The sequence below is a fragment of the Ixodes scapularis genome, unplaced genomic scaffold (assembly GCF_016920785.2).
Source record: "Ixodes scapularis isolate PalLabHiFi unplaced genomic scaffold, ASM1692078v2 PGA_scaffold6__148_contigs__length_123643588, whole genome shotgun sequence".
NCBI lineage: Eukaryota > Metazoa > Arthropoda > Arachnida > Ixodida > Ixodidae > Ixodes > Ixodes scapularis.
This window is the reverse complement of record NW_024609881.1, coordinates 116,436,793-116,508,881: the sequence shown is the minus strand read 5'-3', so window position 1 is coordinate 116,508,881 and position 72,089 is coordinate 116,436,793. Positions and strand designations below refer to the sequence as shown.

Sequence of the window (72,089 nt, the reverse complement as noted above, 5' to 3'; positions counted from 1 at the left end):
TAGTTATGTATTCATCGGAAGTCTGAGCCTGTAATAGTTCTCAAGAATCCTGGCAAGTGTCCTGGTATAACCAAGGTGCCCAGTCGTCGAATCGTCATGGTATCCTTAAAAGACCTCTTCGCGCTAGCAGCACCAACAACCATGCTGTTTTGCTGTCGCCGAAATTCTCTTTGAACAGCACACCTTGTCGAATGGTGAAGATTTGCAGGGCTCGTAAGATGACCCGGGGAACTGTAGTCCCTCGTCCCTCTAGATGCTCAATGAGTGCTCGCAGTTCGGGAGGACCTCGTTAAAGTGCTACCACGTCGCTGACATTCACTTTGTCGAGAAAACACTCGTCGTCATTGTCATCGGTGCAGGCGGGTTCGCTTCGGCGGGGGCCCTTGACAGAGAGTCGGCGTCACTGTGCTTCTGGCCGTACTTGTGCAGCACGGTCATGTCAAAGTCTTGCAGTCGTAAACTCCACCGATCAAGGTGTCCTGAGGGGTCCTTCAGATTCGCGAGCCAGCAGAGCGAGTGGTTATTCGTGTCCACTCGGAACGGACTTCCGTATAAATACGGGCGAAACTTCGTGATGGCCTAGACGACGGCGAGGAATTTTTTTACCGACATAGAGTAATTACCCTCCGCCTTGGACATTGTCCGGCTTGCATAGAGGATTACCCGCTTTGTTCCCTTCTGTATTTGGACCAGCACCGCGCCAAGCCCCGTATTATTTGCGTCCGTGTGCATTTCTGTTTGTGCTTGCTGGACGAAATGGCCAAGGACGAAGGTGTTTGAAGTATTCGTCTAAGCTCTTTGAACACCCGCTGGTGCTCCTCTGTCCACTGAAACTTTACGGTGTCTTTTGTAAGGTATGTCAGTGCCGCAAAAAACTTCGCAGATCTCGAACGAAGCGCCCGTAGTAGGCGCAGAGCCCTGGAAATCTCATTACGCCCTTTTTGTTCGACGGCGGGGAAGATGCGACCACGGCGCGCGTCTTCCCGGGGTCAAGGCAAACACCCTCGCTGCTCACGACGTGGCCTAGGGACTTGAGCTCACCATAAGCGAACCGAGATTTTGTTGGCTTGAGAGTTAGTCCAGCGGCCTTGATGGCTTGAAGTACGGCACGGAGTCGTCCTAAGTCCTCGTCGAAGTTGCTCGCGAACACCACAACGTCGTTGAGGTAGACGAGACAGCTCAGCCCTTTTAAGCCAGCGTGTCAATGACACACTGGAAAATCGCCGGCGCTGTACGTAGTCCCAAAGGGCATAATTTTAAATTCGTAAAGTGCGCCGGGCGTGACGAAGGCAATTTTCTCCCGGTCCCGTTTGTCAACCTTGATCTGCCAGCAACCATTCTTCAAGTCCATCGACGAAAAGTGTTTGGTGTGGCGCTGACGGTCTAGACAGTATCCTCTATGCGGGGGAGCGGATAGACGGCTTTCTTTGTCACAGCATTGAGTCGACGATAGTTCACACAAACTCTCAGAGTTCCGTCCTTCTTCTTTACGAGCACAACATGTGAAGCCCGTGGATTGCTTGATGACGGCTGGATCATATCATCGTCGAGCATTTCCTAAACCTGTTCTTGGATGACTTCCCTTTCTTTTAAAGAGACACGGTACGGTGACTGCTGGACTGGGTGCACGTCGTCGTCGGTAACAATTTGATGTTTCGCCACTGGTGTTTGGTGAACTTCCGACGACATGGCGAAACAGTCACTGTTTTCAGCGAGGAGATCAACCAGTTGCCGGCGCTTTGGAGCTGGGAGCACGCGCTTGAACCGCGTGGGCTTCTGGAACAATCGGCGTAGATGGTTGTTTGCGTAGAACATCTTACCAAGAATGAACAACAACGTTCTCGATTTCACCAGAACGCGACATTTACAGAAATAAAAAAAAAAAGAAGCGCCCGCTTTAGGCATTGAACCTCGAGCCCTTTTCGTAAAAGTCAAGGACGATAACTGTTCAGCCACGGGCGCGCTGCCTACTTGGGCAGCTGCGCGCGCGGCAATATGCTGTACCCACAAAGTGCTTACATTTTTTTTTTAGGAATATTTGTTTTATTTGCCCCAACATAAGTAACTTTCTAACTATTCGCTTTGAACATTTGTCCTGAATTGTGTTGCGAAAGGAATGTACGCATACATGGAGCCACTAAATGAGCTGCGCTTAGAGTATCGCCACACTGTTCACCGACATTGTTGTGGGTGCCGCCATTTTGGTGCTTGTGCAGAGCAGACGCAACTGCCGATCTTCATGAATAAAAGTGCGACTTCATCAGCATTAGATTCGGTGTTGGAAGCTCATGTAATATTGCTTTGCTCTGTCGCGAGCTGTTTAAACATTTGTGGAGGACGAAAAAAAGGTTCCTGCGATTTCAGATAAAGCTTCAAATAACTAGCAACTATGATTTTAAGTCACAATAATGACAAGTGTCGTTATTCTGAAGCGTAGCTTATTTAGCGGCACTAGGCATATAGTATCTAAACCAAAATGTGAACATCGCAACCAATCAATTGTTTAGGTTCTGGTCAATTGAGCAGCCGAAGTCTTTGTTATACCTCAGCCGCTCCAGAATGCTGAACCACCGAGAGATTTTCCCTAAAATTGAAAAATAGGCTGCATTAAAAATTCGGCCCACCTGAAAATTCTATCTGAACAGTAAATTAAGGTGAATTGGAACGTCCAACCGAAGTGTTAGTCACTTTTAGTGTTAGTCACTCTTGCGATTTTCGTTTGTAGCTACCCCAACTAACTATAATTTTCAAATCACCTGCTTTGACCCTTTCCGGTATGCTATTTAGTATCACGAAACTCAAAATAGTTATTGTGAAATCGGAAAGTTAAAAATGATGCCTAAACCAACATTTAAGTATTATCGCGCTTTTCAGTGCCGTGACGTCAGGGGCAGGCAGGCTTGCAGGTTGAGCGGGTGGTCTAGAAATCGACTATGCCGAGCATTTGCTTCGCGCTGCCGCGTGGGTGCTGGAGCAAGCTTCGAAAGCACTCATTTGACACCCTAAAACTGCTTGTAATCAGTTGAAAACAACGTCTACAGTCCAGAAAGAATCCCTGCCTCCCACGGAACAAGATTGTAAACTAACGTCGGCAAACAATTCATAGAAGCAATATTTGGGTCACTATTTCATCGATGTTTGTTAGTGGGTTCAACAAATTTTCAGGCAAATCGAGGACTATAAAGAAAACGCCGGCGGTTTCTTTTTTAGCTGCCCAAATTCTGTTTTAAAATATCAGCGCTTTACTCTTCCTGGCAGTCATGCTTATTATTATCTCTAAAATCAAAATAGCCATTGAGAAAAAGGCAGGTAAGGCGATGCCAAAACCAAGATTCAATATTTCTCGCCTTTTTCAGTTGGGTAACGTAACATGTAGTGAAACCTGCAGGCCAAGCAGGTATTCAAGCATAGCTTATCACGCATTTTTTAGTTCTGCTTGAGTGAGCTTCCCCAGCGTTTATTTCACGCAAGCTTCTAGTAACCCTTCAGAAACAATTCGTACAGCCCGAACCACAGCATTAGCTTGGATGGATTGGATCGGATTTTTTCGGCTTCCCCTTTGTAACGGGTAACCACAGGACTTAAATACTTTTCAGATCAAAACAAAACTGTGACGAATAAATAAAAAATCAATATCTGTGTAAAAAAGAAATATTTTGACCTGCAGCCATGTCTAGTGATGTGTTGGACCATGTTTGAGGCAAATTAGCGAACTTCACAATTTTGCTGGAGCACCCCTTTAAACACGTAGTATGTGAGCATTCCAATGATTATCCACCCGGAAAGGTAATCCCATATTATGGTTCATCAGGTGGCAGACTCAGAAGAAAAATATGAAACATTATTGAAGAAAACTCGTTTTGTTTTTCTCACGCAGCCCTGTCGTTCGAGAACAGATGTCCGAAGTGACCTTAGAAGAAGCACGGATAGTTTCGACGAAACCCTTGGTTGCCTACACCCAACTGTTCCACAACGGGCAGCCAGATCGCAACGAAACCGCGACCATTGACAAGCAAATCAAGCATCACAATACCTACACGTACACGGTGGATCGAGGAATAGACACTGGACTGACGGGAAGTTGGAGCGCCGGGATACAGGAAGTAATCGGGGCCCAAACCGAAGTCTCAGTTAAGTTCTCCACTTTATGGGGGACCACAGAAACTAAGACCACAGAAACTACGTACAGCATCAAACAGCAAGTCAACGTACCGGCGGAGTCGACTGTACTTGTTCAGATGATCATTACCGAAGAAGTGGTGGTGAGTGTCAGGAGCGCTTTTCTTCGGGAAAAAGCGGCATCATGCTTTGGGACCATATTGGTCATAAGGCGTTTACACCGGTTGATCGAACGCCATTTTATCGAAACATGTTTTATTGAAGCTATGTTTAGAGAAAGCGGAGGCTCAATTTAGGGAAATGGCGTTTATCAAAAAGGGGACGCTTCTTAAAAAAGGCTCCCCAACTTCTTTTTACGCATGTATCAACCGCGTGTTACCCCCCCCCCCCCCCCCCAACCCCCCCTCCCTCCGATCTCACCGCTTCGCGGTGACAATCTGGGGCTGCTGATTACAAAAATCTTAACCGCGGTCAATTCCGCTAACAGGAGGTTCATCGCCATTTTCTCTAAACTGAGGTTGTCTATGGTGCGATTCTATAAACTGGGGTCGCTGAAACGGCGTTCCTTAAAACGAGCTTCTTTAAACCGCATGCCTCATGTTCATAATTTGTTTGTCGAAAACGCAAGACAGTTAATTTTTTTTTAAATTTAATTTGTTGCACTCGGGGTTTAGCGCATTAAAACGGAAATAGGTTACATAAGTAAAACCTGAAAAAAGCAATACATTAAACATTAAAATAAATACAACTGTTATAACTCTTGACAAAAAAAAAAAAAAAAGAAGAGGCTAATAAGTTAGTTAGAAATGCTCGTTGTCGGGAATTTCGGCGATTTTTACTTATAAACATTACTTATGTCGTCATACCACCGTCATAAAATTGGTACTAGATGCAAACTTTATGACGGTGACCGATGTTGGCTAATACGTAAGACGGTGTTGTTAGTAGCCTTTCTTTAAGAATTCAATTGTTATGCTATATGTTCTGAAACAATCACAGACGGAATATTTTTTTTACGTGTTGATGAAAGGTTCAAAGTAAGGAACTAGATAGGCAGCCTTTGTACGGCTTCTAATCGTGAGATAAATTGTTCTTGTCCAGGATCCCAAACGAAAGCGTTATACTCTTAATCTAAAATTTAGTTATATGGTTCTAAAAGTAATAACTTTTAATGAGCATAGATCAAGATGAATATTTTTTAAACATAGTGAAACATGCGATTTGTTATTTACAATATAATCGACAAAAAGCTTCCAGAAAACGCGAGGGAATACACGTGCAGAGCGATACTTATATGGTGAAACAGCTCCCACGGGGATGTTGTTTAGTTCATAAAAAGGGCGTGTTATATTTTTTTTTAAAGCTTCACGTCATTTTGAATAATTTCCACAATTTGGCGAGGGGATGGATTATTACAAACAATGCGTAAAAGTAGCAGTAGGTAATAAATTTGCAAAAAATCATTATGCTGTATATTGTCAATGTAAAATAAATTAATCTAAATAAAAAAGTTGATCATTTTGGTGAACCCGGGGAGCGCCGAATTATTCGTGCGTACATTTTACGCCCTGAGTCATTCGTTATGCTTTGTTATGAGCAGCTCTGGGTGGTTTTGTATGCGGTGCGATTTGTACATCGTCACAATTTGACCGTTCGGCTACATTTGTTTCTGAACAAGACATTTCTCACACCAATTGCAGGACGTTCCGTGGCACGCCACGATGGAACTAAAGGGGTACTTCGCCGGATACTTCGAAAAAGGCAACCGAAAATACTGGAGCGACTTTCCTGTCGGAGTTCTACGACATCCCGACGTGCACAAGATAGCCCATGACAGAATTTTGTTGCGCGCTACGGGTACTTTCCACGGTATAAAAGCCAAAAGCAGCCATACGGTTACCCGAGAAAAACGGCATTTTAAATAAAGTGCGTAATTCCTTCATTCGAGTCTCAAGTTTATATAGTGTAGAGAGTGAGGGAGAGCAGGAGACAAGAGGGGCCGCCAGAACCACCGAGCTCTGGTTCGAATGATTAGTGGGTAGACCGAAAGCCATAGTCCGCCTTTGCCTCTCTACTTACCGCACGTGGTGATAAGCGATGGAAAGTTCTATAAGACCTTTCTATCGCTTATCGCCCGGGCGAAAAATGCTGAGTCACTGAGCTGTGAACGCTCAGTGATTCAGCATTCAGACGCATGCCCAGCGTCTGATATACCGCACAGCAGAGGAACAGCGCATGCTCAGAAGGCGTTTCACGGCCCAGAAGACAAAGATGGCGGCGCGCGGAAGGCGATTTTTGCGAAGGTCTATACACACGTAATATTCCGTCTACTGAACGCAGAACATTGGACACAACACCATGCAGACTTTAGGAGTTCCAAAAAATAAATGACTAAGAACAAATACAAAGTGGTTTAGTCGCTGATAACTTAAAATAACACAGGGCGTAGGGTGTCACGATCGCGCTCATTGACGTTCTTATCAGCAAATGCTGCAGTCTGATTGACCGAGGAGCGGTTTACCCCCTGCGTTTCTTAAAGGGACACTGACACACCCCAAATTTTTTTTTTTTTAATTTTTTGTTAGGTGATTTATCATAGTGTCGGAAGACTACCCAATTGATGTTTTGCTAAGAGTTAGGTATATATTTTTTAATAAAGTGGAGTGGACACGGCAACCACGCCGTGGCTATGCCTAACCTACTTCCTACAATCACGCAGGTACTCGGTTGCCTCTGCATCATATCGGACGTACGGACGACATCAGTGACCGGCCGATTATGGAAGATTGGCGATCACTCGCCGGTCGATCAAGGCGAGTCATCACAACCGCTACACGTGGACAAGATCTACTACGCATATGCTGGGAGCACGGTGACGTCACACAACCATCAAGATTCCAGCCAGCTGCTGCATATAAAAGCAACGCCCGTGCCTGCAGACTTCAGTGGACACGGCAACCACGCCGTGGCTATGCCTAACCTACTTCCTACAATCACGCAGGTACTCGGTTGCCTCTGCATCATATCGGACGTACGGACGACATCAGTGACCGGCCGATTATGGAAGATTGGCGATCACTCGCCGGTCGATCAAGGCGAGTCATCACAACCGCTACACGTGGACAAGACCTACTACGCATATGCTGGGAGCACGGTGACGTCACACAACCATCAAGATTCCAGCCAGCTGCTGCATATAAAAGCAACGCCCGTGCCTGCAGACTTCAGTGGACACGGCAACCACGCCGTGGCTATGCCTAACCTACTTCCTACAATCACGCAGGTTGGTGATCGTAAATATGGATTTCGTAGTGACCGTCTATGTATTTTAGTGTTGCCGTGTCCACAAATACTCCTGCAATGTGCAAGTGATTGTCTGTCAATGGCAAGTCTGTTGCTGAAGCTATCGGGAGATGTCGAGGAAAACCCCGGTCCAGTCACAGATGAGATACTGGCGCAAATACTTCAGACTCAAAATGACATCCTAAAAAGAATTACCGAAATCCAAGAAAAACAAAATTCCTCAGAAGCCAACTGCTTAATTGTGCAGAACAGGCTGTCGGAGATTGAGAAAAAACTGGAGTGCGTGGACGAAACCAGTAACAGACTTGCCAGGTTGGAAAGTGCTTTCACCGGTCGGGATGATGAAATGTATAATCTCTCTAGACAAGTCGACGACCTAGAAAATCGGGGGCGGAAAAATAACCTTATCATCAGAGGAATCCAGGAAGAACCACTGGAGAGCGAGGATACGCTGGCGAAAATTGTGGTTGATCATGTGTTCGGTGCCAAACTAAACGTAAAAATTGACTCCATTGAAAGAATACACAGAATAGGCAGAAAGTTTCCGCGCGGAAATCGACCGGTTATTGTTAAGCTTGCGGATTTTCGGGACAAAGTCACAATTCTGAAAAACTGTGTCAAACTAAAAGGTACCGCATACAGCATTAATGAAGATTTCTCCAAACGGATTAATGAAATTAGGAAAAATTTATGGAGTTCTCCTACCGAGGAAAAAAGACAAGGGTCGAAGGTAAAATTGATCTATGACAAATTAAAAATAAACGATACAATGTATGCGTGGGACGAAAATAGAAAGGCAAGGTACCCTGTGTCGCCGGGAGCATCCAGTCTCGGTGAGGCTAATAGTAACTGACTGAACCAGAGTGCACAAATGGACTTCAAGATAATAAACGTTAACGCTAGGAGTATTCTGAATAAAGCTACTATGGTTGAATGTGTTGTGCTAGAACACGAGCCTGACGTTGTCGTGATTACCGAGACATGGCTGCACAAAGATATTTTGGACTCTGAAGTTACGCCTCCAAATTACACTATAGTGCGAAAAGATAGAGCTGGGCGTGGAGGGGGAGTAGCACTTCTCATTAAAAATGATATAGTATTCACGGTACTAGAAGTTGTTGCTGAACTCGAAATGATATGGGTGAAGACTAAGCTGAATGGTCGTCCGGTCGTTATCGGAGCCTTTTACAGACCCCCTAATTCATCTATAGACACTATCTTGAAGTTGCGCAACTACGTGGACTTAAAACTGCATCGGGAAAAGAATGTCATATTCTTGGGAGACTTTAATTTACCCGGTATTGATTGGCAGGCACTTACTCCTGGACAGGTTGACGTTTCGATTTGTGACCAACTGCTGGAACTTGCATTTTGCTATGGTCTGACGCAGGTTGTAACGGACTATACAAGAGTAACCTTGACGACGTCGACGGTACTGGATCTAATCTTTATTTCTACCAACATGATTTCAAAAATGTCTAACTGTGAAACATTCGAAGGTTTATCTGACCACAGGATGGTAATGCTGACTTTGAACATGAGAGCCGACGTTCATGCTAATCAGTCGCGAAAAATGTTTCTCAATTTTGAAGCCGCGGATGACGTGAGCATTTTGGATTGTTTGGAAGGTTCGTTTGATGATTTTAAGATGCTTCATCGGTCACGTGCTGGCACTCAGGCGCTGTGGAATTACTTCTCGGATGTGACTGCACTTTGTATTCGGCAGTTTATTCCCAAGTATGCCAAAAATACTACAAAGAAAAACCCTTGGATTACAAGGGAGGTCGTGCATGCCAAGAGAAGACTAGGCCGTGCCAGAAAGGCATACTCGCGGAACGCGGATGCTAGTAAAAAGATAAATATCCAGAACATGAGCAGGAACTTAAAACAGCTTATAGGGTCTTTAAAGGCGAATTTTCATAACGTCACGTTAAAAACCTTCCTTAGGGAGGCACCGGGTAAATTCTGGCGCTATGTAAATCCTCTGGCAAACGCCAAAAAAGATTGCAGGTGTGAAAATGATCTCAGGCGAGCTGATGACTTCAACTCATTTTTTTCGTCGGTGTTCACTCTGGATAACGGAGTTGTGCCGAGGAATGATGACATAGCTAATTATCCCCCGATGAACAATATTGAAGTAAATGAACAAGGAGTCCTAAACCTACTACTTAATATAGACATAAAGAAGAGTCCCGGGCCTGACGGAATCCCCAATGCATTTTTAAGAAGGTACTGTGAATGGGTTGCCAAATATTTAACCATTATTTTTCAATCATCACTCTCGGAGGGTTCGTTACCAACTGCATGGAAATGTGCTAAAATCATTCCTATACACAAAAGTGGTACTACTTCTGATGTAAGAAATTATCGCCCCATATCTCTTACCAGCACATGCTCCAAACTGCTCGAACATATCGTATCAAAACATCTTCTCAGTTATCTAGATAGCAATGATTTCTTTTATCATTCGCAGCACGGGTTCAGAAAGGGCCTTTCTACTACAACCCAGCTGATCGAAACCGTTCACGAGCTAGCCCAAACAATTAATCATCGCGGTCAAACTGATATAGTATTCTTAGACTTCGCCAAGGCTTTTGATAAAGTGTCTCATCAGAAGTTATTACTAAAACTGAACAATTTGTTTAAAAACACAAGCATAACACAATGGTTTCATTCTTATCTATCTTCTCGAGTGCAGTTTGTTGAAACCGGTGGTCGTACATCAAGTTTTGCTCCAGTGCTTTCTGGGGTGCCTCAAGGAAGTGTTTTGGGTCCGCTGTTATTTCTAATCTTTATAAATGACCTCCACAATGTAATTAACGTGCCAATACGATTGTTCGCAGATGACTGCGTGATATATAATGAAATAAGAACACCCGATGATCAGGCCGAATTAAATAGAAATCTACAAAATATTAACAAATGGTGTCAAGATTGGCAAATGGTTTTAAATCCAGGAAAATCAGTCTTTATGACAGTTACGAGGAAAAAACAATTTCTGAGGTACGACTACTGTATCAACGAGCATGAACTCGCAAGGGTAACTGAGCACAAGTACTTAGGCTTAACATTCACTTCAGATTTACGTTGGAATGCTCATATAGACATAGTGTCTGCAAAAGCCAATAGATCGCTATGGTACCTAAGAAGAAACTTGTCGTATGCCTCACCGGAAGTAAAAAACCTCGCTTATAAGACCCTTGTCAGGCCAGTCATAGAGTACGCCAAAATAGCATGGGATCCACATACTGTCACTAACGCATTTAAATTAGAAAAAGTCCAGCGCTTAGCTGCTAGGTTCATTTATAACAAATACCGGCGCGATCATTCTCCTACTGAGCTCTGTCAAATGGCTAACCTTCCAACCCTCGAGTCTAGGACGCATTTTGAGAGATTAAAATTTATTTTCTTAATTATTAATGAATGTGTAAAGATAAACAAAGATAATTATTTCCAAGTTCTTCAAGACGAAAAATCAAGGCACCGGCATAGTCTGTACATAAGAGAATATTCTGTGAAAAACGATTGCTTTAAATTTAGTTTTTTCCCAAGAGCCGTCAGGGAATGGAATAAACTGTCGAATGAAACGGTGACATCATCATCCATTACGACCTTCCTTCACTGCATTGAAAACGTTTTGATATGTGCGAGTAACTGAATGAGTATCGTGTGTATCGTCTTGATTACGTGCCAGCACGGGAAGTTATCTATGAAGTGTCAGCATTTTTTATGAAACCAAGCGAAATGCGAGAACTGTGTGTATTTATATCTTGTACCTTTTTGTATTTTATCGTTTGTACCTTCCACTCCTGTAATGGCCCTGTGATAGGGCTAACAGTATCAATAAATAAATAATAATAATAATAAAGCCAAAAAGCGCAACTGCTTGAAACCGAAACCGAAACCTCCGCATGGAGACCGGAGAAATATAGAGGATGAGAAAGCCGGAAGCCACGTAACTACACCCAACCGTGCGCTTTTTTTTTTTTTCGTGCGCAGCATTTGAAATGCGTTGCGGGAACCGTTTGCCGTGCGATTCCTTTGCAGCTATATTTGTTCCACTCGCTGTTCTTTACTTAAAGATGAGTTCTTTTGCATATTTAAATGTTAGCAATTAGTAGTGAGTGCCCGTGAGGAATTTCCGTGATCTGCTCCGAAAAGAATACTCCCAAGATGTTGCTTAAAGAGCTGCCTCACATGTCCTGCATCTGAAAGCGGCATTGTGCGGCAGAGTCTGCACAAGTTTCCGAAAGATCAACGGGATCGGGACCAACGGCTGGCTGCAATTCCTGAAGAACAGCTACGGGTACCTCGGAAAGCGGACGCTACCCGATTCCTATGTTCCTTGCATTTTGTGGAAAGTGACTACATTGAGTTTCGCAGGTGTCAAAAAGGGAACACCATACCATTTAGTTCAGCGGCGTATCGTCTACAACCTTTGTTTTTTTGAGTGATAATTGTAAAAAAAAAAAAAAAGATATGTAAATATCCCAAAATGTTTGAAAAAAAAATAAGTACGCCCAAATTAGGGAGTGAACCTAGGCCCGCTGCGTGCGAAGCGGACATCTTTCCACTAAGCTACTGGGGGAACTCGTCGTGGTAATGCAGTCGGTCTACTGAAGATCGGAAAGTTTGCTGCAGATTTCCCTCCTACAGCAAAGGTACTCCTGCGGCGTCCTGCCTCAAAGTCAGGCAGTACCACCCATTGGCCACATTCGCACCTAGAAAAGAAATCGTACGCGCTTCGTGCTTGACGTTCTTCACGAGCGATGTCTTCAGCCACGAGAAGGGGCAACGGCCCGGCGAAGTCTTCGTGCAAATCGGCTTGGTGATCGGGCGTGTCGTACGGGATGAATACCAATTCTTTTGACCCGTCCAAAATTTCTCTTTCGAAGGAAGACAGATTTTAAGCGCAGGGGAGCACTCTAAAACAAAACAAAAAATGGGTGTAGCCATTACACCCCTTGTCACATATACGACACCCCAAACTTCAGTTGGACGTACAGCCCGCTGACGTCGAACTGACAGACATCGCCTGGTTTTCGTCAAAACGAGCACTTTCGTTTACGTCAAAGCCACACGCACAGCTGGCGCGGAGCAGGAAAGGAGGAGGCGCCGCGCAACACCTCCTAGATAGCAAGGATCTAGTGCTGAATGAGATTGCGTCACAAGAGAAGGCCAACGCTGGACACAGATTGGAAACGAGTGCAGCGTCAGCGCTCCGCTTCGAGTCAAGTTTGAGCCGAACATTGACAAAAACGTCGTGTCCAATCTTTGCCCAGCGTTGGCCTACTCTGATGACGTAATCTTATTCAGAACTACGGTTTTTTTTTTCTTGGTGTTGCGCCGCGTTGCGGTGGAATACGGGCGTGCTCAGTTGCCCCTCTGCCCGTCGCCGGTTGTTCTTCGCTCTGGGGTTTCGTAGTAGCGGTGCATGGGCAGTGATGTGTGTGCGCAGCTAAAACGATGGATGCGGTTCCCTCCACGAGTGAAATGGATCCGTTTCCTTCCTAGAGTAGTAGGGATGTGGTTTTTTTCCAGTTGTGATATGAATGGCCGTATCTAAAGGCTTCGACGTACGCTGGCAGGCAGAGTACCAAAAAGGGGTTAAAAAAGTCCTGGAAGACCTATTGCTCGATTCTTAGGAAATTCGTTAGCATGACCGTTGGGAAAAGCCATGCACGTCCCTTTTTGGGAAACGCTAACACTGACCCCGTAATGAGGCCAAAAGGAAGCCGCCAGAAATAGAGGAAGCAAAAGAGGAAGCCCCCCCAAAAAAAAACGAAAAAGTGAAGGGTTTAGTTCACGATAAGGAAAGAGGGACATTTAAGACAAACAGAGAAGACAGGCTTTCGCCTTAGCGTTTCCCAAAGGGGGACGTCTGTGGCGTTTGCGAGGGTCATGCTAACGCATTTTTTGGGAATGCACCAATTAATCTTCCTGTAATAGACCGATCTCACTAATGGCTCGACGCATGCGTGACACCGCCATAGCTTTAGTTGACGGGAGGCAAACGGCCGTACATGCGAGGGATCGTGCCGTCTCGTGCTCCACAAGCGCAGAGCTCCAGCAGGGTTACTGCTCGTTCAGAAAGACTAAAGTTCACTCGATGCATTGCGTGAGCAGTGGCGTACTCAAACTGGCTCGTGTGATCGGTCTATTCTTTTGTTGTGTTAACTATTTTCTTTTATATTCGTTCTGAGAGTGTTTTATTGTTCTTGGTTGCCTCAACACGAATGATGTTCGATTGTTCGCTCTTTGCAGCTGACCTTTCGAGAATATATTTAGCTTCTTCGTGACTCTTTTCTGTTCTCGCTAGAGGAGCATCAAGTTAATATTCGGGCCGTTCCGGGTATTTGTTCTTTCTTTTTGTGTTCAGTGTCATGGTTATGGAATAAAATCTTGTTTTGTTTGCAGCTTCGTGTCTGCGATCATCTCCCCTTGCTTCCGAACCAAGATTCCAATGATAAGCTTCGCCAGTGCATTGCGGGGCAGTAGGCAGGGCGGCATGAAAGAAGGAGAAGGAAGGCATTTTGTACGTTTTGTGGAATTGAAAGCGTGAGGCACATCAGAAGAGCCGCGGGTGCAGCTCCTATCAGAATCATTTCGCATAGGCAGCGGCCACTCTGCCATGCACATCCTGTGTAGCAGTCAGCCTTTGTAATCAATGTGAGCTTACCTGATCACACAAGTATACAAAACGTCCCGGAAAGCAGTCGGGGCTAAATATTTTCACACAGGGCCAGAGACCTCCATGTTTTGACAAAACGCGCCGCGATCATCTCAATTCCAGTATCTCTTCTTGATTCGCCAGTTAGCGACGAGCAGTCCGATAATAGGATGAACACCAAGTACTCCTCATGTAGGACTTACCAAATACTGGCAATGGCGAATGTCGTCCCGTAGTGATTTCCGGACCTGTCGAACACACGGACACTTCGTAGGGGCGTCTTCGAGCGCAGAAAAAGGACAAAATCATGGAGGCGTGTAGCCGTCTTTGCCGCTCACTACTGCATAATAGAGGATTGAGCCCGAGATCGGAGCAACTTCTTCGGGTCGAATAACGGCAAACAGATACAGACCAGTGCTGTACGTGGTTTTGACTGCCAAGGTGCCAAACCTTGACTCCGCGGAGCGAGATAGAGAAACATGGCGGCGAGAAGGCGCAGAGTCGGCCAAGATGCTGCGGATGCTATAGTGTACCTTCGAGCAGCAGCGTTTCACTATGCGACGTAACGTGGACGCTGTCACTCGTGGCGCCACCAACCAGCCGCCAGGCGGTGAGAAGCGTTTCCTTTAGGTGTCGCACGCGCCCGCAAGACAAAACAAAGAGTACACAAAATGTATCCTTAATATGTTTTCGAACAAAGCATCCATCGTTACTTACATCTTAATGACACACTCACGGGGTATTTATGCTTGGCGAGGTTTTTATTTGAACATGGCCAATAAGGGCCCGACTACCCAGAACACAATTGGCGGCTCGAAATTCGTTCTCTTTCCGCCCGAAAACAGCCGGTCGAGAATTCGCCGGTTTCAGCCGTGCTCACTCTCTTTCCTATAATCTCGTGGCGTTCAAACGATGTGTGCACCCGATACATTCAAAGTCGTGGGTCATCTAAGGCACACATTCAATATTGTCACGAATGACAATTGTCACGAATGACAATTCAGTACGAATCCCCATTTTTGTGACCACCAACCAACTGCAAAAACGTTGATAAAAAAAAAAAAAAACATTTTTTTTTCTCACAGTTTACAGGAAGCACATGTACACGTCGTTGTCAATTCGCCACTTTCAGGGATGGTGGTACTGCGGTATGAAGATCGCGCTCCCTAGCTCCTGGTCGATTGTCCTCATAACAAATGGAGTTGCCTAAAGCATTCTAACGTGAAAAAGTGAAGGCTCTAATATTGCTCGTATATAGCAAAATTATAATTGCTTACACGTCGCAGACCCAGCCTCGCACTGCTGTTGTATACGACGATCATCCAGATGACAGCCATTTTGATAGTCGCCAGTGCGCCCCCTATAAGTCGTGAAATTTGCGAATAACGCGACGTACTGCGGGTTGGACAACGCGATGGCGGCGCATGAGTTCTGACCGACGTGGTGCCGCTACTTCGGAACTTTCGTTCATGCACCGGACAATCGATCTTCGAATTCGGGACATCGTGCGGAAAGGATATACGTCCGAAACAATCGCACGACAAACGGTGTACGTAACTTTGTACGCCGTTTGTCCTCGGTTTCTGCAAAGAAGTGGTCGAAAGAAATCGCAGGCTTTTATTCTTGAGATTACACCGCTTCGAAGACGTTTCGTCAGTGGCGTTCTGTGCGAGTGTGCATTGGGTCCCACTCGTGCCGGTAAGCTGCTGTGAAGTGAGAAACATTTCAAGTTTATATCGTTGCATTACCCAATTAAGGACACGTTTATACGTTAAATGGCTGCGTCGTAAATTGTTCTACGTGCGTAGCCCTGTTTATGAAAATTAAATCGCGACATACATTCTGAAAAAATTGCCTTCATGTTTTTAAGACGGATTTGCTAAGCAACAGTATAACCCAAAAGCCCTTTATATTAAAACTCAGTGATTTTTGTGAAAGAGGAATCACTAATAAACGCGCATATTAACGTGCTTCTGAAGGTTATCTGACCATTTTTGGCGGCATATTACGCAGCGTAGAATTTATTTTCTCGCGAAATAACGGATCATAGTGTTTTGATTGCACAACACGCCGTCACTGATAACTCGCAAAATCGTATTAACCTAGACATTCAACTTTTAGAATTAGTGCAATGACACTTTAACCTGAAAAAAATGTCTTCATGCTGGTGTTGTAATTTGGTAGTTTAATAATACAGAATATTTCAGCATGACTAACAGAGAACCGATCAGAATGGTAAAAACCACAGTCACAGTTTTTCTAGGCAAAACCCCCGAGATGTCATCGCACATAATATCGAAACACGTCTAATTTTTTTGCCAATTAGCCTTTCTTTAGTAGTTCTGTGCTGCCGCGTACATCCTCTACCGTGAACTTGCTTGAGGCTGTCACTACTTTCGGAGGGCACGATCAACATTGCCAGTACCTATCATTTGCGTGTATTTCGTCATGTTTAGGATTCATTGTTGAGCATCGGTAGGATGAGGAATGGAAATAAATGAAAACCAACGGAACGGCACGACGCCAAGTTATGTCGAATAATCGAGGCATGTCAGGGTGCCCTTAATATGTAGTTCGTCGCTCGTTATAAAAAAAAAAAAAAAAGTTCAATTATAAGGTGGGTGCCAACAACTTGTCAAGCTGCATTCGGCAGCTTGTTTTTTTTTTTTTTTCTTGGTCTCGTTTTCTTCTGAATATAATTAAAAGTAAACAATATGATATTCTCACATATCTGAAAAAAAATGTATTGCAAAGTGCTATGCAATTCTGTTGCATACGTGATACCTTCTAGCATCACACACGTTTAGCGATACACCGAGTCTCATGTATGCAGGACTGATAGTCCTGGCGATCTTCCAGAGTTTTCCGTACCCTCGAGCTCCTCTTCTTCAGTGCTGACGGATGGCCGAGCTCCTCCTCGACTGCGATGGTCACGTGACCACCCCAGTTAAAGGGCAACTTCACTCAATTCCGAAAATTTGGAGATAATGAATGATTTCAATTAAAAAGCACTAATAAACACTACGACATTTGCTTCGCGAAAAAATGGTATATTTATTGGTAAATCTTACTTTAAACATGAGCAGAAATCGACACCAAAATTTTGGGTTCGTCTGGCAACAATGCCCTCGGGGCGCCAAAAACATGGCCATCACGTGGTACGAAATGTGACGTGATCCTTTACGCAACGACGTGCGGATTGGGGTGGGCGGCAGGCCACCGTTGGGGCGGGCGTGTGCCAGGCGCAAATGTCGTCTGCACCGCACTGTTCTCCATGTTTTGGTGTCTGCGACATTCGACGCCGTCTGCGCAACTGCGGCATCAGTCTGCGCACGTAATGTGAACGAAACTCCGAGAAAGAAGAATCCCAAACGGTGAGACCGGTGAGACGACGATGGCGGTTATGAAAGGCGTAGACGGTGGTAACGGCGAGACGGCCTGACAGGGAACACACTTTACACGCGCGTTACGCCAATCACTTGGACACCGCCGAGCGCCCAGAGGAAATGTTGCTGACGTCACCCGATACGCTTGTCCGGAGAAGTAAAAAAAAAAAAAAGGGGCAATGGTGATGACGTTTAGCTCAATGTGAGCTACGCCAACCCCGTAGCCTGGACTGCGCTCTTGGTTGAGCCTCAATTCGCCCGCTAAAATCAGCCGATTTCAGCAACTTGGCGCGTTGCAAAGTTTGCCAGACAGTTTAAGAAACACTTAGAAAGAACTAGGTCGTAATATTTGACGTGTGGTCTTCCGTGGTACTGAAAAGGATTACATATATATATATATATATATATATATATATATATATATATATATATATATATATATCTTTTTTTTTTTTTTTCAAAAACAAGAATAAAACGGAGTTGCCATTTAACCAATCAGCATCGAGCTTCGCGGCATGCTCATAAGGCTTCACTTACCACGCTTCACGAAATGCTGAGCACGTAGTCAAAAAACGTTTCACGGGCAAAACATCTGAATTACACACACACACAAACCATGGCCTCCGAGAAGCGTTCGCGCGCCTCGGGATCTCGGAGGCCATGCACAAACATAATGGGCGGTCCTCGACGGACTTTTAAAGCTTCCTCGCGGAAGGCCCTCCTCCTGGTAACCAATAATCATTCGCTGAAGAAGCACAGGGCAGTGCATCAAACATTCGTGAGAAACAATGTGGTACTCTCACTCAGTGCTTCAGTTCAAAGGGTGTTCAGCGTAGCAGTCGACATCTTGACGTAGAAATTGGCCAAGATGTCTGACGAGACATTCAAGAGCCAGCTGTTGCTCAAAATTTCCAAGGTCAATCATTGGGACTGGTGGCAACAAGAAACACTAGAATAACCCTTAGCCTTTTTTTTATTTCAAGAGAGTGATGTTGGAAGTAACGCCAGGAATATGACGAATTACTTTTTGGCGTAAGTCACTTACTTTTATAGAAGGGTAAATGTAATTGTCATTAATTACAATTTAGCCTTGAGTGATTGTCTATATAATTCCTTACATTTTAGTAACCTCTACAAGTCTGCCTGAGAGTAGACGTCTTCTTTGTGCAAAACGATTTTGCTGATCAAACTACAGAAGGTCACGAGTCCGTCAAAAAATAGCCTCTTGCGCACATCTCAATTTCAACAGTCGAGCTTTTTTTTTTTAGCTGGAATATCTAAAAGAGTTTTTAAGGTCTCTGACACGTCGTCCAGTTAATATTTCTGCCACAATGGGCTACCGACCTTACAGCGGCTTGTAACCTTTTCGAACCCACAAAGCATATGTTTCTCCGTACTGCCTTGTCTCTCTCCACGCCTGTGTTGTTTAGCGTTTACAATCCGTATGGGAGCGTTGGTAAAATGTCAGCACAACGGCTATGCTGTTTTTTGTGTGTTGGTAATACACCGAAGAACAAGCTGATTTCGTGTAACAAACATTTGTTACGCGATCAAAGTGTTATATAGACGCTTTCAGCGCGCGCCAGATTGAGCCGCCATAGCCGACCTTCTTTTGTCTTACCGAGATGCTGAGCCGCTGAAGCGGGCGTTGGCGAGCCTCCACAAAGGCCTTGGCTGGGGAGAAGGACACAGTAGCACATAAATTGGTAATAGCCTGTTCTCCTGTGGCAATGATGAAGTGAAGCGAACGGAATAAGAGGAAACAAAAACTGAAGGTCGGTTATGGCAGCGCCCATGCACAGCTGCCTCAAAGCGTTCATAGTAGAGTGTTGCGATTGACGCTGCACTTTCAAGACGCCCTCATGCCGATAAGGGGGGAAAACCAGATGTAGGATTTAGAAGAAAGAGGCAGTTTCGCGGACATTTTAGTGAAAGCCGTGTTAGGGGTCAACACGCATTAAAGACTTTGAATGAAGATTTTCTTCTTGTGAGGGTTGACTTTTTTTTTTAATCGGTAGCTCTCTAGGCCGAGCCATGAACAAGGTCGCGTAATCTAGGTCTCGAAAAAACGCTTCAGGCGAAAAACGCCTGAAGCGCCGGTGGCTGAAGCGCCGGTGGCTGAAGCGCCGGTGGCTGAAGCGCCGATGGCTGAAGCGCCGGTGGCTGAAGCGCCCTTGGCTGAAGCGCCGGTCACGTAAGCTGTTGAGCGTCGGTTGCGTAAGTTTCGATCACTCAAGCTCCGGCCCCGTAAACGCCGTTCGCATAAGCTCGTGAGCGCCGGACGCGTAAGCGGCGGTTGCGTAAGGTCCATTCACATAAGCACCGGTCGCGTAAACTAGAATCGCCGGTAGCTGAAGCTGACGTGACCTCCTGACGTCATCATCGACGTCGTCCTAGAGGTCACTTTAAAGATCGTCCAAGAGGTCGTACTTGAGGTCGTCGTAGAGGTCGTCCCAGACGTCCTCTCTGACGTCGTCTTAGACGTCGTCCTTAAGGTCGTTCTAGACGTCGTTCTTGACGTCATCTTGTAGGACGTCGTCCTCGACGTCAAGAAACAAAATTGAAATTATCTGTGTACGGCATACTACTACCATTTCATCATCCTTTCATAATTGTTTTCACTAACGATGTTCCTGCAAAGCGACCGTATGTCATCGCGTTGGGTCGAATGAACAATTTTAGGTGAAGGACCTCTCTAATAGACCGATCACACTACCCAAAAACTTGACCCCGCCACCACTGTCGAAACGCAGTGGGGAAACCTTGGTGTTCCTGCAGTTGCGAGAACCTCGTTGGCGCTAGCACGAGGCGGCACGAGCTGCCTCATGTGCTACTGCCGCCCAGCATTCGTATAACCGTCTTTCAGGCCCGCAGCCAGGAATTTTTTTTTCGGGAAAGGGTGGGGCGGTTCACTTTCTCGGGCCACGACTTCCAAGAACCGGAAGAAAGAGGGAGAGAGGGGGGTGATTTAGGGATAAAATGGCATCAGTCTAAGCAGCCGGTGGACCCGAGGTCCTTCTGAGCAAAAGAGATTATGAGCATATGATTTGACGTCTTGTCACCGTTTCAAAGCCTTCTTTAACCTACCTCCCGACCCTTTCACGAAGATTTCCCAGCATCTTCGTGAGTCGGGAACGCAGACGCGACATTCCCGTCTTTGCGTGTCTATCGTGCTGATTGTTGGGGCGGCGACCTCTCGTTCTTTGTGGTGCACCCGCGGAGCTGGTCGTTTACGCAGTGACCCCTTTGTCCAATGTATTCAACATCGCAGGACATGGGCCTGGAAAGTTCTGCTCAGTCTTGCACGTCTTGAGCCTGTTACCGTGTTTCTTGGTGCAGTGGGGTGCGGGATGAGTCCCTTTCTGTTTAGTGCCTTGCACGGGTCAAATCTGGAGGCTTTGGACTTAAACCGTTGGGCCATCATGTGCATGCAGATATCTTGATCCGACGTGTTTGTAAAAAAAAAGAAGAAAAGAAAGTCTTTCGCTTGGAATCCGCGAAGCCGTCCTAGAGCTCTCTCCCCCTCCCCCCCACCCGAAAAAAACAAAAAACAACAACAAAAAAAATAACATCTTTTTTTACAGCGGAGCTGTTAAGGGCTAGGTTCCCCAGGGTAGTGTCCACCAGCAAACAAATGATGACACCGAACTCTGGAGAGCTACCGCCATCTATGAGCGACGGCGGCAACCAGACAATTGGTTTCCGCCGTTGCTCATAGATATGCGGGCCTTTTTTCGGAAGAAGAAGGGGAGCGGAACGAGCGGCGATGTGCGCAGCAGCGCGAATAGTTTCGAAACCGTCGTGAGGCCGCTATTTTTAGAACACTGTACCGCTATCGCCTAACGTTCCACTGCGTCGAGAGCCACAGATTCCCTTGCGAAAGAAGAGCAGATCGCTCGCCTGGAAAGCCACCGCCGAGGACAGAAGCTACAGCTCCGTTGTTCTTCCTTCTTCACCAGAGTGGAAAGGCTGAAAGTTTTTTTTTCCTTTTGGAGGAGAGGCGGGCCGGGACCCTAGTACTACCCCCCCCCCCCCCCCCCCCCCCCCGTCTTTGATCCTTGCTGCAGCCTGCCTCCTGTGGACTAAAGTTATTACGGCGTGACGCGTGCACTGAACGCTTGATCAGATCGGTCTATTCGGGTTTTTTAGGTTTTCTCCGATTTTCGTGAAATCGGCTCGCGGGTCCATTATCGGTGTTTATTGGCATTTACAAAAAAAAAAACAAAAAAACCGAGTCCTATTTATAATTATTCGCAGCATAAGAAAGGCAGGATGTGGCGAGTTCCAAATATCTTATTATCGCTCCTCGACCAATCATATAGCTGTATCAATTGAAAGGACCAATCAGGAAACAGGAAAGCGAGAATATATTCGGCCACACCCCGCATTTATTTCAGCTGTCGTTGACTATAGATGGTTTCCCAAAGGCATTTTATAACAAAGAATCAAATTTCTCAAGCTGTGGCCTTGGGTAATGCGGTGCTTGACGAGAGCAAAAGATAGAGTTCATTGTATTAAAAAATCCATGGTCGGTGACCGCATTTTTCTGAGCGCATTTTGGACGTCAGAGGTTATTGTTTAGTCCCTGTCAGTTCAGTATTAAAATAGCAGGCGGAACGTAGACTACCAGCACATCCGGTCACATCGAGCACTTTCTATTCATGGTGACTCCGAGGCGCATCTCAGAATAACGAGCTGGAGCTCCAACCTGCACTCCTCTAGGTATTTTAACGCGTGGCAGCGTGGCTGCGAAGATTTTGTCCGTAAGTTACAATGATAAAATTTTCCAATTTTGTTCGCCATAAGTGAGTGAATTGAGTAGGCAAGTGAAATAATGGCGCTCTAACCAGAAATCACGATCATTTCGTGTAATTACTGCGTGACTTAAAACGACAACTTGCCGCTTCTAAGAAAGTTAATGGCTCTCTTGACAGCACCACTTGATTTTTTTTTTATTTATATTTTTTTGTGTACCAGGGGGTCGAACCAAACCACTTTCGTTTCTGGTTGCGGTTACGGTTCAGACATTTTGGGTCAGTCCAGGTTCAGCTCCGAAATGAAAAAAAAAAAACCTGTTTAAACCGGTTCGAACCGGTTCATATCGGTTCAGCTAGAAGCCAAATTTTTAATATTGATTAAATTGTTAATGCTTGAAGGAGTACAGAGAGTATAGAAAATGGAACCGTTACGAGATTTCCCTCTCGTTTACTGTTATCACAAACTGCTAAACAGAAATTCTTCACAAAACTGAAGCAATGAAAAGATATCAATTATCAGAACGACTTCTCCTATTGGTACCCGACGAATAGGCCGAATTTTGTATATCTTAAAAACACGCCGTAAATATTTTTTGTTTGAACAGCCTAATTAGATCTGCGTACCCCAAAATGCCCCCTCCCCCCCCCCCCCAAAAAAGAAAAAAATAATAAAACTGAAGCAATTTTAGCAGCATGAGACTCATTTAAATTTTCCTAAAAGGGAGTCATTACTGGGCCTAAAAGTCACCTTAGAGCAACTTTTTCAGGAATGCGTTTCAGGCTATTAATATTGCTTTTCTTTTTTTTTTGGGGGGGGGGGGGGGGCGTATGTCTTGTGGTGTTCAGATTGTTATCAAGCATTTCTTTAAAAAAAATTTGCAGGGTTGGGTTTCTTTATACTGCCGCAAATTCCACGACAGCGACAAGTCACAAACAGATAATGGGCGAGAAAGTGCAAGGATGGTAATATTACCCTGGGAATTACGTGGTCCTCGGTTTTATTATTCCGCGACACAGGCCACAGAATAAGGACTTCCCGCTCACAGCACTTTCTCACCCATTATTCGCTAATAAATCGTGAATTGTCGCGAGACGGTTCGGAACGGTTCCTTCATTTTGCTCCGAGGCGGGTTCAGCTCCAAGATGTCGGCAACCATTTCGGTTCGGGTTCTGTTCCGCTTCGAGAAAAGCAAGCGGTTCAGTCTCGGTTACGCTTTCAGTTCCGTTACGGTTCGACACCCTGGTTAGCGTTGGTGCCTGGGACTATTTATCGCGAATTCATCTTTTGATAATCGGTATACACGAACTCATCTCTGTGACGTCACGGCGCGGTGGTGGCGCGTCGGTCGCACTTCCGGTCTGGGGCTGTGGGCAGAAGTCCCCATGCCAGACGTGTATTCCTGCGTTGTTTTGAAAGGAACCAGACAAAAACCTGCCTTCTCGTCAAAACGCCGCGACTGGGGCCGTACCAAAAGTGTCGAGAAAGGTTTGAAGGCCAGTTTTCACGCGCTCGGTTCGTCCGAGAATCTGGATATGTGCCGTGAAAAGGGAAAAGCAGACGCCGCCGGACAACGATTGCTTGGGCGGGAATCACTTTGGGCTGAATTCACGGATACTTGCGGTCATCAGATTTATTTGTTTTGTTCCAACATGAACGCCAGAAAACTCAAGTTGTGCGGAACCACCTGTCTACGTTCAGTGTGTCTTCAAGTTCAAACGGCCGCCTGATTGTTCGAACTGTCGTCTGCTCTTTCAAACGTTTCTGCTTGTCGTCTGCTCTCTTAGACGACGCCGGTAAGTAGACCAAATGTTGGCCCGGTACTTGCGATAAGAAGTGAGTGCAGGCCTCAAAAGACTTAAATTCGAAGGTTGGTAAGCAGGCTCGATGTAAACAGAAAATACTAGGAGATGTTGGTCATTGTTACCAGTGACCAACACCGACTTGTTATGCCTAATTCAGTTGGTTCGATTCTGCTTGCGATTTTCAGTATCATCGTCGACTATCTCAGCTACGGTTCACGCTTTTGCAGCCCGAGCGGCGTCGTGACTGAAAATTCCGAGCGAAATCTCATCATGCGAATCAGGCTTTAGCGTACAATTTGCGGCGTCCACGCGGAATGAATCGCCACATGTCACATTATTCACGCGAAGTTTTGCGGTGTTAACGAGCCTCGGTAATTTCGCTGACGCCGCTCAAGATAGTTAGACATCGCCATGAAGACGTAGAACCAACAATTCGAACGCGAAAAAGCGCAGGGGGACTCACACCGACGCCGACAACATCGCATTTCAATGGTTTGTTTATGGGCGACGGCGAGCTTCTTGCCCACAACCCCATCGCGCATGCGCGGCGCCGGTGGCGTCCGCTAGGGGCGCTCCGGGCGCTCCGGTTTGTTTGTAAACATGAGTTGGCGTATAGAGTGATCCAACTTGATTGTTTTTTTTTGCTCTTTGTATTGATAGATTTTGTTTAATTATTCAACTCTTTCTTACAGTACCCCTTTGCACGTAATGCCCCACCGGGGCCTTTAAATGTACTTAAATTAGTAAATAAATAAGTGATCCAAGATATTGGATGATAAAGAACCCTAAATACTCCTAATTACAGTGTTCGTCGAGACTATTAGATTGTTTGGCTGCTCCATCTTTATTCAGACCAAAACGTCCCAAAGAATACCTCAAAAATGATGTCGATCGTCTGTCCAATGTTACCCTTTTTCCTTACTCAGGTAAGCTTCTTGACGTTTCTGGTTCAAATATCAACAAATATTCTTTTCGTTCATATATTCTTGGCAAGAGCTTTAAAATACAAGCAACCCTACTGTCAAAACGCAGCTGTATGCTCTCCACGAACTGTTACCATATGTTGAATAGAGTCTACCTTTACAGGGACAGTTAAATTTTGTTATCCTGCAGGTGAAACATGCAGAAATATGTAATACGCTCGAGCAATAAGAATTCTTTTCTAGTAAACGTCAAACATTTCATTTTGATCACATTTGCACATATATATGACATTACATAATCGTTGCCAAAAGGCTCAATACTTAAACCTGATGTGCGCAAGAGTCAAAAAGCAACAGAGTCCAGCCTTCTGCACATGTTAGCTGCTTCGCTCCTAGGGCAACCAGGTTAAATAAAAAATAACAACTTTGAATAACCTATATCACGTGTTAGACAACTCTCACCTGTTGTTGAACTTCATGTTTTATTGTTCACTGTTACAGGTTGTATTTGTGAGGGGTACGTATACGTTCATGCATCTTGCCGATTAGTAGTTATGTAAAGTGAAGACCAGAAATAAGTCGGTTTTTATAGAAATCCTCGAGCGAATTTTGCAGGTAAGCATGATTAGAGAACAACTAAGCGAGACAGAGTGAGAAAATAAACAACGTCAGAAAACCAAGTAACTTAGTATACAGGGTCCTATTCGCTCTTAAATTCCGTTCTTTTCGAGTATGTTTGAGTTTAAGAGCTTAAATTTTGAACAAAGATGTACCTGTTCTGACGACAGGCTACAAATGTTAATCTCGAAGGATTATTTTATTTATGTTCAGTTCTCGTTTGTTTCAAATGCCATGAAACCTGGACACAGATTATACTACATTCTGCAAATCTATAAAACTTAAAGTATTTGGACATTTAAAAAACTTAATGCACGAAAACAAGACGTAGAATGTGTTGTGGAAGCCAATGCGAGGGCTTTCTGGCAAAAACCTTCCTGTAATCAAGAAATTGATAACTTAGTACTTATATTAATATCCGCCAAACTGAGGTAGTTTGAACGAATAGGGGATGGAACGCACTTTTTTATGATATTGTTTCTGGGCCTCTTCAAAGCTAAAAAGGTGAAGCCTTAGGAACACCAGGAAAAACATTAATGCGAGCACCAGTGTTGTTTTTTTCACGCAGGACAAGAAAATGCAAATTTTCCAACAGGGATCGAAGAACCAGCTATTGAGGGCAAGTATATTTTCGCAGAAAGTATGACACTCTATTTCTATTACCACGCGAATAAAAGTTTTGTTGGCAGAACCATTTAAGCTATTAGATAAGTGTGAAATTTGTTATGAAGCGATTCCACAACGTCCGTTTTTTTTATAATAGTGTATGTTCCAGTAGGTAGTGTGAATTAAGAATTCCGAAGTTTTTCATTCAATAATCTCCTATTTGAAATCTGTTTGATATCCAGAGGTCATTGAAAGGCCTTAGTTTCAGAGGTTCTACATGGCTAATTATTAAATATGAGAGAGAAGATTTTCGTACTGTCTCAGTTGCCCCTTGCCTAGCGTTGCAAAGCATGCAGTGCTCTACCAGAGGGCAAGCAGGCGCGGGTTTAAAACATATGACGTCACAGACGAATGTGACGTCACGGGCGCAGTGTTGCCCAGACGTGTTTTGTTGACCTAATAACTGCCATTTCAGAAAACTAAAAAGTATTTTCCTAAAAATAATTGGCGTATGGCGTTTTTTTCCAATTAATAGAAAGTTTTAAAATAACGTACGCACTTTTAGCGCACGCTAGCTCTAAATTTAGCGCTTAGCGCACGTTACGCAAGAGAGTCTTAGAATAGCGTTTCTCCGCCGCGACGCAAAAGCCCAAGCATCTCGCGTTTGCAACGCCACCAAGATACAGTAACAATTTTTATTTCATACACGAAATGCTGTAACTTGAGAACAAAAAAAAAGTTTTCTTGGTCGAGAGTAACATTTTAGGTTTGTGTATACGGGAGAATGCGACTCGAGCGGTTGACCGGTCGTGTCCGCCTGCGTTGCGTGGGCAAGAGAGGTCTCGTGTACTGTCCTTCGCACACCGTACCTTCAGCGGTGATAGTTTCCCGGCTTACGGGGTTTTCCAAACCGAATGCAATGTAGTCCCGTATTGAAAATTGCAGTCGCGAGGATGCGCCGACTTCGCGCTCACGACGACGCCGCCAAAGCGGCCGCAGCCATGGTCCTGGGAGCCGCCATTTTTTAACTCTTCTCGTCTTTGCTTTAGCCAACTTCTCATTATGAATTTACATTGGAGGAGCGCAAAGGACTTTCTGCGTACGCTCATCATTTCCGAAAAATAGCGCACGCAAAGCGCAAAACGTGGTTTGCGTTCGGCGCATGCGCAGTGGCGACAACTCTATTCTTTACGCACGCAAAGCGTTAGCGTGCGCTATTCTAAAACTCCTTAATAAGTTGCCCTTAAAGGGACACTGACAGGGTATTTATTTCCGCCAAGTTTTTTATTTGTACATGACATATGAGAGTCCAACTACTCCACACACAGTTTCGGCTCGAAGTTCGACATCTTTCCTGCCAAAAACGGAAATCAGGATGCAGCAAATCCATTGCAGTTTTAGGTTTCCGTCCCATGAGGACCTCCGCAGGCGTTAGTCCAGTTATCCCGTCAGGTGTTGTGCGGTATTGCAGAAGGGCTCGTGAAATCTTTGTCTGAAAATCTCCCGAAGAAGCTTTCTTGAGTTTGTTCTTTATTGTCTGAACGGCCCTCTCTGCAGCCCCATTAGATGCCGGGTGATATGGGGGGATCCTCCCCATACCACGAATTCTATTCCTCTTCAGGAATTCCGCAAACACAGAACTTGTGAAGGCTGGTCCGTTGTCACTCACGATCAGGTCAGGCAATCCGTGCGTGGCAAATATTGATCGAAGACAATTCACCGTTGCCTCCGTCGAAGGTGAGGGAACGACAATCACCTCGAGCCACTTGGAATAAGCATCTACAAGGATTAAGAAATATCGTCCTTGAAATGGTCCCCCGAAATCTATATGAAGGCGTGACGAAGCTTTTTCGGGAAAGGGCCAAGGTGTCGTTGGCACGGGTTGTGGTGCTCGCTGGTGTTCCTGACACACAGAGCAGCTGTTGACCTTCACCTTAATGTCTTCGTCAATGCCATACCATCAAACGTGACTTCTTGCCACCGTCTTCATTTTGCTGATTCCTGGGTGTCCATCATGCAGGAGATCCAGCACACTTCCTGTTAGAATTTTCGGAACTACTACTCTCGTACCCCATAGCACGCAATTGTCTTGCACGCTGAGCTCCTGCGTTTTCGTAGCGTAGGGTTGCCACTCTGGTGTAGCGGGAAAAGTTGAACCGGCCCATAGCACCTCACGTATTTTCGACAACACCGGATCCCGTTCCGTAGCTGTCGCAATAACTTCTGGGGAGAGAATTTTGTAGTCACGTTCCAACATGAAAACATCTGCGGGCTTTGGCACTGTGAATTTCTTAGTCACCAGTGATAGGCGACTCAGCGCATCAGCATGACCAAGAGTTTTTCCAGAACGGTAGACCAACGCGTGGCTGTTGCTAGCTAGTTTCAAGGCCCACCTTTGGATTCTTGGTGAACACTGTGGGGGAATGCCTTTGTCAGCGACTAATAGTCCCAGCAGGGGCTTGTGGTCAGTGACTGCTTCAAAAGGTCGACCCCAGAGGTATTAATGAAATTTTACTATTCCAAACATGAATGCAACAGCCTCCTTGTCCAGGTGGCTGTAGTTCTGTTCTGCTGACATCAGACGACGTGATGCGAACGCAATAGGCTTCTCCTCGCCCATGGAACTCCTCTGCGCCAGTACAGCTCTAATTCCGTAGGGTGAAGCGTCGCAGCTTAGCACAAGGTTCTTCGTGAAGTCGTAATGTGCAAGGACACTAGCAGAAGTTACCTGCTCTTTGCTTCGCTCGAACACGCATTCTTGCTTTCCTGACCACTCCCAGCGTGCTCCTTTTCCCAGCAGCCGATGTAACAGCTCCAGGACACTTGAAAAATTGGGTAGAAATCTTCTGTAAAAAATTAGCCGGCCCAAAAAACTTTGCAGTTGCTTTGTGTCTTTTGGAGTTGGTGCCTTTACAATGGCTTCCACTTTACTTGGCGAAGGGTGAAGACCTGTGTGGTCGATCAGGTGTTCCAAATACTCCACCTTTGATGCAAAATACTCGCACTTCTCAAACTTCACCTTCAATCCTGCATTTGTTAGCCGCTGAAGTACTTTTTCCAGATTTCTCATGTGGTGCGAGTCATCCATTCCAGTTACTAAGATGTCATCAAAGTAGACGACAACGTGCCTGGTCACCAAGCAGGTTTTTCATTTCTCGCTGGAAAATTGCTGGCGCTGATGAAACACCAAAAGGTAGCCTTGTGTACTCAAACAATCATTTGTGGGTATTTATAGTGACGTACTTCCTTGAGGCCGGAGAGAGTACCACCTGCTGGTAAGCATCTTTGAGGTCCAACTTGGAGAACTTGATGCCTCCGGAGAGCTTTGTCCAAAGCTCTTCGATCTCGGTATCGGGTACGTTTCCACCTGGGCTGCTGCGTTTATGGTGACCTTAAAGTCTCCGCAGATTCGCACTCGAACATCTCTTTTTAGTACCGGGACAATCGGTGCTGCCCAGTCAGATGTCCTGACTTGCTTCAACATTCCTTCCCGTTCTAGTCGTCGAAGCTCTTGAGTGACCAGATCTTGCAATGAAAGGGGACTGGTCGTGGCTTGAAGAACCGGGGTCTTGATCCATCTGGCACGTAATTCTTGGCTTCCACGTTCTTCTGCAGACCCGGCCCACCAGAAAACACCTCTGGAAATTTTCTGAAAAGACCATCTGTTGATGTATTAAGTAGATTTACGACGTCAGCAACAGGTAGACCCAGAGCTTGTATCCAGTTTCGTCCCAGCAGAGTTGGGGAAGTTCCGCCAACGACGAACAGAGGAAGAAGAACTTCTCGATCGTTGTACTTCACCAGGATCTCGGCGCAACCTTGAACTGGTGTCAACTCTCCTGAGTACTCTCTAAGAACGACATTGGAGGGGACAACCTTCACATCCGGCAACAATTCTTGTAAACGTCTCTCTTCCATTACGGAGACGCCTGCCCCAGTGTCGAGTTCCATGTCAACTGGTTTGCCTTGAATAATGACCGTTATAATAATTGGAGGAAACTGAGATGCTTTCAGTTGCCACATGTTGTACGTTGGGGGATCATCGTCACTGTCCTGATCGTTGGGGTCGTCGAGGCTGTGAACTGGAACCGCCGATGGCGCCTTTTTCGACCGTCGTCCTGGCGAGTTCTGATAGTCTCGCGCAGCTTTCCCATCCTTCTTGACGCTTCTTGACTCGTCATGGGATCTTGCTGTGCAGACCGCTGAGAGGTGGCCAACCTTTTTGCAGTTGTGGCATGTCATATTAGCATAACAACATGCTGCTGAGCCGTGTAACTTTTCGCTGTGACGACATCGAGACAGTCTAGATGACTGCTCTGATAGGTGGTTGGTTTCGACAGCTGAGGTCGTCCCAGCCCGGCACGCGATTGCCTGGGAATCTTTTGTCGCGGCTTCCATGGCTACAACGACCTTGACCGCTTTCTCAAATGTCAGTTCTGCATCTTCCAAAAGTCGGGTCTGCATGAGGTCATTATTGATGCCACAGACTAGCCGATCTCGAAGCGCTCGGGCAGTCCGAGCCGAGGCTGATAGCCAGCCATACATCCCATCCTCGTCGCCAATGTGATATTTCCTAGAAATATCCTAATTAAGAGACCGAACGCGAAGTGATGTATGGCTGGCTATCAGCCTCGGCTCGGACTGCCCGAGCGCCGTCGTCGTCGTCTTTATTCACACCGTTCTCCGCACCTCGATACATAACAAAAAGTTTAAACGATATTGTGCCCAGCGTGACCGCAGATCTCTGGCGATTGGTGCGCGTTACATGTCACGTGCGAGATGGATGGTTGATTGTAGGAGGATTCCTTGCAGGCTTGCGCGCGCTCCGTCCGGTAGGTTTTATCAGATCGAAGGCTAGACGAAGGCTAGCTACGGTCACGTGATGTGGTCATGTTGGGCTGATAAGTGAGGAGAGTAAGGAGGAAAATGAGAAAGAGGCGAGGCGTCAAGGGAGCATGGCTTGTGGAGGCTACGCGGCTGACGTCCTGCCCTCTCCTACCCTTCTATCCTCCATGTTGGGGGGAGTGGGAGGGCGCTCATGATGTAAGTGTACATGGCGCTCCGCCCCCCATGAAGAGCCCAGTCCCCCTCCTAAAGGAAAGAAAAAGTTCTGATTACGCATCAAGGCTTTTTTGTACATATGTTTTCGTAAATTATTAGGTTCTGGAGTTCACTTAGTTTATCACTCATCTAAACTAATCATACTTTCAGAAAAAGACCTACAGTTTAATCTAGAAGATGTGGCGGTGGAGTTTTTGTATAATTATGCAAAAGAACGAGGTGACACCTTATGGGATTTTGATATTACGGGGGACTCCAATAAACGCCCAACAAATCCTAAAAGGTATGCAGTCCATTATTTTATAACTTGTAGCGTTTCTCTTTTAGTCCCAATTTGGAACACGAATTAGGTGCATTTTACATTAAAAACAAGAATACATTTAGTTTCTGACTAATTTGATAGAAAGCACAGAGTGCTTAGACTTTTTTTACGGATGGGATTGCATGAACATCAATATAAATTACTCATCGACTTCGATTAGGAAGTCTGTTTCTTCCTTCTTTAACGCATCTTCTGACTCCGCCATTATTGTTTGTATTGTAATTGGATGATATTGTTTTACAGCCTGTATTTTATTAACATGAATTACTCAATTTTTAATACACCCTGTTAATAAATAATTTTATTTCCGGAGCATGGAGACGTGCAGAAAAGTGCAACGTTGCAAAAAAAAAAAAAAAGAAAAAAAAAAAAGAAAAGACAAACATTAGTTGACCCATTCTCAATTGTTACCTTAGCATCGTCTTCTGAGCTAATAAAATAATATTCATTTTCAATCATGCGGTGAAAGAAATGTAGGCATACCGTGTCCTGACTAAAATAAGGACATCACAGCCAATGAAAGTTTGAGGTTCAGCTAAATCTTTCAGATTAATTGAGCAGCCAAAGACTCGGTTATGCTCTTGCCAAAATGAAATGCTTTAACCAAACTGACTCCTATAGCCGAATACGTTGAAGTGTAACTTTCCGTCGAATTGGAATTCCTGGCAGAAGTAAAAACAAAGCCGCACCTTAAGAATTCGGCCAAGCTGTAATTTCTTTCAGTCGAAGTAAGGTATTGAAGGGATGAGCATTTCAATGTTTAAGTGGTGCTTTGAGCGTATTTTGACACAGTGGAATCTCGTTAATCTGAGCCCGAGGGGGACTGGAACCTTGTTCGATTAATGCAAACTTTGAATTACCGGGAGTAGCCTTCCTAGAAACAGCTAGTGCGGGACCTGCATGATAGTTTGAATTATCCGCGAGTTTGAATTAAGAGGGTTAGAATTAACGAGATTCCGCTTCATTGTCTAACCAATGAGGTAATCTCATCAGATGAACCACTTCACGAAAAGAACGGCAGGACGTGTCATGCAAACGTTCGGCCTCCAACACGCACCTTCGTGCCTTCCGTCGTGCTTCGGCACTTGAGGTGGACGAACCTCCGAAGCGTTGTCGAAGCTTGGAAGATCGTGCTGGAGGCGGGACAGCAGAATATTCCCCCTGCCCTTTTCACTTGGTTAGTGACTGTGGCAGAAGGAGGGTGCGAACGAGTATTTAACATGGCACGTTGTTTTCATTTTACACGCAGACCTCCTGTTACAGCGAAGATGTCCGAACTGAAATATCTACAAGCGGAAACGGTTTCGACGAAGCCCATGGTTGCCTACACGCAGCTGTTCCACAACGGGCAGCCAGATCGCAACAACACCGCGACCATTAGCAGAGAGTTTAAGCACCAGAATACCTACACGCACACGGTGGAAAGAGGAATCGACACCGGGCTGAAGGGAGAGTGGAGCGCCGGGGTGCCAGAAATGTTCGGGTTCCGTACCGAAATTTCGATCAAATTCTCGACTTTATGGGGAAGTTCAGAGACTAAGACCACAGAAACCACGTACAGCCTGAACCAGATAGTCTCTATACCACCAGAGTCGACGGTCAGAGTTCAATGGCTCATTTCCGAAGAAGTGATGGTGCGTATCTTGAACCCTTTTATTTGTTAAAGCATGAAATGAATTTTAACCGTACCCCCAATCCCAAAATGTTTCCCGTCCGTCCGTCCGTCTGTCTATACGTTTTCCGCTAAATTTAGAATGATAAGTGATGTCACTTCGCCTATACCCGAATTCAAATTCGACTCTAAAGTTGGCGTGAAAATTGGTGTTACGTGACCTGATATCACGTGACCTATAGACCAATTCAGTTTCTTCGCTAAATTTGGCAGGGAAATGAATGTCATGTGATCGCACGTCACGTTATGTATATGTTTGTATATATAAACATATATGACATCTTTAAGTCGTGGGGAGCCCGACTCGCTTTGAGTTGATCTTAATTTCGGGTTGGAATTGATTGATTGAAATCGTGTCTTTATTGATAAGAAAGGTTCCCCTGCCTATGGTCTGGTGAACATGAGGCAAGAGGGAGGGGGATTGTGGAGGGTTGTAGGGAGAGAGGATTATGATGATTATTGGGTTAGATGAACTGATTGACCCCGGATGTCCTGATAAATCTTATCAGTGAATTCAGGATTTGCCTTCTACGTTGTGCCTGTCCTTTCGGGTGGGTCCAGGCTTCTAAATTCCTTGGTTTCGCCTTGCTCGTTAGTGAGGTCCACGCGTCTTGTCTTCCGATGAAGGCAACCAACCAACCAGTTTAACAATCGTAAATGAACCACCACCAAATCTTTTCCTGGTGTCCTTAACAGTGATGACGAATTAATACTAACTTGATATGATGCTGACAAATAGCATAAATACAATATGTGTTGGGCTACCATACGGATGAAGCCTGTGGTTGCGCTAGTCCCACGCACATCATCCCTACTCCCATCACACACATACAACATACGAAAATCACACAGTTCATGTGTACGCAGCTCGACGCTTCCGGCGTGTCCCGGTCTTTGTCAGCCTTATCGAGCTATAAAAACGTAAACTTTTACTTCTTAAACCGACTGTTAGTTGTCCCCACTCACCTGCTCTATTTAGATTAGTCGGTGACGATATATGGATGGAAATAACTTGGTATCAAGTTTCATCTCTAATACGTGTTCATTCCTTTCAGATTTGTCTTGATACTTAGCAGGTCATAGGCAGTGTGCGCGCGTTAATGATTATTTTTCATCTATTATGCCGATCAGATATGGTGTGAACCTATAGTATATCAATATTGGCGATGCCATTAATTGTGTAATGTATACTGACAAGTTTACACCACTCTGTTCCTCTCTGTCGTGGAGGAAGAGAACGTTAATATCAAGGGAAATAGAATGATCTGGAAATTCGCAAAATAGTCAAAGTCGAGCGTACCTAAGAATAATGAAAAAGAAAAACATAGGCAATTTTATTTCGATCAATCAGTAAACATGTCACGCTAAACAAACCTCTCCAGTTTAATTCAATGCTGACTGAACGGGCGAGAGAACATAAAACAGCCGGCGTTATATCTTTAGAAAATGTATCTTGGGATTATCATAAAAGCATATTACCAGTAAGTTATGCAAAATTGTCGGTGTTCTTGCTAGATATCGTGCCATTCTTCCCGTAAATATGAAATTGTATAATACAGTATTTTACTCTCAAATAAATAATTGTCATATTGTCTGGGGTACGAAGACAAAATCAAATTTTAATAACAGACGACTACTTCAAAAGAAAGCTTTCCGCTTTATTGGAAACTTTTATTACTTATTCCAAACAAAATCATCATTTTCAGAATACGAAATTCTCCAGGTACACTTGTTTTTCATCACCCGAAGTGGTTAGCTTTTTAAGCATACACCAAATTTAAACGGATATATAAAACCACCATCCTAACCATCGTTGGGTGGTTATATAGAAGATATCTCGTTATGGAAGAACTCCACAATGGAATATCTCATAATCGCACAAATTGCAGTTTGCAATTTCTCCGTTATAACCTACCTAGATTACTCAATAAATATTATATAGCTAGCATTGGCATTTATATTTTACACCAGAAATCACTGTATGCCTCCTTTTTCGTATAATGTGTATGCTTTTAAGTAAACCGTTCAGCTAATGCATTATCTGTATATACTTGATACTTCGACTATTTGATGTATCTCCGTCACCATCTGTCAAACGCTCGTTTTCTGGACGTTGTCAAGCCAACAAAGATTGGCTTTTTTTTTTTTTGCTCGAGGTTGGGCATGTGTACATGCGGATGCAAATAAAACTGATTTTATTTTAGCTTCATATGGTCTTTATGGTGCCTATATGCTTTATAAAGATCCAAACTGCGTTTAACGGTTCAGTGCTAAAAGCCGAGCATGACGGTTTTCTGCGGAAACCCAGCGTACATATTATGTTCTCGAGCGCAATTCGGACATAACTTGATTTTAAATAAACCATTAAACAGAATGTCATAGAACTTTACACGAAGGTGTATTTAGCTGGTGCATTGATCCTACTCAAAATTGGCGAGTGCAAAATTCTGGCAAAGAAATAAAAAATAAACAAACAAAAAATAAACACAAAAAAATCTTATTTTCTATGCGCGGGAGAAAGACAGAACCGAATTGTTGGGTTGGGTTGGTTCTGCTTTCGAGTTTTTGTACCGTGTGGTGCCTCGTGTGAGTATCATTGTCAACCGGACGGTTTGCTCCTGTTTCTCTCCCGCGCGCGAGCGCACACACACACGCACACGCACACGCACACACACACACACACACACACACACACACACACACACACACACACGAAAAGTCTTTTTTATTGCATTTTGTTTTTTAGAAACCTGCACTCACAAACTTTTAGTATAGAATCAATCTTCCACCTAAATACACCTCTGTGAAAATGTCCATCACACTCTGCTCAATGACGTATTTATACAATTTGTTTTACGCCCGCATAACGCTGGCGAACACCCTACATACATCCCCAAAAAAAGTTGGAGCATACGTCCCTAAAAAAAGGTAAAAGAAAAAGATTTATTGTCGGCAACCGCGGACATTGTTATATCCCCTGGAATAAAAAGAAAAAGACGGTAATATTACAGGATCAATTATCGCTAGCTACAACCCTATAGGTACCTTCATTTCTGAGCCCGACGAGTCTTTTTTGCACTTGAGTCCTATAGGGAGAACTTGCGCAATATATTGCATTTCTGCCTACCAGGATAAAACAGCGTGATATTCCCGAGTGTCGTAAAGGCTTGAACTCGTGGAAGGCATCTGACTTAAAATTGCATTATTTCCTTCACAAAACTGCGGTCTGCCGGCCACAGATACAAAGATGTGCTCCAAAATTTTGGCATAGTAAAAAAAAAATAATAATTAAGTGTTAGAACTATCGTAGCAAATTAGACGCACGTTTAATGAAATAATTTGGAACTCTCCTTTTAGCTTTAGTTGCGAAAATGACTATAGCTATGACTACAAACGGCTGGATCAAGAACAGCGTTTCACTACTTACTTTTTGAATTGTCTTCCAATAGCAAGCCCTAAACCGGGCACAAAAAAATGGTCTATTGAATGTGCTCTATTGAAATTCAAGCCGTTTTGAATCTCCGTGAAACAACATTGACGTTCCCCATTTCCTGGAGCCGAAGAGTATGATTTGAACGCAGTCCTTTGTAAAGCACTGACACGCAGCACTCGTTTACGACATGGGCTGAGCCGAGTTCGCACCGAACGACGACGTGTCCCATTCGTACTTAAAATGGGTTCCCAAACAGTGGTGACCTCGGATAATTGACTCAGCAGACACCAGATGGCGCGCATTTTTGAGAAGGGACAATTCGAGTGTCTGGCTCCATGTTTTCTTTTAACTACACACGGTGGTATTTTCTTTCCATCTATTTCAGGAAGTTCCATGGGACGCCCTGATGTATCTGACGGGATATTTCGGCGGATATTTTCAAAGAGGCGATAACAGGTTCTGGGTCTTTTTCCCTGTCGGAAAACTGAAACATCCTTACGTAGAGAAGCAGTCTGAAGACTCCATTTTGTTCAAGGCCAAAGGGAGGTTCAGCGGTGTCAAAGCCAAGAACAATTATGTAGTTACGAGAGAACGGCGACATTACCAATGAACAAACTGAATGAGGCATTCATTCATTCATTTATTCATTCAAGTTTAATGTGGAAAACGCTAAACGTTCAATGCAACCAATCAAGAATGAAAAATAAAATATTAATTCCTCCCCCCCCCCCCCTTGCCACTTGAGTTTTCGCCGTGCCACAATCTTTTCGATTTAAGTCCATCAACAATGAGTATTAAAGAAAATAAGACTGGTTCTTACACCGGCTACAACATATGATTGGGAGGGCGGTCATAAAAAGTCACAACATGCTTAAAACCGATTTTTAGCCTCTCCGGTCCTAAGAGGTCGCGCGTAGGAACCAGACTGCATACACTAAAGGCCTGTTCAAACTCTTGCGACCGAGTTAGACCGAGAGAGACCAGACCGGCTTTTAAGTCTCTTGCGACTTCTTAGGACCAGCTCCGCTGCATCGCATGTGGTCCTAAGAAGTCGCAAAAGGCTTAAAAACCGGTCTGGTCCCTCTCGGTCGAAGTCGGTCGCAAGAGTGTGAACGGGCCTTTAAGTTTTGTTGAACTGGACTGTGAGATATAATTTCAGCGTCTCACCCTCACCATTTGACCTTTTATATAGTGTCAGTCAATCGGGTTACCAACCATCGCATAAAAAAAAAAAATCATTTTAGCGGGACTGATTGTTTGTAAAAACTAAAGTGAGCTTGTTTCTTAGAGTGCAGCTTTTCAAAACGAGGGCTGAGTCAGGACACTTAAACTCTCCGTTCCTGCTCGATGTTGAGCTCCGATATGTATTTTTATTTCATCGGAGTCAAAGCAGTCACCGTTTGCCCTTAATGGTGACGTTGTCGAGTAGGCTGATGGCAAGACCTAATTCGCATCTTCTTATTCCGCTCCCCGAAGAAACTGTAGAATGTATTTCAAACAAATTCACATAATCGTTCATTGAACAATGCGGTATAGAACGTTGGAGGCAAATGTCGCTGCTATTTATTTTCGTACAATTTCCAAGTGGCTGCCGTTTGTGCCCTTCTCTAGCTGGATTTTTTTTTTTGTTAACTTTTGTTTCTTTTTATGTTCTGCTGGATGCATGACATGCTTGGTCTTGTTTTTATGTTCTGTTGGATGCATGACATGCTCATCATCCCTTCACAGCCAATGAAAATGCGACATTAGCCGACACTACCGCCGGAGATCCAATCACGATACAGGAAGATAAGGAGTCATTTGCCACGCGTACTGCGTGTACCCGTTGTGGGTGTTGTGCCTTCATTGTTATATTTTCATATATTAGGATAACTTCGTCTTCTTCTATGCTATCTGTTCATTCCCTTAACTTCTTTATCATCATCATCATTTTGAATAAAGAGTCTCATGAGAGCAGCGCAGATGATTGGACGTTTCTTCCCAACCCGCCGGATCCATCGAGGACTCCACATTCTTTTGGCGACCGGATGGACGACGGATTCGGCATTAAAACTCCTCAAGACTTCTTTAGTCAACCAGGGAAGTCGGGAATTCCCTCAAAGCAATGGATTTCGCTCTTCGAATGCTTCAGGGGGGCATGTGGTGCTCACGCACTGCCCTCGGAATGTTGTCGATACCTGGGGCCCTATGTCGCGCTTTTTGGACTTCCACGGCGACTAGAGAGAAGGAAGTGACGTCAAGAACGCAGCAAACACAGATTCGATGTTGATTGGTGAGAGTCACTGGTGACGAATTTCCGCAGAAGAAAACAGAGCTCACTTTTTCTTTGTTTTTCTGGGCCACCAAGCCTCAAGTGAGTGTTCTCCTTCCTGAGTAAATCTGCCTACCCTGCTCAGTTGCATAATGACCAGCGCGCGATCGATTCCATAGAGAGTAATGACTCTGGAGCATCGAACTTTTCACACACGAACGCCTAAGTGGCACGAGGCAACTCAACGCGACAATTGGCTCTGCGTGAATTGTGGATTTGGTGTTAACCACTGCCAAAGCTACGATACCCTTTTGACCCACAGTACCACGTGAATCGGGGCACCACCATCGGCTCCTATCAATCAGAAAAAATAATGAGGCAGACCAAACCAACCAGCCAGAGACATGGCGCAAGCGATTTGAGGTCGTGTGGGAGTTTCCCGAGGGACTTAGGGAAGGGGGGGGGGGGGGGAAGGAAGGTGGCATTGAAGGACAAAGAAAATAAATGTTGTGGTCCGGAAGGAACTGAGTCCCTTCAATGCTGGCCTTGTCAGGGGTAAATAAATTCAATCTGTTCAAGCATTTGACTGTCTTTGCAGAAACAGTGCAACATTGGGGAAGCCGGAACAAGGTGCCTGTTCAGTAACTCATCACTAACATGTCGACAGACAGTCCTGTCACAAATGATCGAGGACTTCGAAAAGCTCTGAGGTGCCTGGGTTTTGAGGATTCTTAATCTTCATCAGCCCAAGTACTGCTGATCTACAAGCACTCTCAACTGCAAAATAAAAGAAAGACAACATCTGGCTTTGTTTTTGTGCATCTATATGACAATGGTACTGTTTGCAAGTGGTATCACCAGCAAGTGGCACCACCAGCAAGTGGTACCACTTGCAAAAATTTCCACTTGGGTCGCCACTGCCAATAATTAGTAAATCCTACATGAGGAGTACTTTGTGTTCATCCTATTATCAAACTGCTCGTCGCTAACTTGCGAATCAAGAAGAGGTACTGGAATTGAGATGACCGCGGCGCGTCTCGTCAACGCATGGAGCAGGTCTCTGCCCCTGTGTGAAAATATTTAGACCCGACTGCTGCCCGGGACGTTTTGTATACTTCTGTTATCAGATAAGCTCACGTTGATTACAAAGGTTGACTGCTACACAGGATGTGCATGGCAGACTGGCCGCTGCCTATGCGAAATGATTCTGATAAGAGCCGCACGCACCCGCGGCTCTTCTGATGTGTCTCACGCTTTGAATTTCATAGAACATACGAAATTCCTTCCTTCTCTTGCGTTCTTGCCTGCCCACTGCCCCGGAATGCACTGGCGAAGCTTATCATCGGAATTTCGGTTCGGAAACAAGGGGAGATAATCGCAGACACGAAGCTGCAAACAAAGCAAGATTTTATTTCATAACCATGACACTCAGTACAAAAAGAAAGAACAAATACCCGGAACGGCCCGAAAATTAACTTGATGCTCCTCTAACGCGAACACAAAGTAATCACGAAGATGCCAAAGATATTCTCGAAAGGTCAGCTTTAAAGAACGAACAATCGCACATCATTCGCGTTGACACAACCGAGAACAATAAAACAGCGATTTGATAAACAAGTGTTGGAGAGTGTGCAGACTTTCAGAACGAATATAAAAGAAAAGAGTGAACACAACAAAACAATTACAGGAAGATCCATTTGGTGGATTCCTAGAAAATCCGTTAGCATGACCTTTGGAAACACCACACGCGTCCCCCTTTGGGAAACGCTAACGCTGACCCCTTCACTTTTTTGTTCTGGTTTTGTTTTTCTTGTTGTTTTTCTCTTTTGTCTTTCTATTTTGCTTTTCTATTTTTTTGCGACTTCTTTTTGGCCTGATTGCGGGGTCAGTGTTAGCGTTTCCCAAAGGGGGACGTGCATGGCGTTTCCCAGCGGTCACGCTAACGAATTTCCTAAGAATCCAGCGATCAATCTCCCAGTAATTTTTTTCACCACTTTTCGGTACTCTGCCTGTCAGCGTACGTCGAAGCCCTGAGATACGGCCACCATATCACTATTGCAAAGAACCACATCCCTAATACTCGTGGAAGGAACTGCATACATATCACTCGTAGAGTGAACCGCATCCATATTTTTAACTACACACAGATCACAGCCCACGCAACGTTAGTACGGAAACCCAGAGCGAAGAACAACCGGCGACGGCAGAGTGGCAGCTGAGCACGCCCGCATTTTACCGTTCCGCGACTTCTACTAGATAACAAAGCCGTAGTGCTGAATGAGATCGTGTCATCAGAGAAGGCCAACGCTGGGCACAGAGTGGACACGACGATTGCGTTAATGTTCGGCTCAAACTTGACTCGAAGCCGAGCGCTGACGCTGCACTTGTTTCCAATCTGTGTCCAGCGTTGGCCTCCTCTGATGACGCAATCTCATTCAGCACTACAGCCTTGTTATCTAGGTGGTGTTGCGCGGCGACGCCTCCACTCCAGCTCCGCGCCAGCTGTGCGCGCGACTTTGACGTAAACGAAAGTGCTTGGTTTGACGAAAAACCGGCGGTGTCTGTCAGTTTGTCAGCGCCACGAGAGAGGGAGAAGTTGACGCGGGCTGACGTCACAGCTTTGGACCAATGAAAGCGTTGCGCGCGCCACCCTTCTCCTCCTTTTCCTTCTCTCCCCGGCGCTGAAAAACGAAAGACACCGCCGGGTTTCCGTCAAAAGGAGCGTTCTAATGCTAACGGATTATTAAACTATCTAAAAAATGGCATGACCAATAGGCCACCTCTAGAACATTTGAACTGAAAAGGGCAGGGTGAAAGATATAACAAAAAAGAAATACTCAGAATCCAGAAACGGTCGAGTAGCCCTTGTGCTGACTTGTATATAACGCTATACTTCTATATGTTTTTTTTTTCCTGTAATGAAGTTACGACCTAGTTGCATTTAAAGAGAGCGATCTAGTAACACTTTTTTTAGTTTATTTCCGATGAAGTTACGGGTAGCGGGATCTAGTGACTTGTAGAGGGGAACATGTGGAACAGAAGCAGCAAACCTAGTTCTCGCCTCAGCTTGCACCTGCAATCTGCAGGCCGAGAAAAGTCTAGATAGACCATAAAAAGATATTCACAAGGTAGATCAGTATAGCCTCATTTCTAAATGCAGGAATTATTAAACACGACAAATATTGAAAACGGCTATTGCTTTATAAAGAAACGACACGTTCATAGTCACGAAAAAATAGCGCGTTACTTTCGACCTGAAGTCACACGTTTCTTCTGAGCCGCGGTAACGAGTAACGTACCTAATTACCATTTGAGTGACTAAAGAGTAACGGTATTTAGTTACCCTATTCCATTAACGTGTATAGACGGTTTTTTTTTTCGTTTATAGTCACTTGGGTTCTTCTGTATATGGGACGCGGGACGAAAGAATACTAAGGCATTTGAACCTGGAATATGCGAGAAATTATAGGTTAGGCAAAACAAGAATATGCTGACTTCTACATAACTCGTTACTTGTATCTGGCTAAACTTTTTAGCAATGAAGTCACGAACAAGTTACATTTAACGCTTTTTAACGCTTTCTTTTTTGTGAACACCTTCCAGCGGGGTGAAGAGGTCAAAACGATGCGTTAAAGGAATGCTGAAGGAAGAATGGGGGATATGATGACGTCAATTTCGTTGCGTGTGCTCGCGCACACCGGCGGCTACTGACTCATGGAAAGATAGTGCGCCCCTTATTTTAGACACTGAAATGTTTGGTTCAGCATCCCTTTAACGCATACCAAAAGTGACGACATTAAAGATGGTTGCAGCCTCGTAGAAAAGGTGTATTTACATATAAGTGTTCTTCCGTTCATCGCGTGATTTGTGTGTATGTACACGACTGATCTAGTAATGCAAATTATATGTCAAAAAAGGCTTTGAGAAGTTATTGAATGCTTGCATTCTCCGCTATTTTTTTAACTATATTATTACGGTTTACACCGTCATGTTTTCAAACAGTGCAAGTGGAAGTGGCAGAGGAGTCAACTGGCTATATCCAGAATCCAAAGTTCTGTTCTCATCCGTTATAAAGGGGAAGCCGAAGGAATCCAATTTAATCCATACAAGTCAATGGTGTGGCTTGAGCAGTGTGACTTGTTTCCGACGGGTTACAAGCTTGACTGTGGGAAATTAATGTTGGCGAAGCTCCTCTTCATCTACCCCTCTTTACGGGGCGCTTACCTCAGTAAAATACTTAATGAAATTCACTACATAAAGGAGTTTGAAAAAAAAAAACGCTGTAGTAGCGTGCTTTGCGTTCTCTGGCGCGTATTATAGACGAGCATTTCAGGGACCCACACGACACCCTGAAATGTGCAGCGCGCATAAGCTTACAAGTTTCATCAGCCTGTCATCAAACCACAGCGTAGCGGACTGGCGTCTTTACTGCCCTGACTCTACCCAGGGTTCATGTTCCCCACATCGGAACCTGTCGTCAACATTTTCCTTCATCACAAACGAAAAGGATGCAATTCAAATGGACAGACACCCCACAATCCGATGATGACAGTTATGGATGTTTCGCGACTGCATTTCAGAGGGGGTGTATTTGGCTTAATTTACAGTCCAGACAGAATTTTTAAGTTGGCCAAATGTTGGAGTTCGGTCTGATAAATGTGACCTTTTGGAAACCCCAAAGCATTTCCTTGACCTCCATGCCTTAGCCTTGGCCTGTATTTGTACATTTGCAACCAGTAGCCAGGCTATGGTCAATTGTCAACACAACGACTATAGGTTGGGTTGTGTATTGAGGATACATAGAAGAACAAGTTGATCTTGTTTAACAGACATTTGCTATATAAGAAAATGTTTCATTGTAAAATTTTTTAATAGACAGGACCTCACTAGTTTTGACAAACAGGTGCACGAGAGCCTACAGGGTGTACAATTTGAATTCGAACAGATTTTTTTACAAAAAAAATCGTAAAAAAGTACACTAATGCTGTTTGTGCAGGTAAGTTACACGGCCAGGGGATGTTATATAGGCGGCTTACATTCACAATAAATCAGATAATTAACTAAAATGTCTTCATAAAGATTTTTAATTAATGAAATACTGATACTGTTTTAATTCCAAAATTGCTGAGCGTCATCGAAAACCACTAAATCAGTCAATTTTAGAAAGGCTTGAAGCACTCAGGTCGTTCTAAAAATTGACTTATTCTGTGGATTTCAAAGACACATACATGTTTGCAGGCACAGTAGGACGCGCATGCGCTTTTGCGTCATCTCGAAACCAGGCGACCCACCAGCAGATGGCAGAGCAATGCGTTTCAGTCGCAGCTCGTGCGTCCTGGGGACTTTTGTCCCCAACTGTACATAAAATAAAAGGAGGTAAACATGTATTGTCGATTACAAAGCAACTCAGGCCTTTATGAATCTGAATCTTAAAATACTGGAAACTGACAAATTTTAATGTGAGTTGGAGGAGTTTTTCAATATTCGTATAAATTGTCGTTTAAGTTGGAAACAACCTTGCCAAAAATATCCACTGCAATGTAGACAGGTTACTGATTTTGCAATAATTGGGAAATTATTTTAAACTGAAGGCACTCTTAATTGTTCTTATACTTTTCACAAATCAAGGCTCATATTCTCTCCTATCAGGCCCTTCAAAAATGATTTGCAATATTTTTTTTTTTTTTAATTTACAGAGCGCTAAATATACGGAATTACCGTAACGGGAGTAGTGAAAGATAGAACCTTGGCAATTCGAAACAAGGGCAAGAAAAGGGTAGAAAATTGTAGAAGTCCGTGAAGAGAAAGCACCGTGACAGGAATTCGTGAAAAATAAAAATTCAGACAAAAGATTGCAGATTAGTTTGAAGCACAAGTAAACATTTTAAATATCTACAGATTTCTAGGATCAGTGAATTTCGGAGCCCACCCTTCGTAGGAAGGCTGAGCTGCTGACAACCAGGTTTAGTGATAAGAAAATAGTGATAAGAAAGAACAGATGTTTTAAGTGGTACAGTCGAAACGAGTTTAATGAATTAAGATCCTGTGCGCACATCCGGCGCTGGTCGCGTGCATTCTTTCTGCCGGACGCTGACCTGAGTCGGTCACGGCGATATCCTGGCACTCCGAGGAGGAACATTTTATTCCCGTTTTGCCTGTAACGATCACTGTTCGTTTCTTCTCAGTGGCACCGGAAGCTCGCAACCTCGACCCGCTTTTCGCAGCCATAGAAGACTTTACTTTCAAAGATGTATCTTTTCTGCGTCGACTGTTCTTGCTACAAACAGCTGTGACTGAGAAGTGTCAGACCGCGTACACTGCCACAAGTGACAGGACTGAATTCCACGCACAACGGAAACAGAGTCCCACTCCTTTGCTTTCCTGTCCCTGAACAGTTTGAGGTCAGCTTTTGGGAGGTGGATTAGGTTCACGTTCGACAGTTTAGTGTTCAGTGGGGCAACCATCCCTGACGCCGACTTAATCACCGACGTGGCGGGCCGTCGGAGGTTGTACAACGTTGCGTTGTGCTTGAAAAGACCCCAGATTTTGTCGCAGGCACCGTTGCCATGTCCAGTTGCGAAAAAAAAATCCACTTCGCTGACGCGTACTTGTTGCTGTACAGCTCGTGTAGTTTGTACTTATCCTTAAAGCGGATTGCTGCACTATCAGTGACGTAGGTCACATGAGCATACCCAAATTGGATTTCACGATTCTCCAAAACCGTTGTCGTATAAATTAAGGTGTAGACAGTATCATTGAATTGCAATTTTTCTTTTTTCTGTATCTTTAGATTTTTTTTTCGTTGTGCGGTCCTCCACGGCGGCGGATCTATTGGCGCTCACAGGTGGCGCAGGTTCAAGTTCTGTCGCGCCCTCCCTCCTGGATCATGTTACCGCCAAGGTTGAAGGCTGATCTGTTTGCAAAGTCGCTCCGGTTGCTTCCTCTACGGAAGCAACCGGAGACGCTACACTCCGGCTGTTGAAACAGGCACCGCGAAGCATGTTACAGGGTGGCACCTCTCGATCTCTCCGGCCCAGGGGCATTTTTGGGTCGGTTGTAGAAAAATGTATTAAGAATTTTCCCTTCAAAACTACTGTCCACCTCTGTGCTGTCGATTTGTCTTTTAATAACCACCCCATACCATTTTTACACTTTTTAATATTAATGAAATGGAGAAGAATGGGTATGGTGAACGCACCATTTATGACAACCGCGTTAGCGTCAATTTGGCCGTATTTCTCGCATTATAGCTTCAAAGCCACACAAATATTGCATTATGATTTTGCATTCACACATTTCCAAGCAAATTCGCACTCGCGATTTGATCGAGTGTACCTGCCGGCCACTCTTGCAGTGCAAAAATGTTCCAAAAGCCGGGTGAATTCATGATTGAAAAGGTTTACTCCGACTTAACATAACAAATTAATAACAAAAGGTACAGACGTTTCGCCACCTATGCAGGTGGCATCTTCAGTATACACTGACACAAATGAGGTGAGGTCGACCAGTCTACTTATCACACACGTCCCCGTAAACGTCCGGCAGGGGGCCACGGTTGGTGTTGCACACCGATGAGTCACGGCGAATGCACCAGGACTCGACGAATTTTCTCTGCCCCCACCTTTGTTCTCGGGCCAGCGTCGTCGCATTGTCCAGGTCGAAAGTGTGTCCTGTCGTCCAGCAGTGTTCGACAAGTTCCGTCTTGGACCGCGTGGCATGGGTGGCCACCCATGCCACGCGGTCCAAGACGGAACTTGTCGAACACTGCTGGACGACAGGACACACTTTCGACCTGGACAATGCGACGACGCTGGCCCGAGAACAAAGGTGGGGGCAGAGAAAATTCGTCGAGTCCTGGTGCATTCGCCGTGACTCATCGGTGTGCAACACCAACCGTGGCCCCCTGCCGGACGTTTACGGGGACGTGTGTGATAAGTAGACTGGTCGACCTCACCTCATTTGTGTCAGTGTATACTGAAGATGCCACCTGCATAGGTGGCGAAACGTCTGTACTTTTTGTTATTAATTTGTTATGTTAAGTCGGAGTAAACCTTTTCAATCACTCTTGCAGTACATATTACAAACGTTAATTTCGCAGAGTTTAAAGAATATTAAAGTTCACCTTTTTTTAAATGATTTTCAAAATAATGCATATTTAGTCACATGCCCAAGTGGGAGCAATTGTAAATTTCTCCCGCCAACCAGGACAACAATATTTAATTCAAAGATGAACTATATACAGTACAACACACTGGCAAAGTTTGAAGGACTTCGCTTTTACAGATACGGATAAAACAAATCTTTAATCCACAGCGTTATTGTGCAGGGGCCGTATTTGCGATTTTCTCAAAATACCGACCCTAATACTCGGTAAAAATTACTTTTTTCTCAAACCTTCCTATGCTTAATTTGTCAGTAAATATTTATAGACCCGTAGCCAGAACAGTTTTTTTTTTCCTCTGGGGAGGGGGGGGGGGGGGGGAGCTGCCCAAAATACCAGCATCGTGCGAGATACGCAAAACGCGCACGTGACAGAGGTGGTGCTTATAATTTTGTTTTTTCGCAAATACAATTTTTTTTTTTAAATAAGGATTGATTTTTTTTTTGGGGGGGGGGGGGGCACGAAGCCAGCAAAATCTTTTTTTTTTTTCATCAAAATTAAAACTGGTCGCCGGACATGGTTCTTCGATCTTATCAGAAAACGCCCCACAGCCTCGGGTAATTTTCAACACATTTATGTCTAGCTCCAAGTGCCTCAGAGGGGACATGGTGATACATTCTAATTTATATCTAAAACGTAAAGTTCCAACTTGGCGACTTGGCACTGGCCATAGTGGCCTTGTTGTCGAGATTCTATTTTAAGCAGACTGAATTCACGCTGCCTAGATATTGATTTAGGCAGCGTGAAGTTTGCTAAACACTACTTTTATATGTGATGGCACCAAATACCATACTTTCAATGCAGACTTCATTTGTTAAACGAGATGATTGTGAATTTTAACACTACAGACAGAATGTACAGTTTATATCCATGTGAAGATGAACCGGGACCATAGACTGCATCTTACTGGCGTTTTATCATGCTAAACTTGCTTGACAATTTCTTATGAACAAAAATCCCCGTCAAACCTGAACAACCCTTGTAATACGTAAAGACATATAAATTGTACGAATCGCGACGACAGAGATGACACATCCATTGTACCCATTGAGGTATTTTTAGATTGAATGTGAAGTTAAATTTTATTAACTCAATATATATATATATATATATATATATATATATATATATATATATATATATATATATATATATATATATATATATATATATATATATATATAACTGTGAAGAAAAAAACCCTTAGTGGAAACAGCGACAACGGACGATTTAATCTTCGACGTTTCGGCCGGAGTCCGGCCTTCGTCAGGAAGGCCGGACTCCGGCCTTCCTGTCGAAGATTGTCTTGTCTTCCTGACGAAGGCCGGACTCCGGCCGAAACGTCGAAGATTAAATCGTCCGTTGTTGCTGTTTTTCACTAAGGATTTTTTTCTTCTCAGTTTTATACCCACGCCTTCGGCCTCCCGCCACCATGCCCGTTGTATATATATATATATATATATATATATATATATATATATATATATATATATTTAAAAAAAAAACTGAAACAGCAACCATGAAAATGTTTTCTTTTTTTATTTACCAGCAAAGTGTTCTGATAGAAGTCAAGGTAATTTAGTTAATTGTTTCAACAGAGACGACTCATGCGACAGCAAAGTGGCCAGTAGAAACGATAATTGTGCACGTACAGGCAACTTCCGTATCCTGGAACACCGCACCTGAAAGAGTGAAATTCCTTAGGAAATGTCCTGGAAACCACAGAGTTAGGATATATTCGAAGCTCACCTGCTTCGTTGTCTACTATACTTTGTTGTGTATACCAAGGTAGTAATTTTTTTGTACCTGTGGTCTTTCCTTTGATAAGTTAGAATTGCTTTGATATCTTAATGCCACAATATTTAACCTTTTCTAAGTAAAATAATGTTAACAAAATATATAGTTTGATGAAATAATTAGACAATAGGAACGAGTGAAACTGTTAGAAATGTATGCGAGAGGCGTTTTTACTCTTTGTGAGTCGTATTGAAGGAGCTGATAAATAATATTATTGTAATTATATGAATAATGGCTTTATATAATTAGTTTTAAAACATGTGCAAGATGTTCCTTGTCCAATTGACCATTTCATTAATTTATCGAACCGAAGATCAATTGGTAGTATTGGCGCTCTTTTCCTAATTGAGAGAGATCCCAAATTTCTTTGTTGCCCAAAATGGCTATGATTCCTTTCGCGACAAAATTCAAAATTCAGAAGAGAATGCTGTAAACGACTTAATTTTAGCGGGACCAAATATTCATAAATCGGGCCAAAGATGAAAATTTGAAATTATTCGCGGGTTATAATTTTCGCGAATCGAGTGTAGCTTCCGTAGCGTTCATATATTGCCCAAAATGTTCGCGGTGCGTATTTTTCGCGAATTGTAGGCGATTCGTGAAATTCGCGAAAACTACGTCCTCGCGAAAATTTAGTCGTTTACAGTAATCTATATTCCTTCACTGATATCGGTATATTATTATACAATGTTTTAGGTATTCCGTCACTACCCGACAAATCTACAACTTACGCATCATTTTAATGACTTTAACAAATAAATAATACACAAAATCTGGAAACGCCTTATTTCGTACATTTATTTATGTTCCATTCACAAGAAAAGTCATCAATTCTTTTTTTAAAAAAGCTAACAAGGCGAAAAGTGTTTCAAAACCTTCTGTTCACCGATATCTACACCATTTAATATGTTTCGTTTTCATCATAGCTTTAAAAAAAAATTTCTGGTGTATGTATTACCAATTCGACAGTTTGAATATACTAAATGGCATTCCATACTTAACGGCAAAGCAAAAAGCTTAGTTTGTATTTTTTTTTATAAATTATCGGTTGAATTTTTATGCTTATTTGGGCACCTGTTATCGGCAGTTATCGATATGATATTATATTCCAGTTAGGCGAACAATGTAGCTCTACGGGAAAAAACAAATTCAGCCTAACATGTATTACGAAAAATAATTAACTAAAATGGCTAACTAATGCAGCTCTAAATAAATCAATGGATGGTATGTTTACTGAAGATTCGGGAAGGTGGTCCCAATCAGAGGACGTTTGAGGAATGACAAAGTCAATGTATGCTGAAGTTTTGCAATGAGGTATGCCAACTTTAAAGTGATGACCAACGCGCGTAGAAATAATAGATGGACTGAGGAATAGCCTGTCCTACAGTGCGGCGTTAGAATGGTAAATTTTGTAAAACAGTCATAGGCGTGATATTTTTCGACGTAGTAAAAGAAGAGGCAGAGATATAGTTGTTTTCATTGATGAAATGAGAATATATGCCATTCAGCATCCATATAAAAACGTTACTCAAGTAATAAACGAAGGTTTGCCTTACGGAGTTTGTGCATAATGTACTGCCAGAAAATACAAACCCGTCAATAGTTAGTGTTTTTGCTGTAGCATTGCAACTCCAATATTCACATGGGAATTTGAAGGGTTCAGAGTGTCCATTTTTCAGCGTTATATTTCGATACGTACATGTACCTGCAGGATTGATGGTAACAGAAGAAAAGAAATCAGGAAGCTTTCAGGGCTATTTGCGGATGATTGTCTGGTGTATTCAAATATCGAGGAGGAAGACGACCAGCGCAGATTAAGTGCATCTGTTGGGTCTATATTCAGGACTGGTGCTCGAAATGGAAGATGAAAATTAATACACAAAAAACGGTTTTCGCACGAATAACTAACAAAACTAAAAATGTTCTTTCTTATACTTACGAGCTTGATTGGAGTCCTTTGGTTGAAGTTGATAGTTTTAAATACTTGGGTGTGACACTTTCTAAAGACTTAAGTTGGAGTAAACACATAAATAGAATATGTCCCAAAGCAATGAAAAAGCTTTGGTTTTTAAGACGGAATCTGGCCTAAAGTGAAGTTAATGGCCTACACAACGTATATTAGGCCTACCTTGGAGTACGCTGCAACGGTATGGGACCCCTATAGAAAAAATCAAATTGGTGAACTCGAAAACGTTTAGAGGAAGGCGGCGCGATTTATTCTATCCAAATACAAGCGACTTGATTCTGTCACAGATATGCTGAACAGCCTCAATCTCCCCTTACTTTCCGTTCGTCGAAAAATTGCTCGACTAAAGTTTTTCTTTATGTTTTCTCATCACCTGTATAACATTAACCCGGATTCTAGATTAACACATCGCGCATCGAGAGAACTCAGATACGTTAGCACTAATCAGTTTGAAGTGCCGAAATGTAATATTGACGCTTATAGGTTTTCTTTTTTCCCTAGAACTGTAAAAAACTGGAATGATCTCCCACAAAATATATTGTCATTGGACTGTTTAGATGATTTTGAGAGCGCCCTTTTGAATATGACTGATTTGGAATGATAAATTGTAGTTAAATATTTTTTAGAAATTTCGTTGAAGATTTCGAGTGCTGAGAAAACATTTTGAGTGCTATATAATATATTGAATGTTTGTGCTATTTCAGCCCCTTTATCTTAAGTGAATGTCGCTGAATGTGTACTGTATTGTAGTCCTGATGTTGTATGTTTCAGTGCTCTTCTCTACCCCACACCTGTTAAAGCCCCACACTTGGGGTGAACAGTATTCATAAATAAATAAATAAATAAATAAATAAATAAGACTTTTGGGGGTGTTAAAATATTCAGCTGTTCATAGGATTTTATAGGTAAAACAGCCGTTCGCGTGATATCGTAGTTTTTCGAAAAAACAAGGTATACAATTTAAAGTGCGAAAAAGGTATCACGTTGCAAAATATTTTATTTTAATTCGAACTTTTATATTTTAATTAAAAGGTGAGTTTGAGACACGTTCCGTTTTCACCATGTACTTATCAGGATCGGCGGACACTCGGTGATGGGATTGTCATCGTGCAAAGTTGACTAATTTACTTAAATTCGTTCGTTAACATTTTAAATATTTGTTTAGTATTGACAAGAATTACTACTAGACGCCAGTTCAACTTTAATTATTTGAGAAATGGTTACGATTTTGAGATATTCATTAATAAATTTTCGCGTGTTTTTCATCGATTTAAAAATTAAAAACGCATCAATCCCTCTTCATAGTGACGCTTGGAAGAGTACGTGGTCGTTTGGGTCACGTCGTCACTTGTGTCTTCGGCGCACTCACCAAAGGATACGCTGCTGAGATAGTCACGACAGGATTGAAACGACATAGTCAGTCTTCCAAACTTTAAATGTGACGATAAAAATGCGATAATTGATCGATTAATACCTAAACGCACACCATTAACTTATCGCTTTTTTTTTAATTGCTCTGGCTTGTGATGGTAATTGCCGCCAATACTAAAATACCCACCAGAACCCTAAAACCAATAATTAAAAAGTTAATTAAGAGGTCTCAGATAATTGATCTCTGTCTTATATTTACATTGTGCAGCCAGAACCCGTCTAGCTGTCACCTCATACTTTAAAAGAAAAAATCTGTTCAAATTAAAATTATACATGCAGGTGTATATGGTCAATTTACACAGAATTTAAGACTCGCTTTTTTAGTTTTTAAAATCCGCCGTTTTGTTGACTAGCGGCGATCTGTCACCAGTTTTTTTTTTTTTTTTGTGATCTAGATTGAATTAGGGACAAGGCAGTGAAGTTCGTTGCCCGAGTATGAATGGGGCTGTTGACGCCCAGTGATGTTTGTTGGCGGCGATCGTGGCCAATGGAAGATTCCAAATAATGATCTCTTCGGAAGTGCCTTTGGTAGAATTTCTTTTATTTTGACTAAACTATGTGCATTTCTTTTTCTTTTTTTTTTTTAAGTGCGGAATTAAGAGATCACTGACGCGCGCCGAGGCGCGCAAGTCCACACCAAACGTCGAACTCTCTCGCACGCATCAGGCCTTTGTAAGGGTTCCTCTTCCCCGCTGGCTACAACAAGTCCATCAGTTTATACCTAGCCATTGCAACATGCTAGACTCCCATCCTGTGATCGGCTGGCGGTCAACACGAACATCCGCCGAGCCCTCAACGAGCGCTAAGAATTCCTCGCAGAATTGCTACTTGCGCTGCTCCCCACCACCGCGGCGCCAAAGCCACGACTGTATGTAACAAATGGCGCGATCCCACAGCAACAGAGACGATATCGGCCCCGCAAACAATGCAAAAGAAAAGCAGCCTCCCGTAGACGCAACGCACGGGCGCTGCGCACACTGCCGCATTCATTAAAGGGGCCCTTCAAGCTACTTCAAGCTAGTAACCCTTTCTCGAACTTTCCCGATAAGTTACATATTGTTATTGTTATATGCTCACGGTCACATGCTCGTAGTCGTTGTCTCGCATTCGAAATTTGATCAGAATTGTCTCAGGAAGTCCAGGCAAGGCATGACAATAGTGTAAGCTGGCGGGAACACTTGAAAATATGCTTTGTGTAAATATCGGAGTGGTAGCCGAAGTATTGCCATGAGACTTCGCATCCGAATTATTTTTGGTTGTACTTAGAGAAATCATCCGTAGCTATTACAGGGCAGAAAAACAAGCAAATCAAATTAATTTCCTACTGGTTTTTTTTAAATTAAATCTAAATACTAGCTGAAGGAAACGTGGACTGCAGGCTCGATTTAAAATGAACCGTAAAAATCAACGTCTGCACGTAGCAATCTTGTACGTTCCATAGCTGAAAAAGGAGGTCGTTGCCGTTACAGTTACAAACTGGAACGTATCGTTATATATACGTTACATTTGTAGTGTGCTGAATACCATATTTATTTAGATCGAGCAAAGTTTTCTTCTTTTTTGGTCTATTCAATCAAATCGCAACATACGAATTTGAATGCCGTGATGGAAGGGCATCAGGAGAAGGAAGCAGGCGGAAGTAGAGTTTTATTTGATGATATATTCGCCATTAAAAATCGCAGCTTTCAATCATATTCATATTTTAGTGGCCGATTCAGACGAGCCAAATGTACTCTTACCCCACATTTCACCAGCGTTTTACAACAACCTCAGACGTTTCAATCTAACAAAGTACCTTGTTCGAACTTAACAACAGTTCCTTCTCGATGTTGCTGTCCACAATACGAGCAAGTGAAGAAGAGGGTAAGGTTTTTCGAAGGTCAGTCTTGAAAACTACACGTCCTTCTTCGTGAAGGTTTGATTCATTGTTCAGTTTGAAGGTGGCGGAGAAGGGGAGAAAGAATAAAAATGTATTTTTTGCGTATCTTCTAAGTGACTAATATTCATATACAAGGGCGAGTTCGATTTCTGGTAACCTGTTCTTTTGTTGTAACTGTAGGTCTCTTTGTGGAAGTTCAGTGATGGCTATCGTCGGCCTGTTTTTTTTTTTTTTTTTGAGTGTATGAGGATTTGTGGTAGCAAAGTAGCTCAGTCTGAAACATCTCTCTTTCTGTGTCTTTTCCTTTGACTAAAAGTTTTGCTTTTTGTACTGCAGCCTTGGGCACTGAAAAGATAATCAATGCTTACTAGCTCTCCTGCATCCGACTGTTACCAAGCGAGAACTACACAAAATAAACCCTATAATAAATAACCAAAACTTTATCGAGATCCCGCTGTCGATAAACATGTTATTTTTGTACTTATAGAAGTTCTCACTTAGAAATAAAATAAAGAATTACCACACTGGACGAACCAAAGGAAGGCCGTTCCTTTTTCTATTCCAGCAAAAATATAACGAATTCCGGTTCCAGTTCCACCAATGCAAAATTGAACGGCCGCGTTTCTTCGCTCCTCCTAAATAGAACGCGTTCCAGGAACGCGTTCCTTGGAACGCCTTTCGTACAATAATGGATCGCACCATGACGGCGGGGTGAGCTTGGCTGAGTATGGGGGCGCCTAGAGTGGTTTATGGGCACGATAGTGTGACTAGAGAGTGTTGCCTGGTAACCAGATAAAAATGATACCCACAAGCAAATTTATTACTTCAATAAATTATGACGATACTTGGTGTATATATTAAGTAGCCTATAAGCATTCTTTTCAAGAATCATCTACCCGTTTATGTTTCGTGCCCTAACACCTTTAAGGTCCGGAATTCTCAGACAAATATCAAATTTTGGCCCAAAGAACTGTCATTTGGGGAGTTACTCCAGGGCGGCAGAGTAATTGTTCGTGAACTGTTAACGATAAGTGACATAGGCATAGTCTTGTGAAGTGCAGACGAAGTTTGACCCTAGTGGAAGCTTGCAGGAAGAACTGCAAAGATGCCTTTTTGAAGTCTCAATGTACCTGGCCGCCAGAGTTTCGCCAAAACAACTTCGATTCTGAAAAGATTAATCTCTTCACAAAAAGTCATATGACGCTCCCAAGCTCCCAGTATGGTACTGGGAGGGAAATCATATTTCTATGCTTTGGGTTGCTCCCATGCAGAGTATCGGCATCTGTCACAGGGCAAGTATCAATGGCAGAGCAAACCAATGAGGTGAACAGTGCAAAATTGTCTGCAACATGTAGTTAGATTACCTGCAACTATTTTAATATAAAAAATAAGACAAAAAGAACACTATGCTTACAACCACGCTTTTCGAATAGATAAGCTGTGATTGAATAACATGGTGTTATAATTTCTAAATATTCTAAGTAGGTCTTTTGATTATTTTTTTACCTCCAGCATAAATGCTTTTTTTTTTATGTGTGCATGCATTATATTGGCTCCTGGGGAAGTGACAAGCTCACTCATGAAATAACCGCAGTTCGTAATTTTATATTAATCTTCGCATCCTCACTCGCATTGATTCATGACTTAACTCAATAGAGAAATGAATATTTCGCATTTTTCACAAAAGGTATCTGTCTTTCTTCCCAATTACACGTGGTTTAAGGCTAACACAAAAACAATATTTTTCAGGGCATAACATATTGTGCAAAATAAGAGCAAAATAAATCATGAAAGAACGAATATGACTTGGGCGAGCTCTATTTACATACAGGAAGGACGAAAGCAAACCCTTTAGAGAAAAGGTACAAAAGTTTTGTTTTGGTCTTATTTTTGTTTTTGTTTTGGTTTAAATGAGGAAGTGAATTTATAAAAAGAAAAAGAGGGCAAGAATGGTAAGTGCAAAGGGTGCGCCAGTTTTTACACGATTGTACCACCAGTGTTCTAAGCACTGAATAACATAGGGAATGACACCCATCAAAGTAGTCTGTCAATTTTTAAAAGCTTACAAGGGATTTATTTGTTGTCCTGATTAATTTATTTGGTTCATAGATCTGGCTAATATTTTTCGTATTCCTACTACAGATTTTTGTCTCATCCATTACAGAAAATGCATTTGGGCCCTGAAGGTACATAACATATAATTAAATTAATTGATATTTTAATTATTAATCAAATAGGGAACTATAACAATTTAAATATGTCATGGACAACTAACATTTACACCCTTAAATCGTCCGAAGAGCAGTAGAAAGAGAAATAAAAATGTGTACTACCGTTATTAAATGAAACTCCATAAGGGTGGCTTTGATTAGCGGCTCCCATGAGAAGTGGCACACCTCCCAAGGCGATCAGAGCCCATAGAACGATTGACCTCATTTCCACTGGAAAGAAAAAACAAATTCTGTGAGTTATCACAGTTAGTAGTGTATCTCATTGAAAGGCAGTGTTGTATCTGATTTTAGTTCGTTAGTTCTGGTTTCCGACCATTAAAGAGTTCTGATTTTCAACCGGAACTAACACTAGATTTCCACACTTAAAAACGAACATTGAACGCCACTATGGAGTGGAGACTTACAAATATTTGTTCTGTTCACGAGTAGCGTTCAACTGGAACACTTTACCTGTGCACATAACGTTTCTTGATCTCTAGACCAACTCTCATCATTTGTATAACTTCATAAAAGTTGGCGCTATTACTGTTGCTGCTTTGCTGGAACTTATATTTCTGTTTCCCATTTTGTACACACAGCATTATTTTAAAATGTGATATTCCCAACGTGCTTTTGACAGATGTGTTTGTTTAGTATTTGTGTTCAAGACCCTGGCAAAGTGTGACCACGCTCTTGTTAAAGTGTTTTTGTATGCCAGTCCTATTATATTCCTTGTAAGAAATAATAGTATTTTTAAATGAATTATAAATGAATATATAAATTGTGCCAGCCGTCAGAAATCGGATAAAACTAAATGCGCAGAAAACCTTTACTTATTTTGAATGAAGTATGTGCGTATAAAACTATTCCCTACAGGAAAAGAGACATACACCCAGAGCCCACACCACAAAATGCCTTATAAGAACCCAAAGGAAAAATTTTAAAATTCAGTACTTCTTTTTTTTAATTTTAAGGTGGTCAAGACAGCATTCCTTACCATATGCTACACGTATTACACACATAAAAGACATTAAAAATTGTTCGCACTGCGTGCTTCATTTATCTAACTTGTATATCGGAAATTTGAAAATCGATAAAGACAAGTGGAAGAAAACAAGCCCCCTTATTCGGCACCTGACGAGAAAAGTATAAGAAACAACCATGGGCCAAACATCAAATTAACCTGTGCGTTCTTTGTTAAAAATTACGTATCCTATGTGATATGGTGCTTCTTATAATATGAAATCGGATGGGTCGAAGGGGTGCGTATATTTTTAATATGGTGAGTCTAAGGTTTGTGGAACAAATAATTGACTACACCTTAAAGACTATATGGATCAAGGGCATTAAATACCACTGTACAGCCATAATGTAAGCTGCCTTCTCTAGTTTTAATGGCTCGCACACTTCATCAACCCAATGACAGCTCCCCCCCCCCCCCCCCCCCCTGTTTGGCCGATTCCCACTTTCTTTCTTCAGGTGCGCATGTTTTATTTTGGATTAAGTACATTGCAAGTCATGTTTCCGCATCGGCAACAGCATTGTCAAGCCTACATATAGATGCAAATGTCACAAAAATAAAAACTAGTATCATCTGGACTATCTAGCTTTCACAAGAATACCGCTAACATATTTATGCGTATGCATTTAATATTTATATAACTAAGTATTGATTCAAAAACCGCGACCCCAGTAACCATGGATGATTATCTCTTCTCGCTTACACAAGCTGCACGTGCACATTTGATCATTGCAATAAGTTCGTCTGCTTCTTTTGCAGGTGTAGTGGTGACATCATAACACCGAGCTTTGATTGGTTTTGATTGAAGGATAGTGGGTAGGTCTGCACTCTAAAAAAAAAAAAGCCCGTGCTTCTGCTTTCCGGCACAACACTCGGAGAGCCAATCACCGCAAGTTACGGAGGCAGCCCATATGCTTAGACCAAACATATGCTTAGACCAAAAAACGCAGTCCGAGTTGTGACATTATAAGCAATAAAAGTGTGACGTTTTGCATTGCTTAATGTCCGAACTCAGACTGCGTTTTTTGGTCTAAATATATGTTGCGGCAATGTCATTCGCTGAGCTGCCTCTGTAAGTTGCGGTGATTGGCTTCCGAGGGTTGTGCGTGAAAGTACACGCACAAACTTTTTTTAGAGTGTGAAGGAACCTTGCTCTGAGGTCTACCCGCTATCCTTCCATCAGAGCCAATTAGAGCTCGCAGTTCTGACGTCACCACAACTTCTGCAAAGGAAGCGGACGAACTTGAACTCCGCATTATCCCAGTACCCTCCGTTTCGCATTAAGTCCGAGTACAACCAGCACTAAAATCCGACGGAGCCAATCAGACAGCGCAGAATATGCATCGTCATGGCGCATGGTCGCCTTGGTGGTGCATATGCTATCACTAATCAAACCAATCGCTCACAAGAAGAACCCACAGGATTGCTGCGCATTCTCTGCGCGTGGTTTGTCTAACCGGGGACAGCAAACGGATAAAGGCGACAAGCTTCGTGACGATGCACTTTTTATCGCTTAGTGATTGGCTCCATTGGATCTTAGCGTGGGCTACGCTATGGCTTAGTGTGAAACAAAGTATACAAACACAAAGAAACGTTCATGCATTCGGAGCCACAGCGCAACTAACAGGTGGCGATCTAACATTCTTATCTGCTGTGCTCCATAGATTTCAACCAGAACTTGAGATTCTCGTGGTTCGAGAAATTCAGAGTTCAAAATATCTCGGTACCTTTTAGGTAAAAAAAAACTCTTACCCGATTAGATCTTCCCTTGAACCAGCAGGGTTGTGTTGTGCGAATGCGGCGGAACGATACGACAGTTTATGTAGGAAAGTTGTGTGAGCTTAAAGTATTCGTGAAGCAGGAAGACAAAACAACAGTTATAAAAAAAGATGTTGCGCGAAAGCAAATGACCTTTTATTAGTCAATAAAATATAAAAAAAACAATCATACTTGTTTTTAAGTCGAAAGAAGCAGCCGTTTCTTTGACTTTGATTTTCATGAATTTCGAAAATAACTTCCTACAGTTAAGTTTGTGACCTGAGCAGACTTCAGTTCGTGACCTGAGCAGACATCAGTTCTCGCCTTTTGTGGTGACCTTTGCAGTGCGTCTGATGCATGACTTTTCGAAGTCACTATTTTTTGAGTTGATGAAACCCTTTGAACTTTTACATCCTGTTTCTTTCACAAACCCGTGTTGTCGTTACCTCCTTCGTTTTGTCTCTGTCCTTCGGCACTTCTATCCAGTCAAGGGCTTGCAGCCTGCGGACCTGCGATCTTTACTTCAAAAAATTATAATAGATTTCAATGACTAGATAAACAGATTATCGTCACCAATTACGTCTAAAATAAAGTATTACTTTAATTGGTACGGAAGAAATTGCTTGCACATTGCTTTACCCGAATACTTCTCAACACTAAATTAATGTGTTCTTTTTAATGATTCAATTGAAAGTATTGCAATCGTGTTTGCGATATCTCAATATTATGTTTCTTGTGATATCTGTACAGGGGCGGATTTAGAGGGGGGGTCCGGATGTCCTGACCCCCCTCTTGATTTTTGCATGTGCAAAAATTTTGGACGTGAAACGAGGGGGAGGGGGTTCATAAACGTATGGTACGCTGACCAACACCTGACCCCCCCCCCCCTCAGGAAATTCCTGCATCCGCCCCTGTATCTGTATAACAAATGTGTATACATGAATAAAAAGAACGTGCTGTGCTTCTTATCATTTGTGCTCAGTGTTGAAAAGAACAGACGCCAGCGAGCAGACGTTTGCAGAGATTCGGCAGCAATCCGGGTAGCACACTTCTTTTGGCCCAAACGTGTATTTGTTTGGGAATTTATGGTCTTGATAAGCCCGAAAAAGTCAAGGTAAAACCAAACATGACCTTCTTGGGCCCGAGTCTGGGTACCTTGGCCCTAAATCGTCAAACAAGTGTCAAGGTTCATCTTCACTGCCTGGTAGTTTCCGGCACCCTTGTGCATAATTGAAAAACAAGCGCCAAAGCTAGGCTACAGTTTTAGTTGTTTGTTTCTTATATTTTAACTTTGGGACAAAATTGCCAGATAAGCGCTAGAATTAGTCTTCGCTGCTAATTGTTCGGTTGATGTGTGGCATCTTTTGCCGAAGTGTGGCAATTTGACAATTATGCGACAAACCAAAGTGAAGCCATTAAAAAGCAAAAGAAAAGCATCTTTGAACTAACGCCTTGGAGCGAAACTAAATTAGGCCCAAGTTAGGGCCCAACAATTGGAAAACTTGGGCCAAATTAGGTGTTTATCTGGGCATGCTACTAAAACAACTGCACGTCAAAGCTTTTTGTTTTGCAAAAATCATACGCTTGATGTAATGCCGCTCTCTATATTGCTAGTGATATATCAGAGAGAGTATTGAAAATGATACATCGAAAAATGGAAAACACTAAGGCTTCACAAACATGGTACAAACGCGACAAAGTAAAATAAAACGAAAGGGTTTCTCACTAAGCTTGCGACCTACGCGACAATACAATGTCTTAACTTTCCGAGCAACGGAGATACAAGTAGAGCCTATCATCTATCATTGTACAAGCTTAGTTTTTTATACGCCGGTCAAGTCCTACACACCTACCGGAGCAGGAACAGGTACGAGCCTATAAATTATTAAAAAATTAAGAGTGAGTTACTGGATGGGTTATGGAATTATATGATCATTGCAATCTCGCGTGAGTCGTTCTTGTTTAGTGGTTGTTTAGCCGTCTTTGGTCAGACTCTATATGGTGTCCGTGCCACTTCCGGCCGCCATGACAGGGGGAGAGAAATACTTCCGGTTCTCCCATGTTTACCATGTGTTTGGGTGGGTGCGCGGCGACTCTTGGTTCACTAGCGAGAAACTGCGCGAAAGCCACACTCTAGAAATGCCCCAGTCTCGTGCTTTAAGGTTCACCGGCACGAACAAAATCTCGAAAGTAAAGTTCTTTCAGTTATCTCGAGACAAGGGACGCCACTGACACCGCCGAACTTCGGTGATCGTTGCTAAGCAAGCAGTGCTTGCCTACTTCGATGTGCTGCCGACAGATGGCGCAACGTGACAAACAAGAATATTACTGACCCTAGCGAAGATGCCGCACCAGCGTCGCCTCGACCGACTAACAGTGATAGATGCAAACCGGGCCATTAAGGCACGTATAAATGCAAGGTGACATGGTGCTCTGGGAAAGAATCCTTGAATACCAAAGCAAGGTGGTCAAAACATTAGAAAATTGGGTGTTACAGAGACTCGAGCGTCGCGCTGAAGAAAGTGTTATAAAAACTTTCCTAAGATTGTGTGCTTAAACCAAGACCCAGCTCGGCGACCCCATGCGGGGAAGCTCGGCGCGTAACTTTGGCACCTGGGGAAAGTAGGGGTTCCTTGCCAATGCCGTGCCGTTCATGAAGTCGTTGAGACTCGGCTATGTGGACCCGGTGGCTTGGATAGGTAGTCGTCAAGATGCGCCTATGATAGCTTCGGTGGACTTGTCATTTCCTCAAGGAGCAACTGCTCTTTCTTTTCAATCAATGAATCTAAAAGGCATGTCGGCTCAGTATAAGTAAATTCCAGAAGGTACCGCAGTCAGTGATCGGCGGTAAAACTTTTTAAGTAATCTCTCACTGCGGGTCCTCAAAAACAGCAAAAAACAATGCCCTACCGGAAGCAGCATACTACCATCGGAAGTGCGGCCCTGTTTGTCTTTGTTTACCTTCGCAAATTCTACCTATACGAAAACGAAAATAAAATTAAATAGTCACTGACAGCCCAAGAAACAAAGGGCGTGGTTCATTACGTGCACAATGTTTGCTACCTGATTCGTTACACGGCAGCGTTATCGGCTAATGCCAAAATTTCATTGGCTGCGGAGAGATAATGACATGCTTGGGACTTTCCACGCCACAACACAAATGAAAATCGTAGAAAGTGCTCCCAATCCAATTACTTAAAAGAGTAATGCATTAAGACTAATTCACTACTTCTAGCAAATTACTACCGAAGTCAACTTGCAGGGTAGCGCAAGAATATCAAATACGATCAAAATTTCTTAATGAAACGTTGAATAAATCTAAAGATTCCTACCGAACACTCTTAACGAAAGGCATTCATTCCTCAAGTGAAGCAACTGTACACAATATATTAAATAATGGCTACCTTGCATCAAAATTAAATCATCAGGGTTTTGTGCACCCGAAAAGAAAAAAACAGGTTAAAATGCATGAGCTGCACATTAACGCAGGTTATTTTTGTTTTCTATTGCCGATATCAAACGGGGTTTAAAAATATATGGCAAAATAGGAGGCGACCTAAGAAAGGCTTTTCTAGCTCAATACTTTAGTTCATATTTTTCATTAGCGTATCACGCGCTTAAAACCCGGATTGTGTGGCACTTTACTTGAATTCCAGCATGTCCGAGGTAGCCTTTTTAAGCTCGCTTGAAAGAAAAAGCGTGTGCTTGTGTGGACCCTGGAACTTGCGGAACCGAAACTCAAGAAGAAAAAGAACTTAAATTTTAAGCAATTTGGGACAGAAAAAGATATATTGCTGCGCAGTAGCAATTTTCAATTACCAATTAAATATGGTTTTCGACTTTTGCCGTTCTTTCCGAAGTGCTGCAAATTCTTATTTTGGTATCAAGGAAAAGCGTGGAAAACTTTAGGCGAGCAAGAGCTGCTTGCTATTAGTCTGATTTTTTTTTTTTACTAAATTGCAGGTTTATAAATTACGGTTTGCCTCGAATTTGGAATGATGTAGAAACCAAGCGGTTCAGTACTATGACGTAAAGCAACTTTCAGTCGCCAGCTATTTGAAATTAAAAGGCGATATCTGAAGTCTATTTAGCTCTTCTGCGGAAAGAAATTTTAGTGTTAATTTTCAGATTATTCTTAAGCCATTCTAGGAAAAGTGTGTTTGTTGAAATAGTTACAGGTACAAACCTAAGTTCGACAATTCGTGGAACTATGCAGTGGCGTCACAAGGGGGGGGGGGGGGGGGGGACCGCCCTAGGTGCAGCGCTTAGGGGGGTGTCGCAGCGGGCTACCGCCCTGGGTGCCGCTGACCCTCGTGACGCCACTAGAACTATGTGCGACCATAGAAAAACCTTACGTTGTTATTTTTTGCCTTCTGTCATATTTTGGAATATTCTCCTTAGTGTAAGAAGAATAAACCAGGGTGGGAAGGTTTTTCTGACATCCATTAATGGTCATTCTGCTAGTAACGTTGTGACTACGCAAGCACTCTCTACCAGCCAGAGGTTTAGAAAATTTACTTGTCTGAAGAATAAAGCAAAAATGTCAATGAATATTTATTGTGTTATTTTCGATCATATATACAGTCAATAAAACAGCTTAAAAACGAAAGAAACAACACTGTTTTTTAGATTATTTCATATATATGTAATTTTAACTTGTATAAACATGTGGCGCATACTATAATTGATATAACCGTTACAAACATTAAAATATACCGCCATATAAAACTGACCTTTGCAGCTATGAAATGATAGTTGTTTTGCGACATAAGTGCTAATTGCTTATATAGCTATTGCAATGTGATTTTGAGGCAAACTTCTGTGGGCCGCAAGTTTGTGATTTTGTAAAAAAAAACTCCACGTTAAATTTAAATGTTTTTATTTAGAATTTATTCGTAATAATTCCGGATACATAAATAAACATAAGCAGTATGGCTAAAGTTTTAACTTTATAAAAAAAAACACAAAGTAGAGTAGAATAGAATTGACATTTTGAAACATAGCACCGCGTGTCACTTTTTATATATCTACTCTGAAAGGCTATTTTGTTCAGCTTAAATAACTGGGGAGCTCATACAGTGATGTCTCGTTAATATGGACATGCCGTTACCCTAGAAATCGTCCATAATGCAAATTGTCCATAATAACGAAACAAAAATGCACGTATTTCCCCAGTTTGTCCCCGAAAATGGTGTCCATATAGCGGGGTATTCATATTAACGGGGTCCATATTAACGAGACATGAGTGTACTATTTTAACGAAAATGTATGTCTTCTTATCGTACTTCCAGATTTTCATGGCATTTCGATTTGTATTTTACGCTATGTGTGCGCCAATTTTATGTTCCAAATATATATATATATAGAAGGAGAAAAGAACCCTTAGTGAAAACAGCAACAACGGACGATTTAATCTTCGACTTTCGGCCGGACTCCGGCCGAAACATCGAAGATTAAATCGTCCGTTGTTGCTGTTTTCACTAAGGGTTCTTTTCTCCTTCTATACCCACGCCTTCGGGCCCCCGCCACCATGCCCGTTATATATATATATATATATATATATATAGAAATTCAATACACGAACTCATCAGAACATTTTGCCTTGAGATTGCAGATCTATAATCGAAATATTTAAACGCAAAGTTTCATCACTTTTTTTCGTAACTAGACAAAAAAACTCTAATGCTTTCCCCTAGTTACAAGTATTTCAGACATTCGATGCAAGCTATAATGCATACGTATTTATACACCCGATATTCCATTTCAACATGGCCAGTACAGTCGTACTGCACTGAGCAAATTGGTCTTTTACGGTAAATATGCAGGACGCTTTATTAAAAGAGCAAGCCTCTCGCTGTCTAGACGCCTATAAAATTCGCTGTTAGCACCTCTGAAGCTGACGCACTGGTGTAGAAATATACCTAAGCAAATCAAGACTCATTTCAAACAAATACTATTAAAAACAACACAGTATGTGCCATAATACCAGATTCTCTTCTAAAAAATATTGTAGTGTCTAGGAAGTACCTAATTTTTTGGAACGTTAGAGTTGCGTTTCAGTGAATTCAAAGTGTGTTGTTCTGTCAAAAAAATAACCATATTCGTTGCTGCGCTAAGAATCACAATTTTAACGATAATTATCAAATTTTATTTAATTTTGGTCGTAACTTCAACAAAGACGAAAACCCTTGGAGTGAATTAAGCTTGTAAACAGAACTAGTCCCAAATGTGAGAAGGAACGAAACCCATGCGCAATTTTTGAAGCGGAAGAAAGATAACTGGTGAACTTTCAGCTTTCTGGAAAGTCAACACAGAACAAAAAAGGAACGAACCACAAAGAGGCATAGAAAAAATCGGAAGGGTGCAGCCGAGCTGGTGAATATTAACCATGTTGAATGAACCTGAGACTGGGGTAGAGAAGAAAAATCAAAACGAAGAAGGGACAGAAAAGAAACAGGACGACGTCTCAAAAAGAGACGTCGTCCTGTCTATCCTCTGTCCCATCTACGTTTTGATGTTTCTTCTGGACCCTAGTCTCAGGTTGATTCAACATGGTTAACAATAAGGAAGAATATTGAACTATGACACCTATTTTCTCTTTCTGGTTTGCACATTATACCAAGGCTTGATGCCCAAGTGAAGTGAGAAATGCCGAATCACTGCGCTGTTGAGGCATGCGCTGCGCCTGATATTTAGAAAAGAAGAGCTATTGCGCATGCTCCAAACACATTCCACAGTCCAGTAAACAAAGATGGCAGCGCGCGCAGAAGTCGAGTATTGAATGGCCTATAAGAAAGACCCGCAACCGAGATCAGTCAAGCGTAGTCGGTCGTCATAGCAGCAAACCTCTAAAGATGGCCATTTCTGTTCATAGCTCTGGGTTCCCACAGTGAGGATAGTTAATAACACTTTCTGAGGCACTCGGAAAACGGCTGTGGTGCCATAATCAAATCATTCAAACGAATTACCTTTCAATATTCTCTTCTAGAACATCTTGGTAATTATATCATCCTACAGTATCTTAGCGAACAAGATAACTATACTCTTACATATAGCTTAGCATTATATTTTAAAGAATGATCCCTGGCTGGCTGGGTGAATAGTTTTCGTTGCCTTCGTTCACAGTGTGCAACTTTCAATTCATTCAATCCTTCGAATGCAAATGTGTCATCGGGTGGTTCGCAAGGCGTTCTTTTTTATTTACATCGATGGTTTTCCACGTAACATTACCACTAAAATACGCCTATAAATAGACGATCGTCTTTTATATTACAAGTCATCTCGGGGTCATATTCTCTTAACAATTTCTTTGCCAACTTCTCTAAGTGGTGCCAAACCTGGCAAATGTCAATAACTTTTTGCAAAACCGCTTTTATGTCCTTTTCTACGATATGTCCTGATAGATTACATTGACTTCACATGTAACAATTAAAAGACTCAGATAGCGGCTGCTTACTTTACGTTAAGTCATACAACATACAAAGCCTCTGGGATAACAACCTTCAATACGACCAATTCTTGAATGCGTCATTTGGAATACTTAGAGCCATTTGATATAAACAAGGGTGAAGCTATTCAGAAGGAAGCAGCATGTTTTATCTGTCTAACGGTATGCCAGATATTTCACCCTTTAATCTTTCTGCTTTAAACTTTTCCCCACTTTCCACACATAGTAAACTGGTGGTGGTGGTGGTGGTGGTGGTGGTGGTGGTGGCTGTGGTGGTGGTAGTGGTGGTGCTGAGGGTGGGGGTTGTAATGGTGTTGCCTGACGTGAGGTTTTTCTCACTGGCTGTAAAAAGGTTTCACGGGCGTAGTAAACCGGATGCTTGAAAACCCTGCACAGTTGAAATAAAACATCACATTTCGCGTGATTAAATAGGTATTTAAATTTTGCAAAAGCACCCTCGTCAAGAAGATGCCGCCACCTAAATATTTCACATTTTCATCCACTTATAGATGGGCTTAAATTATTTTTCCTCATGGCATTAAATTGTGAATTAGTTGCCCGGTGATATTCGCTTATTACCATTGCGTGAATTTTTGTCCACCATTGGTGATTATTGGTGATATTTTACATTTATTACTTCTATATTGTTTTATGTTTAGTACAATTCTTTCCTCACTTCCGCAATAGACCAACAAAAACTGCAATATCAAAAATATATATATTTTTTTTAAATAAACACTTGCCGTCTGTACTTCGCGATGACGCAAATCAGACCCCATGTTTAACCCCAGACATAAGGAAAGCATAATATCAATACACTAAATTAAATGTGTCTAATTTTGTGTATTACGTCAACATCAGGGTGAATAGTTTCAGAAGGGCTCAAATTAAAATGTCAGGATAAAAAACATATCCGGTTAGCCTCGTATGTTTTCTGACCCATGGCACAAAACAGATAAAGTCAAACGTCAGGCTACATCTCTAAAAACATCTTTGCTTCGAAATCTTGTGAAAGGTCAAAATTTAAAAACGTCTTCCCACGTGGAACCAACAACTAAGATATAAATACCCTGATCAAGTTTGCTCTTGACAGGCTCAAGCGTAGACCAGCGCATCGTCAAGGTGACGGTAATATCACCACATTCTACACAGCTGCCTGTTTCGCAAAATGTTTCCGTTGACTTTTATGCAAGCCTAATATCAGTGCATTTATATTATATTCTACCATAGCGGTTTGTAATACCAAAAGCCTAAAGTATATTAGCCTGATTGCAGTGGCGAAGCCAGGAACATTTTCGGGGAAGAGGGGGTTCGCTGGGACTTTCAATGTGACTTAGAGTGTGTGCGTGTGTGTGTGGGGGGCATACATATGCTTAAGGGGTCAACTACATATCAATAGGGCTGGGCTTTCATAAGCCCCCCCCCCCATGGCCGCGCCCTACCTTGAATGTTTGCTGTATAAATACTAATGAGTGTAACAACCGAAAGTTAATTACGTGCGAACTATGCACAAATACCTGTGCACCAAAACCTGAATTTCTTATTTAGTTTTATTTCTTGCCTTGAAGGTAAGATAAAACAGTCAGATGCGTTCAATGTTCTTTACATTACATTTGCCACGATTGCAAATAAATGCGATAAATCATACGATAAATAGTCTGCCTTTGTTTGAAATGGTGCTTATCGAGTAATGAACGTATTGTACCCAATAGTAAACTCCGCAGTAAAGTCAACATCTTGAAGTCAGTTTCACTGTCTTCTTCATGTAGGAGCCTGATAAAACCATTAAAGCAATCTCTTTTTTGTGTTATACGCTGAAAATAATTTTTAAAAGGCGCCTAATATTCTTATATAAAAATGACGCATCGTACAGCTGGGCACATCATAGTAACAATAAATGTGCAAAGTGATTTGAAACATATTATTAGCGTAGAAATACACTTCCTTATATCCAGTATCAATTTATTTACAGATCATCAAGTGGGCACAATGAATATTTTGATTGTTTGCATTGTGATAGCCAACGTAGTAATATCCCAAGGTAATGTGGAGGAAGCTGGAAAAACCAATTACGAAATTCAAGAACAATCACTTCTAGTATTTGACCGTAAGTTTTATTTTTATGGAAATATACAAAATTACACAACGTAATAGACTTTTCTACACCGATCCTGGACGCCCTCGTTTCAATATTGAAATCACGAGGCATCTTGATCGTCTTCTGGAATTTAGACAAATGTCAACTTAAACAACCATTCCAAAAGTTTTTCCTACCAGCGAGTGCTGTTCATAAAGAAACTAAACTTAGTGATCAATCGAATATATATTACCAACCTCATCACATATGTGACGGTCAAATCTACCTCACAGGTTTTACGGCAATGTAATATGCAGCTGCCTCAGAAGTACCTTTGCAGTCGTAGGGTTCGCCTATTTTGAAAAGCAGTAGTTGTGTAAATATTAGCGCACACTCACAATATTAAAAATAGTGCGATGATAGGATATTTACAATGATCCCGTATTTGCACGATTATCCTGAATTGGCAATTCTGTTCATAGTAAGATATCCTTTTCTTAATAACTTGTACGTTTTACAACTAGATCGAGAGTGCAGATACCTCGGCCACACAATGGGAAACGGAGAAGTAAAAGAGCTGACAGACCCCTGTGTCAAATGGACTTGCCTGGCCAATCAGACCCAGCTGCTAGTTCAAGGGTGAGTTGACGTAACGTTCATACCGAGCGAGTCAAATGAATCTAAAATGTTATTAGTAAATTTTAAAAATCATATCACCGTGTTACGATTGTTGCGAAACACATGTTGTGAAGCACGAGCTTCACAGTTTGCTCACCACATCTCATTATCATATTTACTATCAATTCCTAACCGCAGGAACGTGCGGTTACGAGGTAGGTTAATATTGTGAAGATATGAAGGGAATAATTCCCCTCAGTCAAAAGTCTGGGAAACAAAATGTAATCTATTTACTTGGGATGCTAGAGTAAAGCCTTTTACGAGTAAACACCAAACCTTCTGTCTACGGCCCAGCGAGGTATTTGATTGGACAAAAAAAGGAACGTGAGAAAATTTCCAAGAATTTAATTCTACGGCTTTTATGTGTTTGCTAAACAAAGTGCCCCAATAACCCACGATACCGTTTCTGCAGTTAGAAGGCCATTTGAACATTAATATGTTTTCCTGTGATTTTATTAAGAGCATGTCATTCAAAATTAAATTGGCGCTGCATAAAACTAAGCGCTACTGTTCAAGAATCAGCCAATTATACCAGATAACAAACATCTACTCTTTGATTGTACACTACCCGACGAAGTTAGTGCGAACACGACATCGACGCTTCTTTACATAACAGAGTGGATAACATGGCGAGTTTGTACCTGTTCATATCGCTACAGTACGACACGGACGAAATGAGGAACCGGAGAGCACAAACGTTAACATATATTTTATAGGAAGGAAGGGGGAATGAGTCAAAAACGTTTTTTTTATATCATTATTGCTGTGTTTTAGTTAATGTTTCTTTTTTTTCGTGTATGTGTGTGTATACGCAGTCAGCGGTGTGTATGTATCTGTTTCTCTCTATGTTTTGTCCCTATCGTGATAGCTGACCGTTTCCTTTTGCTTTCTGTGTGTGTACATTTTGTGTATTTTTAATCGTGTATATTTTACTCTTATTTAGTCATGCACGCGTGTCGAAATTCTTCTCTAACCTGGTTATTTTCCTCGTTCTCTTGTCTTTCTCTTTTTTCCTCTGATTCCCTGAAACAAAAACGTTCTTCAATTACAGTGCTTCCATATTCGAAAAAAAAAAAATCTCTTCCCGTGTGATCTTTGTATAATAAAGTCTCTGTTGTTATCAACATTTCTCTTAATTTTTTAGTAAAACAACGCAATGAAAAGCACGAAGTCTTGTTACTACGCTAGTTTTAATTTGAGATATTCAATTATAGAAACAAGGAAACCAGAAAAAAAAAACAAAAAAAAAACCGTCGATTTCCTGTTCCTGCTCACACTGGCGCTGCATACATTATCTGGCGCAGAATGTATCATTCCACTTCTTAGTTCTTTGGATGCCTTTTCAATTTTCGGCAGATTTGTCTTTCTCTTATGCCACCGCACGAGTGCATCTGTCGATATTAGAGTGACGTTTCACGCTGGAATAAGTATAAAATATTTTATTTTCAGACATGAAATGTACTTAGCCTGTTAGCCGCGCCGTTACGTTTAATGTTAATAGAATTACGCGCTTTAACGGTTGCTTAACAGCTGTAAACTCGCGCAAAGGCTGTTTACACTTACATATTCCGCGATCACTTATCAACAAACCATTTGCGATAAAGGACTGTCTATTTGATTAAGAATGGACTACCACCTATAACTTTATTATCACTAACCTTTTAATAACAGTAGAATGTATCGTCTCCACTTCTACAAGATCGACGCACATATACTGAAGAATAGCCAGTAAGGCCTCGCGGCACGTCTTCATATTTAATGATTTGTGACATGTTATCAGGTGCTGAGCCCGTGCCCCTCGGAGCTGCTCCTTGGGAACCCTGGTTCAAGTTGCAGCTGAAGGTCTGCCACCTTATGAACTTCATCTGGTTATCTGACGTTCTTCTTGTTGAACGAGAAAGTGCAAAAAGCTTAAATAAAACATTTAAGAAAATCGAGTACACTTTTTTGTTATTTTATTGGGGCAACTGGGGAATTTTATATTTAAATCCAATCAAAATTCAAATTCCATAATAAGAAAACCCCAGACTGGGAACAAATAAAATAACGAACAAGTGCGTGCTTGTTCGGTACTGTACGTGTTCCTAGTCTCGGGTTTTTCATATGAAATTAGTTCACCAGCTTGTCTGCATATTCCCGCAAATTTCAAAATGGGATTTCTCTAATATCACGCTTAACTGGTGTAGCTATAAATGTTAGTATATCACACTAACCACAAAACGATAATAAAGAATGCAGATGGACGAAATCTTTATGAAGCGTTCGCTGGGTGGCATGCGTTAGCAGAGCAGTGCTGCTCAGAGTACACCTTCATGCAAAGATTCAAGAGTGGTGTCCCGGCGCAGATCGAAGCTGTCACCACATTTCAAGGTGGATCTGTCATTGAGGCTCACTAGTACATCACACCCCTGTTGACTGTGGTGTTTCATTTCTGCCACCACTAGCTTCGACTGCCGCTCCCACTGGGAGCAGCAGTCAGAATTTGACTTCCGTGATTCTTTTTGTTGAAATTTTGAGAACCATAAGACTTGGCCGTCTTTGTCAAGCGTGAAAACAATATTGTGATAAGTAAAAACTTGGGAATGGCTCCATTAAAGTAGTTATCTGCGACATCAGTTATTGTGATCACTTCTACATGCCTCGCAAGTGACGTCACACTAGGGAAGGACGTGGCCCCGCACCATACTTGTGCTTGACTTCACACCATGGGCGTAGAATACCGCTAACTGCCCGGACATGC

The 72,089-nt window shown here is 42.7% G+C and overlaps 4 protein-coding genes across 4 annotated transcripts in view; 3 read left to right on the top strand and 1 right to left on the bottom strand.

Annotated features, from left to right (window-relative positions):
* The window catches only part of LOC115311128, a 22,996-nt gene extending 16,952 nt beyond the window's left edge, over positions 1-6,044 (top strand). Inside the window, exons 5-6 of the mRNA XM_042286066.1 lie at positions 3,878-4,262; positions 5,820-6,044. Coding sequence (XP_042142000.1) covers positions 3,878-4,262; positions 5,820-6,044 — 610 coding nt within the window. The remainder of the gene's footprint in view (positions 1-3,877; positions 4,263-5,819) is intronic.
* Positions 6,045-24,922: 18,878 nt separating this feature from the next.
* LOC120842418 lies at positions 24,923-37,283 on the top strand. The gene is made up of 6 exons (XM_040213524.1): positions 24,923-24,964; positions 25,463-25,478; positions 26,148-26,198; positions 31,397-31,529; positions 32,818-33,202; positions 37,059-37,283. The coding sequence occupies exons 1-6, from the start codon at positions 24,923-24,925 to the stop codon at positions 37,281-37,283; spliced, it is 852 nt and encodes a 283-aa protein (XP_040069458.1).
* An 11,328-nt stretch (positions 37,284-48,611) lies between these two features.
* LOC120842417 lies at positions 48,612-56,594 on the bottom strand. Its single transcript, XM_040213523.1, has 3 exons — positions 56,492-56,594; positions 50,476-50,587; positions 48,612-48,767 (listed from the first exon to the last, which is right to left on the bottom strand). Exons 1-3 carry the CDS (start codon positions 56,592-56,594, stop codon positions 48,677-48,679), a joined length of 306 nt encoding a protein of 101 aa, XP_040069457.1. The 3' UTR covers positions 48,612-48,676.
* Positions 56,595-68,583: 11,989 nt separating this feature from the next.
* Positions 68,584-71,226, top strand: LOC115326446. Its single transcript, XM_040213522.3, is given in 5 exon segments — positions 68,584-68,701; positions 69,196-69,225; positions 69,228-69,310; positions 71,130-71,158; positions 71,160-71,226. Coding segments are annotated over 5 exon segments (327 nt in total).
* The last annotated feature ends 863 nt before the right edge of the window (positions 71,227-72,089 follow it).

Excerpts from the sequence above, each read along its gene's own strand:
- LOC120842417 (XM_040213523.1), bottom strand. The coding sequence starts at position 56,594 with ATGAGGTCAATCGTTCTATGGGCTCTGATCGCCTTGGGAGGTGTGCCA. Across the intron at positions 50,588-56,491 it reads TGGAGTTTCATTTAATAACG|GTACATGTACGTATCGAAAT; the intron begins GTAGTACACATT and ends TCAATCCTGCAG. Across the intron at positions 48,768-50,475 it reads AAAACACTAACTATTGACGG|GTGCGGTGTTCCAGGATACG; the intron begins GTTTGTATTTTC and ends TCACTCTTTCAG.
- LOC120842418 (XM_040213524.1), top strand. The coding sequence starts at position 24,923 with ATGTCGATCGTCTGTCCAATGTTACCCTTTTTCCTTACTCAG. Across the intron at positions 26,199-31,396 it reads CGAAGAACCAGCTATTGAGG|AAAAAGACCTACAGTTTAAT; the intron begins GCAAGTATATTT and ends TCATACTTTCAG. Across the intron at positions 31,530-32,817 it reads CGCCCAACAAATCCTAAAAG|ACCTCCTGTTACAGCGAAGA; the intron begins GTATGCAGTCCA and ends TTTTACACGCAG.